General features: G+C 39.6%; 1 protein-coding gene and 1 pseudogene across 5 annotated transcripts; one reads left to right on the top strand and one right to left on the bottom strand.

Moving 5' to 3' along the window:
• Positions 1–17,159: 17,159 nt before the first annotated feature.
• Positions 17,160–71,295, bottom strand: CD46 (CD46 molecule). Of its 5 annotated transcripts, XM_060294001.1 has the most exons (14): positions 71,049–71,295; positions 54,994–55,182; positions 54,555–54,657; positions 47,543–47,628; positions 46,514–46,711; positions 35,772–35,954; positions 35,338–35,382; positions 35,184–35,228; positions 33,391–33,438; positions 27,427–27,477; positions 25,920–25,955; positions 25,362–25,422; positions 24,756–24,799; positions 17,160–19,479 (listed from the first exon to the last, which is right to left on the bottom strand). In XM_060294001.1, exons 1-13 carry the CDS (start codon positions 71,167–71,169, stop codon positions 24,790–24,792), a joined length of 1,176 nt encoding a protein of 391 aa, XP_060149984.1. In that variant the 5' UTR covers positions 71,170–71,295; the 3' UTR covers positions 17,160–19,479; positions 24,756–24,789. The 5 variants fall into 5 exon arrangements, with proteins under 5 accessions (XP_060149984.1, XP_060149978.1, XP_060149981.1 ...); XM_060293995.1 differs by lacking the exon at positions 24,756–24,799; XM_060293998.1 differs by lacking the exons at positions 24,756–24,799; positions 33,391–33,438.
• LOC115850454 (ubiquitin-ribosomal protein eL40 fusion protein-like) lies at positions 49,955–50,490 on the top strand (annotated as a pseudogene).
• Positions 71,296–72,089: the final 794 nt, after the last annotated feature.

Below are 72,089 nucleotides of genomic sequence, written 5' to 3'. Positions count from 1 at the left end.
CATTCCTTCTACAAATACGTCTTCAGTCTCTGCTGTATATATGCCAGGCATTGTGCTAGGTTCTAGGGATGCAGAATTCCACAAAACCGAGTTTATGCTCTTATGGAGTGTATATTCTAACGTGGGGAGAGATCATTAATAATAATAAATAGAATTTAAAAATAAAGTAGACATATATGGAAAAGAAGGACACTCCTACATAAGAAGAGGCATCCAGATGTTGGTCAAGGAGGGAATTTGAGAGACGGAAGGACCTCGGCCACCTGGGGAAGCCATATTGATTGAGCCTCCAAAGAGAACTGATACACAGACTAACCTCTCTCTTTTCCTAACAGCTGGGAAAATCCATCCAAGGTCCACAGAGCTCACAGGAACTTGGAGTGAGTCAGGAATCAAGGTGGCCGTAGCCTGTAGTTTGGTCACCAGCAGACTAGGATTTTCTCCATTAGCCATGGCTGCTCCTGACCTTCCGTCTCCCACCGTCACCAGGCGCCAGCTGGCATCTCCACCTCAGCCTGGTCACCGTGGCCACCTCTGGTCCACGCAGCACGGGGGGCCACTCGGCTTCAGTCTTTGCTGAGTCACTGGTAAAACATATGTCTGCAGGAGGCAGACTTCAGCTGAGCCTCTCCTGCCAGAACACGTGGTTGCGAGATTTCGCAGTAGGGAAGGGACAGGCAGAGGCTGAGGGAGGGGAGTCCCCTTGTATCAGATGCTTGGACGAGCTCTGTGTCTTGAGAGGTCGGTGGCTGGGGACGGGGGAGGGGACATTTCCTGTGTGCAACCTCTGGGCTCAGGACTTGTTTACATAGTAGGAGTGCAGTGGCTGCTGGGCCCAGGGTGAGTCGGGCCACGAGATTCTCCCTCTTTGGTGCCATGGTCCTTGCTGCCTGGCCCACCCTGACCATGGAGACTGCCACCTGCTGCCAGGGGGCCGTGTGGGTCTTGGTGGCGTGTGGTTGCGGGGGCCCGGGGAGCCTGTAGATGAGTCAGAGGCCTGGGTCTGGCTCCCTTGGTAAAAACTCACTCACCCCCTTCACCTCTTTGGGCCTCGGTTTCATTATCTGTAAAATGAGAGGGTTGAATCAGAATCTTTTTGGAGATTCCTGCCAACGCCCATATGGGGGCTCCCTGGATGTTCATGGAGGTATTTCTTAGCCCGAAACTCAGGATCTGCATCACAAGAGAGGGGTGGGACCTTGAAGACCCGTCTGAGAGCAGCTGTAATCGTGTTTTCTGAAGGGACACTGTCGGCATGAATTAGGGCGGGTGGGTGGAGACAGTTTCTGAAAGACCTTCAAAAGCAAGTGCGAAGGGTGAAGATGGCACGAAGGTGGCTGATGAGGACCCTCCAGGTGACCGAGGACGTGGACTCTGGCTCCCACCAAGAGGCTTGTCGAGATGGGCCGTGTGGGAGCTGCTGGGGGCTTGCTGTGCTGCAGGGGGTGACTTGACATGCCGTGCCCCAGGAAAGACGTACCATCCTTTCTGGCCCTAAATCCTGGAGAGAAAATAGGACTGCTGGGCCCTTGCGTCCTGTGCATTCCCTGAGACTTATCCTCAGGGTCTGTGCCCCTTTGCTGTCAGGAAGTTTCCCTTTATATTTAGCCTTCTTTTCTCATGTGGTTGTTTAAGCCCTTCTATTAAAAACAACAACAACAACAAAAAAAAAAACGATAAAAAGACAAGAGAAAAGAAAACAAAAACAGAAATATCTCAGAGCTACCAGTTCCATCTTGGCTTTTTAGTCTTGAGTCATTCTTTAAAAGACAGCAAAAATGAAACACATACAGCAAAGCCCAGGGTCCCAGGCCCTTCCGGGCTTTTGTGCAAAACCAGGCTGTGGCCAGGAGTGGCCAGGTCCTGGCCTCACTTCTCTTCTCCATGGCAGCCTCAGTCCCTGACGTCCACCATGTTTCCTGGGCTGCGTGGGTAGGAACCCTGAGGCGGAGGCACACATTGTGCAACCCGCTAGACAGAATGCAGAGCATTAAAAATAGCTGCATTTCTCCAAGATGCTGTCTGCTTGCCACTCTGCAGGACACTTACCTGGGATTCGTAACTCTGAGCCCAGCCTCCGCAGCTCCCAGGAGGGTGGTGTGAAGAGGGATTTGGGCTAGGATGCAGGCAGGAGAGGAATTGACTAGTAACCATTGTCTCACATGTGCCGTGCGATGTTTCACAGTTCTTTTCACGTTTGCGAGCTCTTTTGGCCTCACACAGCCCTGTGAGGGCAAGTGGGTGGTATTAGCCCTGTAGTTGATGACACTGAACCAGAGAGAATCCTGCCAGGGTCTAACTGCTTGTATCCGCTTAATTTGGGACACCCACCCAGGCCCCCTGACTCTGGTTGTCATTTCCTCGGGTTCTAGTTGTGGGACCCATGGAGCGGGGCAGGGGTCGGGGTGGGTCTTGGGCAGTTGACTTGATCTCTCTAGGTTTGGGGTCGCTTCTCTATATATTGAAGGGGCAGGAAACCTCAGAATATCTGGGTTCTCCCGTTCTCCGTTCTTTCAACTTCTTGGAGCTCTTGTGAAGACTGGCTTGCACTCCTTGGCTGGGAAGCCAGCCATGCGTCATGTGTTTCTGGTGAGGCTTCTTACATTTGGAAGCTTCTGGAATATGCAGTGCTTCAGACAGTGCTGACATGTCTGTAAGGGCACTTGCTGTGTGTCCCTGTGGTCATGCTTCTGCTAAGTAGCTTTCTTAGAAATGAGGCCTCACTGTGGGGCCTTTGAGATTTTCCCATCGGATTTATAAGGTACACACGGAGCTTTGCCCAGGATGCACGCTGCGTGTACGTTACCTGTTTGTTAGCTACTTTTAGTGTACAGCACCTGCTGGAAGAATTGGCTGAGGTACCATGGTTAAGTAAGATACTGGACACGCTGGCTTCAGCTCGGATTGTGTGAATCACTATTGACTTGAAGAAGTAGCCCTTTCCCACGGAGAAGGTGGTCAGAGAATTCTTGGGGTCAGTGTTTTCTGAACATTGAGCACAGCCCTCACCCTTTAGAAGGAAAGCTGCGCGTCTTCTTGGCCATGAGGCCCCTCTGTGTGATCTTCCTTCAAATAGGCCACAACCTCTTCGAAGGGGAAAGAAGTGTTAATTTACAACACATTTAACCACGTGGCTTAGGCTTTATCCCGGGGTGTTCCCTGAAGAAGGACTGGGATTGGACATTTGTCCATGTGTATCCCCCGAATGCAGCCTCGGCTTGTAGAGAAACCCCGTGAGGGCGAAGCTACCGGGGGATTGTTTCGGTGGATGCAGGCTTCAGTAACTTTACCTATGAAGATTTGTCATATCAGACCCTGTTTGCCTGGAGGTTGGGAAAGAGGATGGCTGAACCTGTAGCAGGGAGGGTGGCTTAGGCTAGACTTTGGGAAGGACTGTGGCATCCCCTTTGCTGAGGGTTCCCAAGGAAAGATGAGGCTTCTTTATCTGAGAGGGGGAGACTGGAGGTCCTGGACAGGGGCTTTTGGGCCTGAGTCTGTGAACTCTGAGGCCACCCCAGAACAGCATGAGTGTGGGTGTCAGGATCCGGCGCAGGCTTCATCTTTCCTTTCTGCCTCTGAGGCGCGCCTGAGCCTGGGGCGGGGTCGGGGGGTGGGGGGGACGGACACATGAGCATTGTTTCTCCTTGCAGAGAGAACTCCTGCCACTGACCGTATAGGACTGATAATATTGGAAAATAAAAAAGGGAGAAAGGCACGTTGCCCCTTATCCCTGGCAGGAAAGAGCCCTGAGCTGCTCTAATCCTGATTTGTATCACTCCCCCCGCCCTCCTCCCCCAGTTCCTCCTAGCCCTAGGGATCTTTGATAGGCATCAGAGACGTGAAGGAGCACGGGTGCGCGCGCGAGAAAGAGAGGGGTGCGTGAGGCAGGGCCATGCATAGTTGTTGAAGAAAGGCAGGAGATGGAAGAGGAATATCTCAGGGCAGGTCCACAGCTCTGGGACCACCAGCATTGCCTGCTGTTCTAAAGGCACGGGTGTGTGTTGAAGTGAGCATACTACTTAGAGGTGACCAAAGTCCAGAGTCAACCAATTAATGTCTAAATGAGGGTTGTATTGAATACGGAGAATCATGTATCCTTTTGTATTGTTAGTGCCTGCAGATTTAGCATCGAAAGGCCTGCCAGGTCAGGAACCTTTCCCTGGTTCCCCCTCTTTATAAGATCATGCTTATTTTATATCAGCTTTCTATCTCCCTTCTTTTCTGTTTCTCATCCTCACTCACTCCTTAGGTATACGGGAATATTTGTCCATGCGTTAGTGTTACCACTTCCTTGGGGTCCAGTTCTTCCGGTGTCCCTGACATCATAGAATGTATTACTTTTATTTCACATGTGAACTCGGCACAGGCTCACTGCAGAGATGAACCGTTTCTGAAATGGGGCAGCTCCCCATCTGGTCCTGGAGAAGGTCATCCAAAGCCCTGAGGAGATGGGAATCCAGGGTCTCCTTGCCAGGACCAGCTCGGACGCATGTCGTGCTTCCTATCTGGGGTGGGAGTTGCTCAGGCATGAATCCCCCACCCCCCAGCCCTATTAGCTGTTTCTTCTTTTCAGCTTGAACCCTGAGTAGTGGCCTGGAAAGTCTGAGACCACATGTCACCTTGCTAGGTGAAGAGGGGGCAGAGAGAGAAGAGAGTGACAGGGACAGAGAGGAAGGGAACGTGGGCTCCTGGCCACTGGCCTCTCTCCAAGACAGGTGAAGTCTGTGTTCAGAAAGGAACTCATTTAATCTTTTGGCCCTAATAGCAGTTATTTGTGTTTTCTCTCCCTCTCTCTTTTCCCTCCCTCTCCCTAACCTCCCCCCCCCCCCGCCCCCGCCAGCCCGCCTCCAAAAGAATTTAATCTGCTGGACAACAAACAATACTGTTATAAAACTTTGAAAACAAGAGGGCGCGGCCTCCCTGACAAGGAGAAGGGCATGCCGGGTAATGGGCGAGGGAGCCTGCCAGGCCCGAGATGGAGCCAGGCAAGAGCCCAGTTGGCTGGGCACCTGGGTGCCCGCCCCTGCCCAGCCCACCAGCCGTGCCATCCCCAGTCCAGAGGGGAAGGAACCGAAACAAAAGTGGGGACAGCGGAGCTCTTGAAAAGGGGAAGTTGTACGTGTTCCCCTCTCCGATCTGATGGGAATGCACTAGACTGTGAAACTACCCCCTCCTCCCCCCTCCCTCCTCCCCCTCCTCTTCTTCCCTCCCTCCTCCCCCTCCTCCTCTCCCTCCTCCCCCTCCACCTCCTCCCTCCTCCCCCTCGCTCCCTCCTCTCCCTCCTCCTCTCTCCCTCCTCCCCCTCCTCCTCCTCCCCTCCCCCTCCTCCCTCCCTCCTCCCCCTCCTTCCCTCCTCCCCCTCCTCCTCCCTCCCTCCTCCCCCCTCCTCCCTCCTCCCCCCTCCTCCTCCCTCCCTCCCCTCCCTCCTCTTCCTGCCTCCTCCCACTATTCACTGTTCCAGGTCCTGAGACTGGTAGACAGAAGTCCTGATAACAGAATGAGGCTGGCATAGCCGTGAAGGTACAGCCACCAGCCTGGCCAGCTGCAGGGGAAGCAGGAGAGAAAGGTGCTCCAAGCTGGCTTTGGACTCCAGACCTACCCTCTGTCTGCCCAGCCTCCCGCCCCCCACCTAGGGAAGTGGAACCAGGTCATGGGCATGACCCGGTCCATGTGCTCTGCCAGGTGTGTGCCCAGGTACTGGGTAGAACCGCCACTTGGAGGTTAGTGGGTACGCCCCGGGCTTCCTGGTGCCTGCCGGGGCTGTGCTCCTGGGAGGATGTCTGACTTGGGGAGATGCTCTGCTCTCCTTCCAAGAGGAGTGGGGGCAGTACTGCAGAGGCTGGGCACGCCTCTGGAAAGGTTCCTGGGGACAGAAACGAGCCTCACCCAGCAGGCAGGCATGCGGTCCTCTAAATGGGGCTCCTGGCAGCATACTGTGCCTGCTAGTTACTCCTGGTGGCTGCAGGAGGGGGTGACCCAGCTCCTCCTTGGGAGGTGGGGAAGCTGGGCTCTGGGTGTCTCTCCCCCAACCTCCAGAGTTAGATTTCACCTGAGCCTGAAGTTTCACTTCTGAGTCCATCTTCACTGGGTCAAGTAGATGATTTGGGAGTGACAAGGGAGCAGTGTTGGTGGTTTTTCTTCAGATCTGCGTTGGCTTGGACCTGTGAACTGTGGTGGGCATTGCGTGTGTGTAATAGACCAAAGGCACACTTAACTTTTCCTCTTGTGGAAAGCACCAGCTTCCCTGAAAGCAGTTCAGGGCTGTGCCCATCCTCTGCCCAGCCTAAGTCACTCTCTGGGAAACAGGGAGGCGTCCTTGATCCCATCTTCACGCCACCCCTCCTCCTCCCCTTCACTACCCACTGTCTCCTGCTACCCCCCAGGCCCCATGGCATCCCCAGGGCAGGATAGCCATGTGCATCCTCCCGGCCAGCCAGTCATCCCAATTAGGGCCTCCATGCCCTGTCCTGAGTCTGGGAGGTGGGGAGATTTCCAGACCCAAGTGGTGTTGAGGAAGGGACAGAGGCCTAGGAACACAGGCCTCCATACCCCTGCCCCAAGAGAAACCAGAGCTGCTGATGCTGGGCCCACACGAGCTGAGAACGTGGTGATTTTTTTTTACCTCAGGGGTCATCTGGGGGGGTTTAGTGGGTCTGGAGTATGTCATCCCACCTTGGGATCTAGGGCCTGTGAAGTGTGGTGGTTCCTGGATGCTGAGTCCTCATGGGGGCCAAGCTGCCAGAGAGAGAGAGGAAGAGAGAGCGAGCCAGTTCCACGTTCCCCTCCTCCACGGCCCCCTGGATATATACCTTTCATTTTATCACCCTTTCCTCTGATTCATTAACCACAGCTAGTTGGCAACAGGTCCCACCCTGACAGCTTAAGACAAAATGTCCAGGACACTGGGCCAGGGCTAGAGCCGAGAGTGACAGGAAGCTGGGCTGGGCCTCTCTGTTCAGACGTACAATGGTCTGGGACTAACTCAAGGGCAGACTGTTCCCCTTTTTCAAAAGGGCCTTTTCTAGGCCCCTCTCTCACCAACATGACTCTTCCTCACTCCCAGGAGCCCTGAAACCAGCATTCCCAGCGGCAGGAAGATGGATGATCTGGGCTCCACTTCCGGCGCTCCTCCCCCACTCTGGCTGGAACTTGCGTCAGTCATGTAAGTAGCTGTGACTCAGCACCCAGCTGGGTTGGGAGGGAGGGAGAAGCTGCTACCTCGCAGGAACCTTCCCAAGCGTTCTGGATTTGAACACGCTGTGGTAGCGCAGAACAAGCCAGCAGCATTTGGTTCCTGGAGGCAAATATCTGTTTGTTCCGTGGGTTTGCTTACGGATTTCATAAACAAGGATTCCTCTCCTTCCTGTTTTCCTCCCGTATTATTTTTTGGGCACCGTGCTGGGCATAGGATTTTTAGCACTTTAAATGACACAGCATCATTTATAGAATGCAGTAGAAGCTCTCTCTGCAATCTCCAGGCTATTCTTTAAGCAACGGCCCATGAATTGTATTTAACACTCATGTTTTTGTTTGGCCTGTGCAGAGTTTCTGTTTCTTTTTTCTTTTTTTTTTTTTTTTTCCAGCTGTATCGGATTCTGCATGCCTTTAGACTAAACACGGCCCCTCCGGGTCCCCACACTTCTGCTGCACACTGTCTGTGCTTCTCTGTCTTAAGTGTCCTGCCTGACCCCTCCATACATTTGAATGTGCAGTGACCAGTCTGCACCAGCCCCTCTGTTTTCGGATGAACATTCCGAGGCCTATTCCAGGAAAGTGCAGGCCCCAGTTCTCAGAGCCTGGCCGAGCAGGAATTAAAGCCACTGTGTTTTGATTCACTGTATGGTGACCTTTCCTCCACCCTCGGGTCCCTGCCCAGGCAGAGGAGTTTCGTAGGCACGAGGGGGTGGAAAAACCTCCAACTAGAATGTGGGCACAGACTGGACTGGGGCGGCATTGTGGCCCCCAAACCCTCTTCCTGTGCTGTGGCACCTCCCAGGGCTGACATACCCACTCCTCAGGGGCTGATTCTCCTTCCCGACAGCCCTCTAAGCCCTTCTCCACTGGTCAGCTTGCGTGGGGCCGCTAGGCTGAGGTGGGAGGATCCAGCATCCCGCCTTTGATGACACAGCCCTTAGCAGGCTGGGGTTTTACCAGGCTGCCTTCTTCCAGATCAAGGAGGCCCTCGGGTTGGGTGCCAGGGAGAGCAAGCTGCTTCCAGCCGCATGAAATCACCTGGCTACTTGCAACTAGGGGACAAAATCAGCATCTGGTTTCAGGTAAGTGTGTCATTCATTGCTCGGCCGACTTCAAGAGAGAAGCCTGGTTCTGTTGGGAGGTCTGAGACCTCAGCAGACCCTTTTATCTGGTGGGATTGGAAGGGTGAAAGGTTTGGATACTAAGATGACTTTTATCCCCTCTACTCTTAGAGTGTTTACAGCAGTGCATTGCTAATGATTTCTTGTCTCTTCTTCCAGAGAACTGAGAGTATTTTAGAACTCGAGAGTTGGAGCCCAAACTCAGGTTCATATCCCTTAGTTCCCTCGGTGACAGTTGCTCCTCTGCTATGTGCATCCCCTCCTCTGCACTCAGAGCTGACGCTTCCTGGGTAGCAGGAGAGACATGGATTAATCACCCTCACGACTAGATGACCTGAGTGTGTTCTGAAGGACAGGAGCATGATGGTGTGAGAGGGGAGCTTAACCCAAAGCCAGGCTAGACTGGGGAACTTTCCTGCGGACGGGGTGGCCCAGCTGAGACCTGAAGGAGGACTTACTTGGCGGGGAGGGCAGTGACTGACGGTTGGTAGTTATGAGAGAGTAGATGCAGATTGTTCCAGAAAGAAGGAATAGCCTATGCAGAGGCCTTCTGATGGAGAAAGAGGCAGTCTGGATCACCGAAGGACTCCTGTGACGACACCTTAGGAACGGGTTTGTGGAGAGTGGCAGTTGGAAGTTACGAAGGAAGACGAGTTTGGCTGAAGTACAGAGCAGCAAAGCTGAGAATTAGCGAGTGTAGGTCTCCAAACCTCACGTTTTATAGGGTTCGTATTCTACGGGAATGACTATCATTAACGCTCAGTCGTGACCTTAAAGCCTTAGATACACCCCCCGCCCCCCCCCCCCCCCGCACACCGGCCTCCCCTCCGCTGTTGACTGCAGGTGTCCTTACTTAGAGCCCTGGCAGGCAGTACTGATCCCCAGCCCTGGCTCTCCCACCTGTGGCCGAGGCCACGCAGAGCCCCAGCGGCTGCAGAGCCTAGTGCTGCCTGCTGTCAGGATCGCTCAGGCGTCCAGCACAGGTACTGCAGGGCAGTTCATCCCCAGCGTCTTCCCCTCCCACAGCCCTGCAGTGGAGACCACAGAGGCACCAGGGTGCTGGAGAACAAAGCAAGTATCGAAGCACCGGCTCCTTGCAGAACCAGGCGTGCTCTCATCTCCACCCAAGTTTAACATGTACAGTCAGTAATACCCCCCCTTCTATGCAGAAATATTGCCTAGGACTACCCTCACCCTCAATCTTCCTCATAATTAAGTTCAAGAACAGAATGAGACGGTAGTCCAGCTACAGAACAGGAGGCAGTGGGCAGAAGAGTAGGAGCACAGACTTTGGAGTCAGAGCTGGAATCGACACCATTCACTAGTCATGGGACTGTGGACAAGTTTTTGAACCACACTGAGGATCAGTTTCTTCTGCAAAAAAGGGAATACTACCTACTCCGCAAGACTGTTGTGAGAATTCAAGAGCACAGCTTGGTGTTCAAATTTTATTTCCTTCTCTTCCCGAGAGCAGCACATGATGTTATGTCCAGGAGGCATAAAAAATCAAAGGGTTTATCTAGAGTCCTGAAGAATTGGTAGGGAACCGGAGAGATACAGATTCTTCTTTCTCTTGGTTATGGTATCAGAGGAAATACAGACATATTTTCTTAGCTTCAAACAACCAAAAAAGATGGTGCAATTAGGAGATGGGAAATCTAATTTGAACACCATTTGCAAACCTAATTTTCAGGCAGAATTTGAAAACAAAACAAAACTCCGTTCTTTTATTAGAGGATTATCTACTTAGTACAATTATAAGACACTAATCTTTGTGTGTCACAGTAGAGAATAAATAAGATTGGCAATTAACGGGGTCATATTTGAATGTCCTGACCACTCACCTGTGGCTGGGAAGGAGGAGCCCATGATCTACGTGACTAGGACACATGGAAGAGTTGCCCTGGCTCAGGTGAAACCCACCTTTGTGTAGTGTCTAGAGCCTCACAGGCAGAAAGGGTGCTTGTTTCCTGATGACGTGAGATAATATCGGAAAATGCTTTTCACACTGTGAAATAGTTTACAAAGCAGGGCAATACTAATGTAAATATTAACCCAGTTTAGTAACAGCTTTGGCTATTTTATTTCGTCATATATATAATAATATGTAGGGACTGGTTATGGAATTAAATAACAGAATTCATGAGTTTTGTATTGCGATTGTCTGTAAATTATCAGCTTTGACTTTCATGTTCTTTGAGCATCACTTTGTAACTCTCCTCTGTGCCTTTCTAATGGATCCATATATCATGTCCCGTCACAAGTGGAACTGCAAGAAGACACCTCTGCTCGGGGCAGAGGCTGGGTCTTCCGATCGCATCTCCCTTCTTTCTTCAGTGAGATCCTCTTCTTCTGGAAGCTGGTTTCACATGGTGGCTTAGATTTTTCCATCTTTGTATCTAGCACCATTTGAAATCAGTGTTTTAGGAGTAAGAATTGCAGCACAGCAGAAGGCCAACCGCAGAGGAGCTGCTGCTCGTGGGATCAGCTTCCCTCCTTCTGCCACCTGAGCCGGTTCAAGAAAGGAAGAACTTCAGAATCAAAGTACACTCTTGAGTGTGTTGGGTTGTGGAGGGGGACAGTGCAGGGATGGGGTTGTGTTCAATAGAAACTCAGAGGCTTGAGCAGAGCCAGAGGTTGTGATTGTCTTTCTGTTGACAGGGAGCGGCAACCCCTAGCAGTAGCCTGTTGGTAAGGCCTTTGAGCACATGCTTGGGCAATGCTGGTTGGGTACTTGATTGCAGTAGGCAAGGGCAGGGGTGTGTCCCAGAAGGACTATCTCATCACATCAGCACTGTCCACCTGCTCCTAGATGCCGTGAAACATTCAGCTGCAGTTGCCGAGCGGCTGAAATCAGACTTGCCACCTGCACTGTCAAGGTGCCGGACCCCACCGAGCACCACTGGACCCATCTCTTACACAGGCTGACCGATTTCTCCTGGTGTTCAGAGTCTGTTTTTGTCTAGCACCATTTGAAATCGGTTATGATGTAGGGGGAAAAGCAGCAGCCTCGAGGCCTCGTGCCAAGTCTGGTCAGCGACAGCCTGGGGCTTCCTGGAAGATGGATGTGCAGAGAGAGGGGGAGGAAGGTTATGCTTTTTCCTGCTAACTTCTTTAACTACATCTACAATACTTTATGCACAGGTAATAGATCAGTTAATGGATTTTTAGAAGCAAATCACTAAAATTTATCTGATGTCCTCGGTTTGCTGAAATGTGGTAGTGATGTAAACTATAAATTGGTTGCTGTTAAATTATCTTTCTGTCATGCATCCTGACCTTAATAAATGCTTTACTGTATACAATTTATCATGTCTTCGTTTTTCATAGATTATTTTCCATTCCTAATTGTATGATGATGATTAGTGGGGTTCTGAAAAGTTCATTTGCTGTGCAGATCTTACCTATCTCATAAAGAATTTGAAGTCGGTTACAGCAAACATATTAAAAATGTAGCCTATGAAGACAGGAATGAAATTCTATGAGGCAAGAAATAAAGTGAGAAAAAAGATTACAGAAGAGAGACACGTTGCAGACCTGGGCTGAAGGATGCTGCTTATTGAATGGGAAACTGACCTCGGTTCCCAGTGGGCTGCAGCCCTGGAGCCTCTGCAGTCAGTGTTCCCTCAGAAACATTGGCATACCTGAGCCTGGACTCACATGGCCCGCGGAGGAGCACTGATGAATTCAGCTGCATTATAAGAGATGCAGGAGTATTGCTACTTTTGGTTCTTAGTTTCTATCAACTCTTGAAGACAGAGTGCACCAGTTCTGTAAAGGTATTCAGCGATGAGACAGACTTGACTTCACAGGGGATTCTTCAGGTAGGAGGGCTGTGTCCCCGATTGACCATTTTGCACAGGAGATGCAAGGCCAGCCCTGACCTACCTGCAGGACTTGTGTTTCACGCCAGTGGTTCTCCATAAGCGGTGGCATCTCAACCACCTGGGAAGCCTTTCTAAGTCCACCTCCTGCCAGTCTTCCCCCAGCTGGCTGTCCTGCCCAATCGGGTGGAGGTGGGACAGGTGAAGCATCTGTTGGGAAAACTTCCCCGTGAATGGGATGCATCCTTTCACTGCAGCTGCAGTGCTGTTTCAGGCTGTTGACTGGAGAATTCATGTTTTAATCCCCAGGATGTGGTGATGGGACCAGTTAAGACCCTGAATTGTTTTATTCACCTTTCTGCTGAGGTAGCTACAATAGACCTATGGGCATAACAGCTTTGGGTCAGTTGTAACAAACTGAACAACTTTTGATTCACCTACCGTGTCCCTAGTTCCAGCCTAGGTATCCCCAATAAAGCAAGTAACTCATGGATTCTGCCAGCAGGTTGCTGTGATTCCAGTCCCCAATAAGAAAGTGCCAAAAGATGGAGTTTAGCATCAAAGCACAAAAACAATGACTTGAGACATCTTCTCCATAAAAGTACTTCCTGGTGCTCCCATGAATGCTTAAATAGTGCTTGTGGCTGAGTCATGAGATGCACAATGCACACCCCAAGTAATGAACATGCCCCTCATTTAGGATTATTTTGCTTTATTCATCTGGAGGCTGGCAGGTCTTTACCTAAAGTTGGCATCCCAGGGTGGTCTTTCTTTAGAAATTGCTAAGCAGAATGTTTCTTTCGGAGACATCTTGAGTCTGGTTTTTGAGGCCTTGCTTTCCACCCAGATGTAGAAAACGCTTTGTCGGGCGTGGAGCTCTCTTCCCTGAGCTTCGCTACACATTCACTGTAAGCGTGTCAGTGGAGAGCGAGTTGGACTGAAGGCACCTCCAGCCTCATGCAAGTTGTACTGGCAAAGAATTCCCGCCTGTGGAACCAAGTGCTGGCGAATCTTAATAACTATGAGACAAGTCAAGTCTTTTTCCAGCTTAGGGTAAACAATGTGTTCAGTCTCTAACCTGGTAAGTCTTCGTGTAAGATGTTGGCTCAGCCCTGCACTTTGAGAAGCTGGTATATAGTTTCATGGAGTTGCCTAGCAGACTGGTGTGTCTGCATCTGAGGGCAGTTTAAGAGTTTTCCTTGAACACGAGGAAAGCTATGTTTTGTGTTTATTCTAATGTGATACTGCTCCACCCACCTTCTGATTGCATTCACCCAAGGAGCCATTAGAATAGTGATTTTCAGATCCCACCCCTATAGGTTCTGGTTATACTGCTGTAGAAATGGGGTCTGGACATGTGTGTTCTGAAAGTTTCCCAGGGGATTCCACTGTGCAGTCAGGGTTGAGAGCGCCTCCTCTGGGTCTTGCTTCTACACAAAATGTGACCTGAGGACTCATGGTGTCGGTGTGTTAGTTTCTTGTGGCCACTTTCACAAGTTACAACAAACTTGGTGTCGTAGTCTCTTCGGGCTGCTATAACAAAACACTACAGACAAGGCAGCTTATAAAGAACAGATTTACTTCTCATGGTTTGGAGGCTGGGAAGGCCAAGATCGAGGTGCTGGCAGATTCAGTGCCTGGTGGGAGCCAGCTCTCTGGTTTGTAGACAGTGCCATGTAACTTCCTGGGGCAGGGGGGTGAAGGGATTTGGGATCTCTTTTTATCAGGACACTAATCTCATTCATGAAGGCTTCATGACCTAATCACTTCCCAGTGGCCCCACCTCCTAGTACGGTCACCTTCGGGTTAGGATTTTAAGGTAGGAATTTTGGTGGGACACAAACATTTACACAATAACTTGTCTAAAACAACACACCTGTATTCTTTTAGGTCTGGAGGTCAGAATCTGAAATTAAGTTATAGGCAGGGCCACACTCCCTCCGGATGCACTGTCAGAGCATCAGTTTCCTTGCCTTTTCCAGCTTCCAGAGCTGCATTCTCTGTCTTGTGGCCCCTTCTTGCATTCTCAAAGCCAGCACCATAACATGCTGCATCAGTGGTCACATTGCCTTCTGCTGTAGCCAAGGCTTCCTCTGCCTTCTTCTCCTGAGGATTAAATGTGATTACATTTAGGGCCCCACCTGGGGGGGATAATCTCCCCACCCAAAATCTCATCTGCAAAGACCCTTTGCAGACAAAGCCACATTCACAGGTTCCAGGTACTGCTTCCCCCTGGTATCTGAAAGTAGAATGTTCCTATGCAACCTTTCATAAGCAGATTTGGCATAAAGCACTGAAGCAAATGCCTGAGGGCATACCTTGCAAAGGGATGCACAAAATAAATGGAGATAAAGCACAGATACTTCTAGACCTATGGCAGCTTGATGCTGAGATGCTGAGTGTAGTTCCCAGGAAGGAGCGTGGGGGTGCCACTCTCACCTCCTGTGTGGGCTGCCTGTATAACAGCTCGCTGCAAAATAAATGCTGAATGATATTTTCGCTTTTCCCTTTTTTTTTCATAAAAGCAAAAATCCTCTTTGGATTTCTTTTGATTAATGAAAACAGGTACCAATGTAGGTCTTTTGTAAAAGCACAAAGTGGTATAAAGTGGATTTTAAAAAGTAGGGTGATACTTGTATTATGACTCCAGTATCTCTGGAGGCCCTTATACAGCCTCCACAAACCGCAGTATGTGGAACACATACAAATGCAGAACCTGGGGCCCCAGCTGAGGCCTACTGCTTCAAGAATCTGCATTTTAGCAAGATCATCGTGTGATTCACCTGCACACAAAAATTTGAGAAGTGTGGTTGTATGGGATCCTACCCAAGGATTCTCCAATAATTGAGTCCACGTCAAAGACAGATTGAAAGGAATATTTTCCCTTGGGTCCTTTTCAGGTGGCAGTGGGTGATCAGAAGACCAATCATTTTCCTGAACACCATGAATAGTGCTCATCTAAATGATAGTAGTCTCCAGAATTCTCAATGAAGCCACAAACCCTAAGCACCAGGATGCCAGATGTCCTGATTCTTTCTGCTAGTTCTGCACAAGGCCTGCCATCGTGTCATACGTACGTACCATAGTTGTTTCTAAAAGCTACATAAAGGTGGTGAACGATAGAAACTTAAGTGACTGCCTGGCAAATATGAGTTTTACTATCCTAAACAAGTTTTCTTGCGCTGATAAGTCAGGAATCAGGGTGGGTAGCTTTCTCAATGTGATGCATACTTAAGGCAATTTTGGTCACTTTCTGCTGGTATTTAAGCCGGAGGGAAGGAAAAATAGTTACTGACCGCAGACCCCAATATTATGCTCCTCCATATGTAAGCCATAAGGGACAGAGGTTAGCTCTTTTTCAAAAGTTAATTTCCTAGAAGGCAAGCAGAAAAGAGCTAGTTAATTAAAATGAAATTAAAAACGGTTTCTGGGACTCAGCAATGACTAAAATCTCTGAATAATGACAAAGTTTGAAAAACTAAGAAAGGCATGGTCAAATGCCCTAACAGTCCACAGGAGGGCAGCAGTGCTAATACTATAAAGGTACACCACTTCATTCTAGGGTAACCTTTTCTGGATGGATGATCCTGGAAATGATGAAAGCAATGCAGCATAGGAAAAAAAATATATATATGTATACGCTCTCTCAATTTTGCATTGTTTCTGAGAGTCAATAGACTATGTTAAATCCTGCTCTTGAGTACAAATATATAAAATTTTTAATATGCAAAAATATTCATTCTTGGTTACAATATTGTCAGCAATTACTAAGTTTTAGAATACCAGAGTTGCCTATTTTCCTTAAACCTAGAACATTCTTAAACAATTTAAATTCAAATTCCTGCCTACCTCAGCTGTCTTCAGAATTCTTGTAGAAGACTTTTATTGTTAGTCACCTTAAAAGCTCTTCCTGTTTATTTTATGCCAATTTAAAAAATATACTATAGTCTCAAGTTAAAGACAAAATTTGATAAAATACATTCTTTAGTTATAGTCAAACTAATTTTCATCCAGTGTTGATATTAGAAAGATTGCTTTTTTGTTGTTTGTTTTTGTTTTGTTTTTAAACCACAGATAGCCTCTTTTGGTTAGGCAGGCAATAAGACCTTAATTCAAGTTTTAGATATTTTCTGATTTCTTTATAGGCTGAATTACAAAACCATGTAAGTATAAGCATTCACCTTATGTCTTTATAAGTTCATGTGTAGAAGTGGACTCTGAGACTGGAGGACCACTAATGCAGAGGTTCTCACACTTAGCTGCATATGAGAATTACTTGCCCAGGCCACGCCCCAGGTCAATGACATGACAAATTTTGGGGGCGTGGGACCCAGGCATCAGTAAAAGTCTCCAGGGGATTCCAGTGTGCAGCCGTGGTTCAGAAACATGTTATGCTTTCATGGTTGGGACTTGGGTTTTTAATTAGCCACACCCATACATTAAAGTGATGTGGAAGATATGTCTTCTTCCACACACATAGATACAGATACTTGAATGTGGTGAACTCAAGGCCAGGAAATAATGAAGGCTGAGAGCTGGGCAGAATCAGGAAGTACTGCACAGAATGGGCTCTGTGAGCTGGGCCTTGGAAGAGGCCCAGGATCGGGTGGACAGGACCACAGGCGCTTCAGCCAATAGTGAACCAGGAATACAGCAGAGAGCACAGGATAGATGGTCTGGCTTGACTGACAGCAGGTTATCTGAAGTCTTGCAGAAAGAGAAGGCTTGGGAAGAAAAGTTGGGAATTAACTGTAGAAAGCTTTCAAGTATCTTTCATGAAATGGACTTTATGCTGTGGCTAACGGAGGTAGGACTGAGCACCTTTGAGCAGGGGAGGCACGTGACCCCTGGGGAGGGGAAATGCTTGGACAGGCTTAAGTTAAGGCTCTGAGATGGGAGGGGCAGGAGTGGTGATTGTTGGAGGGGAATGCTTACAGAAGGTGGGCCCCATTAGAAGCGTACTCCGATTTGAGATAAAACACACTGGAAATAAATGCATTATCACAAATGAAACTTCTCCATAATGACGTTTTATTTTTTTAATAGATCTGAAGGTCCAATTCTCAAAATGCAGTTTTAAGAAAGCTTTAAATTAAAATACACTTTTCCCTCTCTCATTTAAATAAACATTTCTAGAGAAAAATGGTGTCCCCCTATATTGACAAATTATTTGACAAACAGAACATAATTTATATGTACACACATATTTCAATCTTACATATAAATAAATTAGAAAAACTAATTTTGAAGTGGAAACTATACTATGAAAGTCAATTTATTTTGGTAAGCATAATAATCCTTGGTTGAAAACACTTCTTTGAGGGTTTTAAAAATATGTACTATAGCCACCCCCTTGCTTCTAAGCAAGTGCTAGATTCTCAAAAATTATGTGGAAGAGGGTACAGCAAAACTTCAACTCTATATTTATCTCAGAATTCCTGAATTTATTCTCCTCAAATTTATCTTCCTAAAGTGCCTCACCAGAGACTACAAAGGGAAGGACCACTTACATGGCCTTACAAACATGTCCTTAGGGAGTAAAACAATATTTACTCCGGTTCACTCTTGATTCTTTATTCATCTATTTCTAAGGCAACGTTTCTTTGGCCCAGTTTGTGCTACTAACTATAAAAGTGTGAAACAAAACATGTAAAAATGTAATTGGAGTTAGAGAGACAGTCCCTCCTCTTTGGCCGCTGGCTTATTTGAAGGAGGCCCTGCCTGGTGTGAGGACAGAGAAGAGGGCTGGGATCTGTCCCACCTGAGCGTCAAGAGCTACCTGAGCTCATTCTTTCCATCCCTTTGCATGACCTACAGCAAATCTACAAAGTTAAGTTTGCTTTTCTGAAATATGGGGCTTCATTTTTACTCTGCCCTTTACAGATGAGGTGAGACTCAGATTCTAATGCAACTTGAGGTTATCTGATGAATTTATTCCCTACAAAACTGCCTACATTCAGATGACATGTTTAAAGTAAGACATCTCTTTATTCAGGTGGGGAGAGAAAAACAGAATTTAGAGTGGATTCTAATTCTCTTAAAGAGTGGAATTCTTTTTAAGAAAACTACAAGTCCACAGTGTTCACTTTGTCCTGAGATGGCATTCCTGCTATGGGTGTTAGAAGCCCTCTAACTTTGTACAGAAGCATGCAACTGATGCTGAATTCTTCTTGATTTCTTAGACTGGTTTATTGTTATTAAAAGGGGTGAAGAACAAATGCCAGAAATAAACTTTATAGCATCTTTAAATCACCAAGAGGTTACAAATTTTTTAAAATAGTATTTTAACCTATTAACTGTAAGAGTATTTTCCGGTAATATTCTTAGTTAAGGAAATCAAACTTTTATAATAAACAATATATAATGCATATTTTGGGATTGTTGAAGAATGAATCTTAAGAGTTGGCAGTCATCTTTGAACAGAAAAGATTTCAAAATCACTTTCTTTACAAATGAAATGTAATGCCATTTTGAATTATAGTTCTCTGAGTTTGGAGATTTTATAGAAAAAATATTTCCCCACCTTAACACTAGTTGCGATACTGTGTTAAGTTGCCCTTATAAATACAAGCATTATTTAAGGAAAAACAAGCAAGATATTCAAACACAAATTCATACACATTTCAAAGAAGCATTAAATGATGGTGACTGTACTTCAGCCACATTAAAATGTTAGCCCTATAGCTTAACAGTTCCATTCCTGACAGTGTAAGAAACTAGCAAATAATTTTTATAGATTTTTTTTCAGTATTGAAATATAACTAACATATAACGCTGCATAAGTTTAAGGTGTACAGCATGATTTGATCATGTATATATTGCAAAATGATTACACGATAAATTTAGTTAACATCCATCACTTCATGTACCTACAAAAAAATTTTTTTCTTCCATGTGATTAGAAGTTTTAAGATCCACTTTCTTATTAGCAACTTGCCAAAATACAATACAGTGTTACTAACTGTAGTCACTACGCTGTACATTATATCCCAGTACGTTTTTATCTTATAATTGGAAGTTTATATTTTCTGACTGCCTTTACTCAACTGCCACCCCCAGCCCACCACCTCTGATGAAGGTAAATCTGATTTCTTTTTCTATAAGCTTGTTTTATTGGATTCCACATATAAGTGAGATCATACAGTACTTGTCTTTCTTTATATGACTTATTCACCCAGCATAATGCCCTCAAGGTCCATCTGTATTGTCTCAAATGGTAGGATTTCCTTCATTTTCATGGCTGAATGATACATGGGTTTGTGGAAACCATTTAGTCCATCTGCTCTGCTGGAGTGGTTGCCTTATTCTGGCAAGCGTTGTATATAGCAATACCTTCTTTCCTACGAAGCAAGGTTAGAAAATAGGGTCAGAGATGAACATAATTAAGTACATAAATTAAATTCCAGAAGCCCATTTAGAACATGGACAATTAAAAAAAAAACTATATACTAGTAAGAGTCACTGAACTAGGAATTAAATGATTCTTTTAAAATAATTCCAATGTTCAACCAGTCTCACTCTAGAAACCCTTCTTCTATTGCTGTATTATAGTTTTGATTCCCTCCATGACAAGAAATAGAGCAGTTGCATATACTTAGTAAATATTCCCGTATCTTAATTTAGAGCTAATGGGGAAGACTACAGAGAAACACACATTTTCCTAATATTGCAATTTAAAATCTAACTCTGAGATGAAACCTTTAAACAGCTAATGATTCCAGCAGCGTTCAAGATCAGTGAGGAATGCCTCGTTTACCCCTCACGGTCAAGGAAAATCATGTGTTCTGGTTGGAGAGTCTCCTAAGTAACTAAAACTCACATAACACTTTTTTTTTGGTAACAACAGACATCTTTCTAAACTCTGTTATTCAAGTCCAGTGTTTTCCAAAGAAATATAATGCAAGTCACACAAGGTAATTTTGAATTTTCTAGAAGCCACATCAAAAAAAGGATAAGCAGGAAAAGTAGTTTTAACATATTTTACTTAACCCAATACCCATGGATGGTACATTCCTTTGCACTAAGTCTTTGAATCTGGTGTGTAGTGTGCACTCAAGCTCACCTTAAGTAGGATGAGCCACTTCTGACGTCCTCGGCAGCCACTCAGGGCTACTGACTCTGGAGCTGGAAAAAGCAGTTCCAGTCCCTGCTTAGGAAACTGACTACAATAGACAGACTACAACCAAATGGGGACCAGTTGGTTATTTACAGTATGCCTGCCCCAGCTAACACTTCGGGGTACCTACCCCATGTAGGAGCTAACGGTGTTAATTCTGGAGACGTTCACATTTCTCTTGTGGGGGAGGCATCACGATGAACCAGCACAATACTTGTTATAAAGCAGTTTCCACAGGACTATTCTGGAGAGTGATTCAATACTTAGGCCTATCCTGAATCCTCTAAGACCACTATATTTTACTATTTTGTGAGGTCAATACTTTCTTTTTCTGTAGTAGTGAAACGCTTTTCTTTAAGTAGAATTTTAAATAGAAATCTAATATATGAGAAGGATAAATAAGCATTAATATAAAATTTTTCTTTTTTTTTTCAGCAACACCCCTCAGGTTTCGGGATCTTGGTTACCCGACGAGGGACTGAACCCACGCCCCTTGCAATGGAAGCACGGAGTCCTAACTACTGGACCACCAGGGAAGTCCCTGCATTAATATAAACTTAAAGAAACATTAATTTGAAATAACAACAAAGCTATCTGAAGATTAAAATGTGAAAGTGAATTATTGTACTAATTACAGTTATGCCATATTACCTTCAGCATTCATTAAGTTAACTTCAAGTGTTTACAGACAACTTGAAGCTCACGGCCCATCTGAAAACTACTTTCCTGGTTGGCTTTAGCCTCAAAGGAATCCTAAGAGAACCAAGCAGATACATAGGGCTGGGTAGGCCCACAGTACCATTCTAGTTGGTATGTTTTGTCTTCCCCTTTGCCCCTGTGATCAAAGTCACCACTTTGCTTTTACTAAGAAATTGCCCTTCTTATTGGCCGTTGTAGAATCTGCTCCCAAACTCATGACTGTAACCTAGGGTAGCGCCTCACATTATAAGTGGTGGGAAACATAACTCCTCTTTTCCTGGCCATGCAGACACACATTCTGGCACAAAAGGAGGAACTTCCAATTCATTTCATTCAGAGACAGAAGGTAGAGGGGGTTAAATGGCTTAAAGCAATGCATTTCATAATTTTCCAAAATCTGAGGGTTTTTTGTTGGTGGTGGTTTCTCTTTTATATGTTAAAAATATCCTGACCAAGGGAAACAGATAAATGCCTTTAAAGAATTAATATTTACAAGTGGAAATTGAAAATCCTTACAAAATTAAGTGAAATGTATTTTGGTTTCTGTCGAAAAACCAAAATGAACTTAAAATGAACACATTCTGTGATTATTTCCCACTGGGCTAAAAAATTCCCCCAGCTTTGGATTCATAGCTGCTAGAAGGTAGAGGAGCTAGACAGTCTGATCAAAGGATGTGGGGGACGTTACTCTGTTGGCGCCTGTTTTCAAAGCAAGAGCCTGTCAATGCACATTATTTTACATTAAAACAGGGAAGGTAGGAGAAAACATCAATAATCTAGCAAAGGGAACAGGAATCCAGGTGTCCTCTTGGATGTCTACTGCCCACTTATCTTAGTTCAGTTTATCAATATCTAAATATTCATTGAATATTTTTCAGAAGAAAGGACATCTCTGAAAAGAAACGCAACAGAAAGCAGATACCTTTTAATGATAAAAGCAAACCTTTCTCTCATCTCTTCTCAGAGAGAAATAAAATTTACTTGTCTGTGGCTTTCACCAGTTAGGTACGTGCTGAACAAAGGAAGGGAACAGGGATGAATAAAATAGTGACGTCAAACCAAAAGGAAGCAAGAGTGGCATAAAAATGGGATAAAATCAATGATGGAGGAGAAGGGAAGTAAAGCTGACAATTAGGTTCATAAATTATGGCTCTCCTGATTCTCACTAGGAACTTGAAACAGGAATTTGGTGCAAGAAGCTACTTTACCTTTGAAGTCTTACAGATCATCCAGCAGATATACAGATTCTAAATTTGTGTGCAATCTGTCTACCTCTGAAACCTCTTAGCCTGAAGTGAATAATGTAAACTCTCTTTCACAGAATAAGATTGTATGAGGAGAAATGGTCCTGGTCTCTAGCACCTTAGATTTTGAGGCAATACACAGAGCATGTATTAATTCCATGTAATACTGTCTCAGAAATCGATTTTATGACATACATTTTCAGATGGATCTTTTGCATCGAGGACAGTTTCTTCCTGTGGCACAATTGTTTTCACCTGAGGGAAGATCTCTGTAAAACTTATTATGACTTCCCATTTTTCTAGAATGGATCTAAATTTTGTAAATGTGCTCTCTCAACTGTTACAACATCTTTGTCATTTACTAGTTTTTGTCTAAAATTTTTTAAAGCCTTTGTTCAATGCTCAAGAATTTGAGAACCAGGTAGAAAAATGTTCAAGTTAATTTGACCATTCAAGTTTTTACCCATATCATTATACTCCCCACCACCTGAACTGGATTCACCATTTATATTATATCCAAAAAAGCTTCAGTAATATTAATTTAAGCAGACAGCTTAAAAATTACAGTTACTGGATCAGTCATTATTAATATAACATTAAAATATTTTAAAACTACAACAAATAATAAATATCCTTAATGGAAAAAAGAAAAAGTACTCAGTCACTGTTACTAAAATACATAAACTATTGCAATAATTCTAATGAACTTAAAAAACTCTCACTTATCCAGTGATGATTTAACCCGAGTAGAGAGAATCATGCATTTATGAAAAAAATATTCACAACAAATAATTGAAAACATTAATGTAAACAAAAGGTATCTGTTTTTTGGAACCACACAGTCAAAACATGCAAGACAGGACTCAAGCAATAGCAAAGGAGAGGGCAAGGGCTGTGGATTCCAAGGCTGGAAAGTTTGGTGGAAGAGTTAGTTAAGAAAGGAGACTGAAAGGGAAAAGGAAGGAGGGTGTAGATGGAGCCCATCAGACCAACTGGGATCCTATTCTATTCTTAGTTGAGAGCTAAGAAACAGGAAACTGTAACAGAGCACTTTAACCCCGTGGCCATATTTCATCAAAATTTAATCGTCTTAAAAATGACTACTTATACTATTTTCATGCTTTGGTATAAATATTGCAGCAGGGTAATTGTGTTCCCAAAATATCATAAATACAAGTTTATATCAAATCCATTTTGTATCAAGTTTTAAGAGCAAATTTGTGTTTTTTTGTTTTTGTTTTGGCCACGCCACGAAGCTTGCAGGTTCTTAGTTCCCCATCCAGGGATTGAACTCCAGCCCACGGCAGTGAAAGTGCTGAGTTCTATCCACTGGACTGCCAGGGAACTCCCATTAACAGCAATTCTGGATTATTGTGCCTGGTATCCTGCTTCCAGAGTTATCCCTAGGAATGGAGAAGCAACTGCCTACACTTTACAGTCTTGTAAAGTAGTTTCTAAAGCAACAAAAGCAATTGGGGTGGGGGGAAATATGGACATTAAGCAATGCAAAGGATATAATAAAAATATTTACCTTTTTAAAGGAAAGGCAAACTAAAGCTAGGTATTACTTCACATTCTTTTATAAAAGCATACACATAAATGAGGAGTCTTTAAAAAATCCAATAATCTTAAACAGGTAAAACATTCCCCAATAAGCTTGATGGTGTTTCTTCAAGTTAAAGAGCACAGGCACATCAGTAATGGTCTACACCCTGGTTTCTCAAAGTGTAGTCCAGGCCCAGCAGCATCATCACTTGGGAACGCATTAGAAATGGGATCTCAGATCTCTAATGCTACTGAAACTTTAACCTGGGGGATATGATGCTCAGATAATTGTTTGGCTTTCATTCACTGATAGCTAGAGAGAGTTTTTGGTTGATACTTGTTAGGGAACCTTATTTTGGTGTAGTGATGTTTTAAACAAAGAAGGGGAGTGAGGAGCAGAAAGCTATTTTGTTTTGCTTTCTTGAGAGGTTATTTCTAGATAAACCTTTTAGACTTGTCAAATATTTCACTGATAGTACTTCCTTCTCAGATTGCTGTGTACATGTAATTTTAAAAACATACTGCTGATAGAGAAATCAAATATGCATACTATGTGTTCTACAAATGTAAGATTTAAAACTCAAATGAAGGCACTGTGGATATTTTTAAAAGATAACCAAGAAATATAAAAAAAGTTTTAGCTCTTTATGAGTGACGAATGTACTTTTATTAGGTAGTCCAAACCCTGTGATTAATATAAAAGGAATATATATCATAAAGCCATGAATACCAATTATTGTTAATTATTAGTTTGATTTCAAAGCTATTTCCAAAGCAATAGGGGGAAAAAAGTCAGAAATATCAAAGCACCTAATCTTGGTCTATGCTCCAGTTTTATTCTAAGTCTTTCATTAGATTTTAAATTATTTCATTAAAATTTAAGATGATGTTTAAAAATTCTATTCTCCTTAGAAGATATGTATTTGTACCTTTTTTTTCAATTTTAAGTCCCCCCCCATTTCATTTTTATAGATAAAAAGACAGAGTTCATGAAGTGCCTTATAAATCTTACCCTCTCAGCAACTTTTAGTTTAACCCCATCAGTTTTACTGCAACCTATTAAATTAAGAGAACATAAGAGGGAAATCAAATAGTGTTGCTTTAAATTCCCCAGTTTAACTTGTATGAATAACAAATCTAAAAGAAAGCAAAGTGGGTACCTGAATGAGCCATCTATGTAGCTTCTTACTACTACCTAAGTTATACAGACAACTGAAAACTTTCACCATAAAAATTACAGTGACTACAGCTGTCAAAGTCTCCACAGTGAACCATTTTATAATATTTAATCTTGGCCATTAGTCCAATCTAGGAAGTTGGGTACACCTAGGATAGAGAAAGCCCCAAAATGGTCCATGATTTACTACAGCGCTCAAATCCCACAGAAATTTTTCTTACATCATAATTAGCTGAAGCAACCTGCACAGATTACTCTTGTTGCAATGATATTGAAAGCAGCTGAAAACATTTTTAGTAAAGAAATGTAATTCAGACAACACACTCATGCAGGTGCATTTTTTGAAAAAACAACATGCAATACAGACTACAAACAAAACGTGCACAAAACTATGTCAACTGTGAGAAGGACCAGTAACTTAAAAAACATGCTTCAATTTACCTTTTCTTCTCTTTGTGAAAACAGAAGTAGATGCTGCCGACAACTACTACAACGCCAAAAACTACAAGAAATCAGGAAACAAATGATATTTAACTGTGAAAAATCATTGCCAAGATTCAAAATCTAGCAGAAGAAATAAATGATGGTCAGATTTCCATGGCCAGAAAATGTTATCTTATTTAAGCACATATACATTTACATTCCATCTGGACTCTTCAGTATCAATCCAATTCTTTGCATTAAACAGTACAGAGTAAGTCAGAGAAGAGTCCTTGATTAATTGAGAAAATTACTCAAAGCATATTTGGGATGCAAACTCATATGAGTAATGATCTTGAAACAACTTGTATTATTTAGGGTTTGTTAGTAACTGGACATGTAGAATACAAAGGAATAGACAATAATACAAGGTAGTGTATTATATAAAAGGTCAGGTTTTTCCTGTTTTACTTAATTTCAAGCTATAAAGCCACAGAAATTGAAAAATCTTTTAAAAAACTATTGCACTTTTCAGAGTAATGTCTTGATTTAATTGGTATCAAAGTTTGGGATACGTACGTGCACCAATGACAACTGCAACAATGATTCCTGCACCTGAGAAAAAATGAAAACAGTTTGGGAGATAATTAAGTACCTAGGGGTCTCCAGGTAGCAGCTACATTTTAATATGATCAGATCATCTATAACTACAAAGAAAAAATTACCAATCTAGTTTTAGCATGACTGCTAGTGCTTTCAGGTTATTTTGATCACGGAACCCTTCTAATCACATTCCAGGGTTAGGACACACCTTGTGAAACTCCTAACAGGAACCTCACTTTTCACTGTTGTATGCTGTAGCTACCACACCAGGTTGTTTAGTAAAGGTAACTAGGACAATTAGAATTTACTAGAGGAAAATCATTTTAGAAACGTAGCAGCCCACTATAGTTCGTTTAGTTCAACATTCAGTCTTTTGTTACTTATGATTTTGTTGGAAATTTAACATATATTTTTTTCCCTAAGTGGGTCTGTAGAATAAGTCATAGAGTGCTATTAATCTATCATATAGATGTTATTTGCAGAGTCTTCACAAACAATACATCATTGTATCATCACAGCTCCTATTCCCCTTTCCCTCCAGATTAAGACATAGTCCTACAAGGAGATTTGATCTAAGAATGTAAAGGGAACACCAGGGAACATGGATAAAAACTATGCACAGAAACGTAAACATGCATTTTTGACTATCCAGAGAGCAATAAATAATACTACCAAATCTTAATTCTTAGAAATGTTTGTCAGTACCTCTGCTTCTTAACTGCCATTACTTTTGTTATCTATAACTCATAGCATAAAATGTCATGTTCGGCTCTGCTCTTTTTATTTCATAAATATTATCAAGTGTAAGCATCTTGAGATGGCATTGGATTCACTTGACACCGTGGCAAGTTTTCAGAGGGAAAACATAACAAGCCTAAAGTACATTTTATAAATAGACTAACTTTACTAGTCTAAAGTAAACTAATAGCTATTTTTCTTCATTTCCTTATCAGTAAATCTTTATATTTCATTTAACTGTCACAACTATACTTCATCAAGTTCTTTAACACATATGTGTGAACTATGTGAGCCAACATTAAGTGTGCTACCCCAGCTTGATATAGAAAAACTAACCCAACTAGTAGTACTTCAAGGCTTGTATATACAAGGTACCAGTAGAAAGAAAATTTATCTAAAAATTGCCATTACAAAGTAACACTATCACATGGGAAACAAGCTATGTTTTATATATATTAAACTACATGTAACCATATTATTTAAGAAAGTAAACTTATCATGCTAGGAAGCCTAAATTGGGGAACCTCTTAAAAACTGTATTACCCTCATGTGCCTATACATAGTACCACTTATATTTGTCACGGTATCTTCACCTTTAAGATTACTTAAAATGTACAATTACACATTGAACAATTATCACCAATTTGTGACATGTTGTCTCTTTTCTAACTACAGATAACGGTAATATTTCCATGTTGAAAACTAGGGCCTCATGATGCAGGGTTATTAACAACCAAAATAATACCTAAACTCTCAGCATCTTTAGGTGGTGGTTCATCACTGGGACTGGGATATCCTAGAAAAAAGGAAAAAAATGGAAGTAAATAAAAGAAGAAGAAAAAACAATAAAGCTTAAAGTCCTCTAAATTCATAGGTTTTGATTTTTTGACTTTGTACAAAAACCCTTATAATTTTATTTTCCTTATATAAACTATATTAATGTTTCTCATTAAAAGTAGTATCAAAATATTATAAATTTATATTCAGTATCAAAGCATTCTTCTTCCTGTCCAGTAACATTTCCTGGGACAATATTCTGTGGTACAGCAAACAAATTTATCATTAGTGTATTGTCAGAATTATCCTATGGATTCAATGTGATTATACTTAAAACTAAAATTAAGAAAACAATCCCATTTACAATCAAATCAAAAAGAACAAAATACCAAGAAATAAGTAGGTAAAAGACCTATATTCAGAAAACTATAAGACACTGATGAAAGAAATTGAAGACAACACAGATGGAAAGATATACTGTGCTTGGATTGGAAGAATTAATATTGTTAAAATGACCATACACCTCAAGGTAATCTACAGATCCAATGCAATCCCTATCAAAATACTAGAAAAAAATAATTCTAAAATTTGTATGGAAACAAAAAGACCCCAAATAGCCAAAACAATCTTAAGAAAGAATAACAAAGCTAGAGGTATCACACATCCTGACTTAAAACTATGCTACAAAGCTAAAATAATCAAAACAGTATGGTTCTAGCACAAAAACAGACACATAGAACAATGGAACAGAAGAGAGAGCACAGAAGTAAACCCACTGCTATATGGAAAATTATCTACAACAATGGAGACAAGAAAACATAATGGGGAAGAGACAGCCTCTTCAATAAATGGTGTTGGGAAAATTGTACAGCAACATGAAAAAGAATCAAAATGAACTACTTGCTCATAAAATATACAAAAATAAACTCAAAATGGATTAAAGACTTAAATGTAAGACCTGAAAACATAGAACTTGTAGAAGAAAACATAGCAAATACCTTTTTTTTACTTTAACCTTAGCAATATTTTTTTGGATGTCTCCTCAGGCAAGGGAAACGAAAGTAAAAAACCAAATGGGACTACATCAAGCTAAAAAACTTGCACAGCAAAGAAAACTATCAACAAAATCAAAAGACCACCTATGAATAGAAGAAGATATTTGCAAACAATATATCTGACAAGGGGTTAATATCCAAAATATACAAAGAACACATACAACTCAACATCAAAACAAAACAAAGAACACAATTTAAAATTAGGTAGAAGACCTGAATAGACATTTTTCCAAAGAAGTCATACAGATTGCCAACAGGCACATGAAAGATACTCAACACCACTACTCATCAGGAAGTACAAATCAAAAGCACAATGATGTATCACCTCACACCTGTCAGAATGGCTATCATCAAAAAGACAACAAATAACAAATACCTGTAGGGATGTAGAGAAAAGGGAGCCTCTGTGTACTGTTAGTGGGAATGTAAATTGGTGCAGCCACTATTGAAAACAGTATGGAGATTCCTCAAAAACTTAAAAATGGAACTACCATACAAGCCAACACTGGGTATTTACCCTAAGAAAATGAAAACACTTATTTGAAAAGTATACGCATCCCTATGTTCACTGGAACATTATTTACAATAGCCAAGATATGGAAGCAAACTAAGTGCCCATCCATAGATGAATGTTACTTTGTTAAAGTTTCCTTCTATTACAAATTGGATCCTAAATTGGTTTTAAGCCCTCCTGTACACACGCATTACATCTTCTTTATCCATATATATATACACACACACACACACACACACACACACACACATTCACACATACAATGGAATAAAAAAAGAATGAAATCTTGCCAATTGCAACAACATGGATAGACCTAGAGGGTATTATAGTAAGTGAAGCAAGTCAGACAGAGAAAGACAAATACTATATGATTTCACTCATACGTGGAATCTAACAAAACAAGTAAACATAACTAAACAGAAACAGAGTCATACCTAGAACAAACAAGTGGCTGCCAGGAGGAGAGGATTCGAGGTATGGGGAGGAGAGAAATAGATGAGGGAGATTAGGAAGTAAAAACTTTCAGTTACTAAATAAATGAGTCATGGGTATGAAATGTAAGGTATGGGGAATATAGTCAATAGTTATGTAATATCTTTGTATGGTGACAGATGGTAACTAGACTTACCATGGTGATCATTTTGAAATGTATGAAAATATTAACTATGTTGTATACCAGGAACTAACATAGTGCTGTAGATCAATTATACTTCAAAAACAAACAAACAAACAAACTCATAGAAAGAGATCAGATTTGTGGTTAACAGAGTCAGAGGGTAGGAGGAAAGGGGAATTGCATGAAGGCAGTCAAAAGGTGCAATCTTCCAGTTATAAGATAAATAAGTACTAGGGATGTAATGTACAACATGATAAATATAACTAACACTGCTGTATGTTATGTAAGAAAGTTGTTAAGAGAGTAAACTCTACGAGTTCTCATCACAAGGAAAAAAAATTTTTTCTATTTCCTCAATTTTGTATTATATAAGATGACGGATGTTCACTGAACTTACTGTGGTAATCATTTCATGATGTATGTAAGGCAAATCATTATGATGTACAATGTAAACTTTATACAGTGCCATATGTCAATTATATCTCAACAGAAAAAAAAAACTAAAAGGTACGGGAGGGCTTAAAAACAATTTAGAATCTGATTTGTAATAGAAGGAAACTTTAAAATAATAAAGACAATTTATAAAAAATCCATAGCTAACATCATATTCAATGGTGAAAAACTGAAAGTTTTTCCCTTAAGATAAGAAACAACCCAGGATGCCTGCATTCGCCATTTCTATTCAACATAACACTGGAAGTTCTAGACAGAGCAATTAGGCAAGTAAAAGAAAGAAAAAGCGCCCAAATTGGGTAAGAAGAAATAAATGATCTCTGTTCCAGATGACATGATCTTATAAAAGGACAACTCTAAAGATTACACACACACACACACACCTGATATAACAAATAATTCAGCAAAGGTGGCTGCAGGCTACAAAATCAACAAACAAAAATCAGTTGCATTTCTATACATGAGCAATGAACAATACAAAAAGGAAATTAAGGAAACAATTCCATTTACAACAGTATCAAAAAGAATAAAATACTTGGGAATAAACTAACCAAGGAAGTGCAACATTCATCCAGTGAAAACTACAAAACATTGCTGAAAAAAAATTAAAGACATAAATAAATGGAAAGACATCCTGTGTTCATGGATTGGAAGACTTAATATTATTAAGATGCTAATACTACACAAAGCAATCTACATATTAAATGCAACCCCTATCACCATCTTGAAAATCCATTTTGCAGAAATTGAAAAATCAAACCTATAATTCATATGGAATCAAGGGACTAGCAATAGCCAAGAAAAATCTTGAAAAAGAAGAGCAAAGTTGAGAGGGCTCATACTTCCTGGTTCCAAAACATACTAAAAAGCTACAATAATCAAAACAGAGTGGTACTGGCATAGAAAAAAACACACACACTAATGGAATAGAGTAGAAAGCCCAGAAATAAACCCTTGCTTATATGGTTAAATGACTGTCAACAGGGTGCTAAGAACATTCAATGGGGAAAAATGGGGAAAGGATAATCTCTTCAACAAATGTTTCTCGGAAAACAGATATCCACATGCAAAATAGTGAAGTTGGACACTTACATCATATACAAAAATTAATTCAAAAAGGATCATAGAACTAAACTTAAGAGCTAAAACTATAAGACGCTTAGAAAAAAACATAGAGGACAATCTTCATGATATTGGATCTGGCAATGATTTCTTAGATGTCACACGCAAAACACAGGCAACAAAAGAACAAATAGATAAACTGGACTTTACCAAAATTAAAAACCTTTGTGCTTCAAATGACACTACCAACAGAGTGAAAAGGCAATACACAGAATGGGAGAAAACATCTTCAAATAATGTATCTGATAAGAGATTAATATCCAAAATACATAATGAACTCCTAAAACTCAACAACAAAAAAACAATTCAAAAATAGGAAACGGACTTGAGTAGACATTTCTCCAAAGATCTATAAGAGACCAATAAGCACATGAAAAGATGATCAATTACTAATCATTAGGGAAATTAAAAAATAGAAAAGCACAATGAGATACTACTTTACATGTATAAGGATGGCTATTATCAAAAAACAGAAAAATAAGTGTTGACAAAGAGGTAGAGAAATTAGAACCTATGTGTATCACTGGTGAGAACGTAAAATGGTGCAGCCACTGAGGGAGACACTAAGTTTGTTCCTCAAAAAGGGAAACACAGAATTACCATACACCCCAATGTGTTATTCAGAATAGCCAAAAGGTGGAAACAACCCAAGTGGCTATCAACAAATGAATGGATAAACAAAATATGGTATATACAAATAATGCAATATTATTCAGCCATAAAAGGGAATACAGTTCTGCTACATGTTACAAGAGGGACAAACCTTGAAAACATCATGCTAAGTGAAATAAGTCAGAAGTGATTCTACTTCTTGACCTAGAATAGTCAAATTCATAGAGATAGAAAGTAGAATATTGGTTACCAGGGCTGAGGGGAGGGAGAATGGAGGGTTATTATTAAATGGATATAATCTTTCATTTTGAGATGATGAAAAAGTTGTGATGATAGCTAGTAGTGATGTACTTAATGCCACTGAAATGTACACTTAAAATGGTTGAAATAGTCAAAAAAAAACTTTATCTAGAAAAATTAACATAGAAAATAGCCTGAAAATTTCTGAAAAGGATGTCTTCTGCCAGATATTAAAACATATTATGGTACTGCCGTCAAAAAATCGACTTACTGGGGGCACAGGAATGGACAGAGATCAAGGGAACAGAAAGAAGATTAGAACACCTATGACTTTATTTAATGTACGATAAAAACTGGCACTTCAAAACAGCTGTAGAGAAGACAACTTATTCAACAAATAGTTCTACTTAGCCCTTAGATGGGGTGGGTGGAATGGAGATGAACCTAATCTCATTCCACATACCATAATGAATTTCAGATAAAACAACGATTTAATGCAAATAATGCAATCAGGATGTATGGTTAAGATGTTTATATAATTTCAGCATGGGGAAGTCCTGAAGCTTTTGTAAGAAGGATACACAGTCATAGCCATTAAGGAAAAGATCAGTACACCCAGCTACCTATAAATGTAAAATGCACATGTAAATGACCACTGATAGGAGAATAGTTAAATATGGTATATATTAAAGTCATCATTAAAAAGGATGGGAGTAAATCTAAAAAGAACCCCGATTCAAGACATTAAATGGAAAAAGTGAAAGCTTCAGAAAAATATGAGCAGCATAATGCCATTTTTGGTTAAGAAAAAAGAAAAAATGCCAAAATATGTATAAGTACACATATAAAGATGTTGATGTACAGAAATAAAAAGATACCCTAAACTATTAAGTGATGATTCAGGAAATGGACTAGAGAAAGAGGAGGAGAAGTAATCTTTTACTCTGTATGCTTTCATAATGTTTGAAATTTTACAAACTCATATTCATATACTATTTATGTAATTAAAAGTTATAAAAAGCAATATATATACCCAATAATATAAAATTTTAAAACTGACTAGTAAATATAAGGCAAAAAAAAACAACCTAGAAAAAAAAGTTCATTTTAAACAGGCTTTGATGAATTCTGACAAATCAACAAGAAATATTTTAGAAACCAAATAGAAAAATGAAAAAAGGACATGAACAAATAACTGTAGATGAAAAAAGCTCAGCTTCATTGATAATTAAATAAATGCAAATTAATATGTGACATCATTTTTCACTCATCACCCTAAAAAGTTCTAAGCAATATATGTAGAATAAAGAACTCCTGCACCTGGATGACTTGACCCCAGAGTCGTAGTTGTATGAGTAGGCTTGGAATCTGGAAAAATAAATTTGATTCAATTCTCCAGCCTTATCAATACAAAATTATGGATTTACTTTTGATTTTTTAAAAAGATTATTTCTCAAATTGAATTATTTCCCCAAATGAAAAATACACATACTTCCTAAACTTTGCAATTCTACTTCTGTGAAGTTAACCTAAAATATATATTTACACAAGTACATACGAATGTATCCATAAGAATGTTCACTATGGGATGTTCACTATGGCTTTGTATTATATAATGGAAATCCTAGAAGTTAACTAATAATAAACCATAAAAATATGTGTTCAGAATAAAGATATGAAACTTAAAAAAAATACCATCCACATAGTACCTTATTACATAATTTGTATCCTTTTCTTTTCCACTTAGTATTTTGCCCACATTTTTTCATATTTGCATAATCACATCTACCTTATCACTATTATATGTCACTAATGATACTTTTCATGCTCTCTAACTGATGATAAAAAATGATTGACAGTCTCATGAGGAATTTTGATTTTTGATATTTAAAAAAAAAATCCCTGTAGTTTACCTTCTTTATAAATTTGTCCTCACAATTCTCTCTTCTTCAAACACTAAACTGTATCAGTGTTTTATAAATCCTTTATAAAATGCTTATGGTCAACTCTTTCAAAAGAGCCTATCAACAAACATAGTATACCACAGTGCATAGTCCCAGTAGGACCATGTGAGTAAACATGGATGGGTCAATATCATCCACCAAAAAAAACATCTTTTTCCCACCAAAACTTCACAGCCCTCACCAAGGTACTCAAGGAGATTACTGGATACCAGGTTTACGGGAATTATAAAAAGGTGTTCTAATTACCATGTTAACATGAAAAATTCCCCTCAGTCCTTAAAATATTAGGACAATAAGAAGTAAACAAATTAAAAGCCAGTAGATGACATTTGTTTGAGTCATTAAACAATGGGACACTGGAACCTATAGAAATGTTGTTACTTTAGTGAGCAGAGCCACACTGGGACCCTGAGTGCAGTCTGCCCAGGCTAATGCTCTTCCTCTCTTCCTCTTGTCTCTTGCTTCTGCTGCAACCAAAGAGAAGAAGCCAGAGACAGCAGCCCTGAAATCAGGAAGATAATTCCTTCCACCATATCAAAATAGTCTCTCAAGTCTTAGGCAGAGCAGCTAATCAGTAGTCCCTGCAGAACCAAACTGGTCACGGTCTGGGAAAAGAAACATAGTCCTAGACCCAGGAGATACCCTGTAAAGGTGTCAACAGATCACTTTTAAAATGAATAAATTATCAATGTCGATGATACAGAAAACACACATGTTAAAAAACAGACGCCATGGACCTTCCTCTGCATTAATATTGAGTTATGCTGTAATGCATGCAAGCTACCTTTAAGAGCTTTCTAGATACTAGGCACTGTGCTAAGTGCTTTAAATGGATCCCATTTTAAATTTACTACCACTCAGTAAGGAAGGTTTTAAATCATCCACCAAAAAAACCATCTTTTAATCATTTTACATGTAAGTAAACATGCTTAAAGTTTACTTAACTTGCCACCTGCTTATATCTGCAGACTACTGCAAATAATTTTAAAGTCACTAAATGTAACAACTAAAATGGCTGTTAATATGTTCTTCTCCATTTCATTCCTAAAACTGATGAATGAGTGTAAATCATAGGAATTTAAAAGATTTTGAAAAAAATCACAAGGAATGTAAAGGATTTTGAAATATATAAGCAGGAAGTTACTAGACCTGAGTCACTGGAAATTGGAGGTTGGGAACTGGGAGGAGCTGACACTGGAAAACAAAAAAAATGTAGATTGGATCAAACACTTGCGAGTTACTGCTAGTATTTTCACCAAGAATCTGAAAGACTTGAAAAAATATATGCAGGTAGTTACTAAACCTGAGGCACTGGAAATTGTAGGCTGGGTACTAGGAGTAGTTGACTCTGGAAAACAAAATAATGTAGACTGAATAAAAAACTTGGGCATTATTATTTTCTTTTCATTAATATGAATTATGCCTTTCACTCTTATTTAGGTAAAACTTCCTATGCTTCAATTTACTCTGAAAAATGATTGCTATTCATTTTTACATGTAAAAAATGTCAAACAAGAGAAATTTATATACATGTGTGATGTACATGAAATGCTAAGACCCTATAATGACATCCAAAATCACAACAGCAGATTTCTTTGTAAATTTGAAGTCATACAACTATCACAGAAATGAATGCAAGACAGTTAAATATGAAAATTGTTTCTTTTCTATTATTCTGTATCATTGATATTTAATGTCAAAGAAAAAAAAAACAAAGGAAAATGACAATATTTATACCTTTAATACATGTTGGTATCTCAGGCTCCCAAGTACTGTTCGCACCACAGACAATTGTGTTGCTGCCATTAAGCTTAAAACCCTCAATGCATCTATATACAATCGTTGCTTTGTAGTAAAATTTTGTTCCATGTCCTGAGACTATCATTCCATTTTCAACGTATGGATAGGCACATTTGACCACTGAAAAATTGAGAAATTCCAGAGTTAATGGAAAGCTGCTTTCACATAGGACCAGAAAAACTAGTGCAAAGTAATAATTTCCAGTGGAAAGAAAGAGGAAAGGAATGAAAAGATGTTAATTGGAAAAAAAAAAAAAAAGACTGCGCATTTGAATTCCAGGGAACAGATCTGGAGTAGTCTAATAACCTTTTCCCACCTAAAACAGACTGTCATTATAGTTTATTTGCTTCCCTACATTTTCTTTCCATTATTGACAAGTTTTGAGAAAGGTCTGAGTACCAGACACAAATTCAGGGTAAGTTCAAAAGAAACTTTCAATGCTCTTTAGCTCTAGGATTTTTTTAAGATCATGCTGACACTAACTGCGGTACCCTGCTTTTTAAGAAAGGCAGCAAAAACTTTTCTTAGAAGGTAATATCTGAGCTCAAATTTAAAAGTTGAAAAGAAGCTAGCCATGCCAAGATATGAAAAAGAAAGTTCTCAGGTGACAACAACACAGAGGAACTGGGATGTTCAAGAAGTACAAAGGCCAGCGGAGTTAGGGGAGTGTTTTCCAAACATTCTGGACTGTAACCCAGAGATCAAGAAATACATTTTACATTGTAAACCAGTATATAAACAAACACGCCTGAGATAATGTTAAAAGTTAATACTTAGCCCTCACACCAGTGTACTCTGATATTTCCCATTCTACTCTACTTCTTAAAAAGTAAAATACTCATCCTGACCCTCTAGGATTCACGATCCATTAATGGGTTTGGCAGAATTTGGGAAAAAACAAAATCAAGAAACACTGGGCTGGGCAGTGAGTTCAAGAGAATGTCTTATGAGATTAAATCTGAGTAATAGATGAGGGCCAGATAATACACTGCCTTTTAAACCAGAAGAGTGTCCTTTCTCCTTTCTTTTGGGTCTGAATTTCCATCAGGTATTATTTCTCTTCAGCCAGGAGAACTTCCTTATCAATTCTTATAGTCCAGGTTGGCTAATGACAAATTCTCTTAGCTTTTGTTTATCTGAAACTGTTTTTATTTCACCTTCAGTTCTGAAAGATTTCTCTTTGACAGAGAATTCTAGGCTAACTGTTTTTTCTTTCAGCACATTAGCAGAAATTATTGTCTTGTAGTTTCAACAGTTCCTTAACAAAAGTCAGCTGTCATGTCATTCTTACTTTGGGGTGAGGAGAGAGAGGATGTAATATGTTTGTGTTTTGTTTTTTGTTTTTCCCTCTCACTGGCTACTTTTTCTTTTGTTTTCAGTAGTTTTACCATGTTGTGTTTAGTTTAGTGGCAGTTTCCTGGTAAATTTTTGAAATTTATTCTGCTACGGTCAGTGAATTTCCCAGACCTGTGGGGTTGTTGTTTTGGATCAAATTTAGATAATTTTTGGCCAGTATTTATTGAAATTATTTTCTACATTTTTCTCTCTCCTCTCTTCTGAAACTCCAGTTACATGTATGTTTGACTCTTTGCTTTTTCTCCCAAATGTCTTTCTCTCTGTTTCTTATTTTAATCTTTCTTTTCAAATCATGGTGGATTTCTATTGCTCTGTCACTGATATTTTTCACTGTTGGGCCAATATGCTCTTAATTGTACCTAATGATTTTCTTCTAAGTTAGGTTTACTACTAGATAACAAAGTACATACAGTAAATCTCACCCTTTTAAGTGTACAGCTGTATTAGTTTTGACCAATTCAAATAACCATGTAATTACCTGCACAATAACAAAAGTTCCATTATCTCCAAATACTTCCTTATGCCACTTTGTAATCAACCCTCCCCAACTTTCGACCACCTTATCCAACCAGCCAACCACTAATCTGTTTTCTGTCCCTATAATGTTGCTTTTCCAGCATGTCATAATGGGATCACAGCCTCTGAGTATGGCTTATTTCACTTAGCATAATGCATTTGAGATTCATTCCTGCTGTTGCATGATTCAGGAGTTCATTTCTTTTTATTGCAGAGTATTACTCCATTGTATGGATGTGGTATAGGCTGCTCATCCATTACCAGATGAAGGACATGTGGGCTAATTCCAGTGTGGAATGATTATGACTAATGCTGCTGTGAATATTCTCATGCAGGTTTCTATATAAACATACCTTTTTACTTATGTTGCTGAGTTGTATGGTAAATGTATATTTAACCTTATAAGGAATTGCCAAATTGTGTTCCATAATGTTCATACCACTTTGCATTCTTACCAGCAATGTATTAGAGCTCCAATTGCTCCATATACTTGCCAGTTAATGGTATTGTTAGTTTTTAGGTTTTTTTTTAATTTCAGCCATTCTAATAGCTGTTTAGTGATACCTCACTATGGTATTAAATTCCATTCTGTAATTACTAATGATATCAAGCAACTTTTCATGTACTTTTTTGGCATACATATGTCTTCTTTGGTGAAACAAATCTATTCAAATATGTTGCCCATCTTAGAAAACATTGGGTTCTTTTCTTATTGTGTTTTGAGAGTTACTTATATATTGTATACAAGTCCCTTAGCAGATATGTATTTTGCAAATATTTTCTCCCAGTCTGTGGCTCATTTTATTCATTCTTTGAACAGTGTAGTTGAAGCAGAAGTTTTGAGTTTTTAATAAGTCCAATTAATATTTTTTCTTTAAAGAAGAAGGATCATGCTTTTAGCATTGATTTAAGAAATCTTTGGCTAAGGCAGAAATATTTTCTACGTTTTCTAGTAAAAGCCTTATGGTTTTAGGTTTTACATTTAAGTCTTTGGTTCATTGTAAGTAAATGTTTGTCTATGTTGCTAACATAGGTTGAGGTGCTTTCTTTTTTCTGTGCATAATGTATATCGAATTGAGCCTGTAAATTTACCATTTTTCCAATGAATTGTTTGTATATCTGTGATGAAATCAAGTGGACATATTTGAAAGGGTCTATTTCTGGATACTTATTCTGTTCCACTGCTCTACATGGCTATCCTTTCACCAATACCACACTGTCTTGATTATATTCCTTACAGCATGGTTTATAAGAAGTCTTGACATCAGGTAGAACAAGACATCTATAATTTTTTTTCAAATTTATATTGACTATTCTAGTTCTTTTATCTTTCTAAATAAATTGTAGAGCCTGTTTCTCAAGTTCTGCTGGGATTTTATGGGATTGTGTTGAATTTAAAGATCAATTACTGACATCTTTATTATATTGTGTCTTCTAATCCATGACCACTGAATTTTCTCTATGTATTAAGGTCTTCTTTAATTTCTTCTATAAGTGTTTAGTTGCTTTTACCATTTAAATATTTCACATACATTGCTAGATTTATATGCAAGTATTTCATGTTTTGGAGCTGGTATAAACAGTACTTGAAAATTTTCAATTTCTAATGGTGTTTTACTAGTTTATAGATATACCGTCGATTTCTGAATGTTGATCGTGTATCTTGCAACCTTGCTAAAACTTCAGCCATTCAAGTTTTCTACAAAAGCAATCGTCATAAGTGAATGAAGTCTATTTTATTTCTTACTCTCCAATATGTATGCCTTATTGTACTGTCTAGGAACTCCAATGCAATGCCGAATAGACATCCTTATCTTGTTCCACTTTAAGTAAAAATAAACTACTCTTTTACTATTAAGTATAATGTTAGCTGGGGAATTTTTTTTTTTTTTTTTTGCGGAGCACAGGCTCTGGACGCGCAGGCTCGGTGGCCATGGCTCACGGGCCCAGCTGCTCCGCGGCATGTGGGATCTTCCTGTACCGGGGCACGAACCCGTGCCCCCTGCATCGGCAGGCGGACTCTCAACCACTGTGCCACCAGGGAAGCCCCAGCTGGGGAACTTTTATAGGTGCCTTTTGTCAGCTTCAGGTAGTTCCCTTATATCCTTATTTGCTGAGTTTTATAATGAAAAGATGATAAATTCTGTCATATACTCTTTTTTCTTTTACATCTATTAAGGTGATCATGTGTGGTTTTATTTTGTTTTTGTTTTTTGGCACATGCTAGAAGATTTAATCTTTAAAATAAACATTAAGTTAGGCATTCTATTTGCAGGAGAAACTGACATTCAAAGAAGTTAAATAACTTACAGAGCTAATGGGAAGTGGAGACAGAATTGTCCAATATATTCAAGGAAAGGTTTGTCTAAGCAAATGGCTCTGGGCTCAAATAAGGGAGGATATGCAGCATACTCTAAGCTCTCATTAGTTCTCTTTTTTTTTTAATTTTATTTATTCATATTTTTTATACAGCAGGTTCTAATTACTTATCTATTTTATACATATTAGTGTACACATGTCAATCCCAATCTCCCAATTCATCACACCACACCGCCCGCCTCCCCCCAACTTTTCCCCCTTTGTGTCCATACTTTTGTTTTTTACATCTGTGTTTCTATTTCTGCCTTGCAAACCAGTCCATCTGTACCATTTTTCTAGATTCCACATATATGCGTTAATATATGATATTTGTTTTTCTCTTTCTGACTTACTTCACTCTGTATGACAGTCTCTAGGTCCATCCACGTCTCTACAAATGACCCAACTTCACCCCTTTTTATGGCTGAGTAATATTCCACTGTATATATGTACCACCTCTTCTTTATCCATTCATCTGTTGATGGACATTTAGGTTGCTTCCATGACCTGGCTATTGTAAACAGTGCTGCAATGAACATCGGGGTGCATGTGTCTTTTTGGTTTTGTTTGAATTTTATTTTATTTTGTTTTTATACAGCAGGTTCTTATTAGTCATCAATTTTATACACATCAGTGTATACATGTCAATCCCAATCGCCCAATTCATCATACCTCCACCCCCACCCCCTGCTGCTTTCCCCCCTTTGTGTCCATACGTTTGTTCTCTAAATCTGTGTCTATTTCTGCCCTGCAAACCAGTTCATCTGTACCATTTTTCCAGGTTCCACATATATGCGTTAATATGTGATATGTTTTTCTCTTTCTGACTTACTTCACTCTGTATAACAGTCTCTAGATTCATCCACGTCTCTGCAAATGACCCCATTTCGTTCCTTTTTATGGCTGAGTAATATTTCATTGTATATATGTACCACATCTTCTTTATCCATTCATCTGTCAATGGACATTTAGGTTGCTTCCATGACCTGGCTATTGTAAATAGTGCTGCAATGAACATTGGGGTGCATGCGTCTTTTTGAATTAGGGTTTTCTCTGGGTATATGCTCAGTAGTGGGATTGCTGGGTCATATGGTAATTCTATTTTTAGCTTTTTAAGGAACCTCCATACTGTTCTCCATAGTGGCTGTATCAATTTACATTCCTACCAACAGTGCAAGAGGGTTCCCTTTTCTCCACACCCTCTCCAGCATTTGTTGTTTGTAGATTTTCTGATGATGACCATTCTAACTGGTGTGAGGTGATACCTCACTGCAGTTTTGATTTGCATTTCTCTAATAATTAGCAATGTTGAGCAGCTTTTCATGTGCCTTTTGTCCATCTGTATGTCTTCTTTGGAGAAATGTCTATTTAGGTCTCCTGCCCATTTTTTGATTGGGTTGTTTTTTTAATATTGAGCTGCATGAGCTGTTTATATATTTTGGGGATTAATACTTTGTCCGTTGATTCATCTGCAACTATTTCCTCCATTCTGAGGGTTGTCTTTTTGTCTTTTTTATAGTTACCTTTGTTGTGCAAAAGCTTTTAACTTTCATTAGGTCCCATTTGTTTATTTTTGGTTTTATTTCCATTTCTCTAGGAGGTGGTCAAAAAAGATCTTGCTATGATTTATGTCAGAGTGTTCTTCCTATGTTTTCCTCTAAGAGTTTTATAGTGCCTGGTCATACATTTAGGCCTTTAATCCATTTTGAGTTTATTTTGTGTACGTTAGGGAGTGTTCTAATTTCATTCTTTTACATGTAGGTGGCCAGTTTTCCTAGCATCACTTATTGAAGAGACTGTCTTTTCTCCGTTGTATATCCTTGCCTCCTTTGTCATAGATTAGCTGACCATAGATGTGTGAGTTTATCTCAGGGCTTTCTATCCTGTTCCATTGATCTATACTTCTGTTTTTTATGCCAGTACCATATTGTCTTGATTACTATAACTTTGTAGTATACTCTGAAGTCAGGGAGTCTGATTCCTCCAGGTCCATTTTTTCCCCTCAAGATTGCTTCGGCTATTCAGGGACTTTTGTTTCTCCATACAAATTTTAAGCTTTTTTGTTCTAGTTCTCTAAAAAATGTCATTGGTAATTTGATAGGGATTGCATTGAATCTGTAGATGGCTTTCAGTAGTATAGTCATTTTCACAATTTGATTCTTCCAATCCAAGAACTTGGTGTATCTCTCCATCTGTGTCACCTTTGATTTCTTTCATCAGTGTCTTATAGTTTTCTGAGTACAGGTCTTTTACCTCCTTAGGTAGGTTTATTCCTAGTTATTTTATTCTTTTTGTTGCACATGTGAATGGAATTGTTTCCTTAATTTCTCTTTCTGATCTTTCGTTGTTCGTGTATAGGAATGCAAGAGTGTTTTTTTTTTTCTTCTTCAAAGTTTCTTGATATGGTAAATTGCACTGATTAATTTTCAAATTTGAATCATCCATGGACTCATGGAATAAATCCTACTTAATTACGATGTATTATTTTTTATAGGCAAGGATTTGATTTATTAATATTTTAAGAAGTTTTAGTTCTATGCCCATTTTGGATATTGTCTGTAATTTTCTTGCAATGTTTCTGTCTGGTTTTGGTATCAGAGCAATGCTGTCCTCATGAAATGAGTTAAGAAGTATTCCTATCTCTTTAGTTTTCTTGAAAACTTTGTGTAGGGCTACTACTATTTATTCCTTAAATGTTTGGTATAATTCCCCAGTGAGGACATGGGCCTGCAGTACACTTCATGAGAAGGTTTTTTATAATTTTTTATTGAAGTATAGGTGATTTACAATATTGTGTTAGTTTCAGGTATACAGCATAGTGATTTGTTGTTTGGTTATTCTTTAGATTATATTCCATTACAGGTTATTACAAGATATTGGATACAATTCCCTGTGCTATATAGCAAATACTTGTTGCTTTTTTATTTTACGTATAGTAGTTTGTATCTGTTAATCCCATGCCCCTAATTTGTTGCCCCCCTCCTTTTTCCCTTTGGTAATCATAAGTTTGTTTTCTACATCTGTGAGTCTGTTTCTGTTTTGTATATAGAATCATTTGTATTATTTTTTTTGATTCCACATACAGCTGATATCATATAGTATTTGTCTTTCTGTCTTACTTACTTCACTAAGGATAAAATTCTCTATGTCCATCCATGTTGCTAAAATGTAACTATTTTATTCTTTTTTTAACGCTAAGTAATATGCCAATACACACACATACAGACACACAGACACACAGACACACAGACACACACACACACACACACACACAAAACATCTTCTTAATTCAATCACCTGTTGATGGGTACCTGGGTTACTTCTATGTCTTGGCTATTGTAAATAGTGTTGCTATGAACATTGGGAGTGCATGTTCCTTTTTGAATTAGAGTTTTCGCTTTTTCCAGACATATACCCAGGAGTGGGATTACTGGATCATAGCTCTATTTTTAGTTTTTTAAGTAACCTCCAGACTGTCTTCTTTACTGGCTGCATCACTTTACATTCCCACCAACAGTGCAAGAGGGTGCCCTTTTCTCCACACCCTCTCCAACATTTATTATTTATAGACTTTTTGATGACAGCCATTCTGACCAGTGGTAACACCTTGTGGTTTGGATTTGCACTTCTCTAATAATTAGTGATGTTGAGCATCTTTTCATATACACGTAGGCAATCTGTATGTCTTCTTTAGAGAAACGTCTATTTAGGTCTTCTACCCATTTTTTGATTGTGTTGTTTGTTTTTTTAATATTGAGTTGTATGAGCTGTTTGTGTACTCTGGATATTAACCTCTTGTCATTTGCATCATTTGCAAATATTTTCTCTCATTCCATAGGTTGTCTTTTGGTTTTGTTGATGGTTTCCTTTGCTGTGCAGAAGCTTTTAAGTTTGATTAGGTCCCATTTGTTTACTCTTGCTTTTGTTTCTTTTGCCTTGGGAAGCTGACCTAAGAAAATATTGCTACAACTTTTGTCAGAGTGTTTTGCCTGTGTTTTATGGTGTCATGTCTTACATTTAGGCCTTTACACAATTTGAGTTTATTTTTGTATATGGTGTGAGGGAATGTTCTAATTTCATTGTATTACATGTAGCTGTCCAGCTTTCATAAGACCATTTGTTGAAGAGACTGTCTTTTCTCCATTGTATATTCTTGCCTCCTTTGTTGTAGATTAATCGACCATAGGTGCATGGGTTTATTTCTGGGTTCTCTACTCTGTTCCATTGAACTACAATGGAGTAGGTTCTCTACTCCATTGATCTACATGTCTGTTTTTGTGCCAATACCATGCTGCTTTGATTACTGTACCTCTGTAGTATAGTCTAAAGTCAAGGAAGGGTTATATCTTGAGCTTTCTTCTGTTTTCTCAGTATTGCTTTGGCACTTCTGGCTCTTTTATGGTTCCATATAAATTTTAGGATTATTTGTTCTAGTTCTGTGAACAATGTCACAGGTATTTTTATAAGCATTGCATTAAATCTGTAGATTGGTTTGGGTAGTATGGCCATTTTAGCAATATTAATTCTTCCAATCCAAGAGCACAGTATATTTTTTCCATTTCTCTGAATCATGTTCAGATTCCTTTATCAATGTTTTATAGTTTTCAGTGTATAGGTCTTTCACTTCATTGGTTAAGTCTATTCCTAGGTTCTTTTGTTTGTTTTTAGATGCAATTTTAAATGGAATTTTTTTTTAACTTATTCTTTCTGACATTTCATTATTAGGGTAAAGAAACACAACAGATTTCTGTATATTCATCGTGTATTCTCTTACCTTGCTGAATTCATATATTAGTTCCAATAGTTTTTTATAGAGTAGCATTCTCTATATAGAGTATTATGTCATCTGTAAATAGTGACAGTTTTACTTACTCCTTTCTATTTTGGATAGCTTTTATTTTTTTTTCTTTTCTGACTTCCAACACTATGTTGAATAGAAGTCATGAGAGTGGGCATACTTGTCTTGCTCCTGAATTTCAGGAAGGCTTTCAGCTTCTGACCTTTGAGTATTATGTTGGCTGTGGGTTTGTCATAAATCACCTTTATTATGTTGAGGTATGTTCCTGCTATACCCACCTCCATGAAGGTTTTTATCATGAATGGATGTTGAATTTTGTCAAATGCTATTTATGCATTTGACAAAATTTCCTTCTGCACAAGGATGGTTCAACATACAGAAATCAATCAATGTGATATACCACAATAACAAAAGGAAAGACAAAATCTACATGCAAGAAGGTTTAAGTTGTCAAATTTACAGGCATAAAGTTGTTTGTTTTATTCCCTTACTGTTCTTTAAATGTCTGCAGTATATGTGGTGACCTCCTCTTTTTCACTCTTGATACTGGTTATTTGTATCTTCTGTTTTCCTGTCAAACTACCTATAGGTTTATCCAATTTATCAATCTTCTCCAAGAAGCAGGTATTGATTTGATTCTCTCTATATTATTTCTCTTTTCAATATCATTGATTTTTTTCTCTGTCTTTATTATTTCCTATTGGGGTTTAAGTTGCTCTTTTTTTTTAGTTCCTTATGGTAGAAGTTCAGATTATTGATTTGAGACTTTTCTTTTTCCAATATAAGTATTTCATGGTTTAAATATCCTTCTAAGCAATGCTTTTGCTGTATCCCACAAGTTCTGATATTTTGATATGCTGTGTTTCATTTTTATTATATTCGAAGCACTTTCTAATTTCCCTTGTTAGTACTTTGTCTTTGATTCATTTATTAGTTGTAAGTGTCTGCATATTTTTCAAATATTTGGGGATATTCTAGATTTATGTTTTGATTTCTACATCCATCCCAGTTTGATCAGATAATGTACTCTAAATGATTTCAATTATTTGAAATTTGTTAAAAATTATCTTATTGCCTAGAATATGGTATTAGAGAATGTTCCATGTTCACTTGAGAAGAGTAAATATTTTGCTATTATTCAGTGGACCCTTTCTTTCAAGAGTAAAAATCCCTCCAGTGTCTCCCTGCTTCTGATCATGCTCTAATGCCTTAAACATTGTTTTTAAGTAAGATTTGCCCAGAGTTTATAAATCATATCTGTGAGACAATTAATCTTTTACAATTTACACTATGATTTCCTGTAGCCAAAACTGTCAGACTTCTTGTAATACAAGATAACACTTTCTTATGTTTAAGAAAGTGTGTGTTGAATTTTTTGATGCTTTTCATGGAAAAAAAGTCCTAACTCATGCATATACACAGTAGTTTACAATGTATAAATTGGAATGCCAAGAACCTGTGGGGTGAGAGGGGGGAAGCTCTACAAGTAGAAGTATTTTATACTTGATTTGACCGATATTAAATTAAATTAGAAACCAATTAAATAGGAGGATCAAGCACATATGGCTGTTTTTACTGTAAGTAAAACAATTTACAAAGCGTTTCTACAGTATTTACAAATTAAGAAGGAAATAAATGGAAATATTATTACCTTTACACTGAGGAGGGTCACTACTCCATTTGTCATTTCCAATACAAACAAGCTTGCTCTCTCCAACAAGTGAATATTGATCTGTTCCATTTGAAGCATCACAACTATAAGTTACTACTTCATTGTATTCAAATATATCCTTGTGGCTATTTGTGTATTTTCCATTTAGAATTTTTTCAGGTGGTTTACACAAAATCTCTTAGAAAGGGAAAAAAATAAGACATAAAAGGAAAGGTAAAAGATTAAACAGCAATTAGTAAAGATATATGAATTGCCTTCAATAAATTAACATATGATTTCTACAAGCTAGTTGCGAATCCAATATCCATTTAGAAGGTTTCTATGAGAAAATGTATTATCCTAAATTCAAACTATTAATTTAGAAGTGAATTATTTAAAATAAAACTAATTTTCTTAAATAACTACATTAAAAATCTATATGAAACATATTTATTTATCTGCAAGGCCATACTAAGTTTTGTTCTCATCATAAGAGATGTTGACAATTTAATGATATGATATAATTATGATTAAAAACAGAACTCAGTGCTGGTTGAGAAACACTTCATAATTTATAAATATATCTATTCACTAAATCAGTTCTTCACATTGATACCAAGTATTATTGTCATTTTTCACTTTCATCCTTACAAGTGTATGGTGAAATTTTCCAGAGGCTATAAATTGTGTGATTTTGCAAGACACTGAATCCAGATGTCTTCCTTTAAGCCAGATATTGAAGAAATTTGCAAAAATGTAAAACAATGCCACTATTTGTTTTGGAAATTTTTGATTTTTCATAGAAGTATGTTGTATATACTAACAGGTATTGTGCTTGCTCTTCTTAAAAATGAATAATAATTATTTTAAAAACTTTTCAGTTTAAATTCCAATATAATAATAGCAAAAGATATAACCCACATAAAGAAAAGTTCATTGGTATCTATGTTAATTTAAAAGCATAAAGGGGTCCTGAGGCCCAAAGTTTGAGAACTGCTCCTCTATATTCTAAAGAGAGAATATACTTACTTTCACACATTGGAGGATTATCACTCCAGTCCACAGTACTTCCAGAAATGTCACAGTATAGAATACTTGGTCCAATTAGGAAATAACTAAATGAGAAAAGAAAAGTTACTATGTTCTTTAGTAGTTACAAGATGGACATAATAATGAAAACAATTTTATATGGTTGTCTTCCTGCACTATAGTAATTTGAGGGAGAAGTTCCTTAAACAAAATATAATGTAAGTGCTAACTAAATATGCAACTTAATTAAATAGAGTTTCTGCATGTGAACACACATTGGCCCACAGAAAAATGTCTAAATGACTCTGTCATGTTGTCAGTGTAGCCCCTCCGCTATCTCTGGCAAATGCATCACACGTTCACTTCTCTACCCTTTTGCTCACACCATTCTGCTCAGTAAGGACTGAGCAGACAGGTCAGGCCCTAGAGCTTGCCTGCCTGGATTCAAGTTCCAGCTCTAAGACTGACTTATTTGAGCTTGGGCAAGCCCCTTAGGCAAGGTTCTCTTGCTCAGTTTCCTCATCTATGAAAAGGGGGGTAACACTACATACCTCATAGGACTGTTCTGAGGATTGGATGAGTTAGCATCTGGCACGTAGTGAGTACTAGGTAAGTTTTAGCTTTTTTAAACATTCTTTAGATAATATTCTTTAGATTCTTTATTAATATTCAGAATACAGGCATACCTCATCTTACTGCTCTTCACTTTATTAAGTTTTTAACAAACTGAAGGTGTGTAGCAACCCTGCATCAAACAAGTCTATTTGTGCCATTTTCCCCAAAACGTTTGCTCACTTCATGTCTCTGTGTCACATTTTGGTAAATCTCACATATTTCAAACTTTATTCCTATTATTATACTTGTTATAGTGATCTGTGATCAATGTCTTTAATGTTACTACTATGCCTCTGAGGCTCAGATTATGGTTAGCATTTTTCTGGTAATATAGTAGTTTTAAATTAAGGTATATACATTTTTTTAGACATAATTCTATTGCACACTTACCAGACTACAGTATAGTATAAATGTATGTAAAAAACTCATTTGATTTGCTTTATTGCAGTGGTGTGTAAAGGAACCTGCGATATCTCCAAGATATGCCTGTATCTTTCTAGTAGTAGTTCAGGAATACTACTCAATGAAGTATTCTCCAATTATTTAAATTCATAATACACTCTTCTCCTTCTGGACTCTCACTGTAACGATCATGAATGATTCTATCTATTTGGTGCTTTTCATTTACTATTTTGCTCTGATGCCTCTCTATATATTCTGTTTCTCAAGAGGGCTACAACTTCCTTGATTCTACATCTTAAACTTTTGGTGCCTAGTAGCCTCTTCTAAATGTTCCAGCGGAACATTCACTGGATATTCTGCTATTTTTACTTAATCAAGTTAAAAATACTCAGTGTAACTGCCTGTACCCACTTCCAGAGGACTTTTCCCTAAAGGCTAATTCATTGATTCTAGATTATAATGCATTAGGAGAGGATTCTGGGATGATGGCAAAATAAGTGGCAACAGAAATCTGTCTCCACACCTTGATGATGACACTGACAGAATCTGCCTGATATCACTATTTTGGAAGTCTAGAATCTGTCCATGGCTTGCAATTACTAGGAGAAGACTTAGGTAAATTAACTTGCTTTGAGTCAATTTTAGCTCTTAGCACAGTGGCAGCTACCTATCCCCCCCCACCCAGCTGGCATCTGTACACGTGTTGCTAGAGCAGCTTATAAGTAGCCTGTGGGAGCTAGGGTGGGCAAAAAGGAATCTGCCCTCCAAGTATCAGGGATTTGTGTTCTTATCACTGCTGCTTCTGATCACAGAGAAGCAGAAAAAGAGGTGGGCAGCCTTTGTTGTCACACCTCCCCCAACTTTTTCAAGCTCCTTCAACACTGGACAAATGATATCCAAGGGATTTAAAATCCAGCATCCTTTGCCCCTCCCCTTCACTTTTACTTTTTTTCCACTAACAGGAGCCAGACATTAAACACTAGGACATTCAAAAATAACTGCCATGTGGAAAAAAATTATAAAATGATTCCGCCTGCCCAGAGAAAGGCTCAGAAAAAACCTGAGATGACCTTCAAGTTTATATGTCAGGCTGCTCCTCAGCACAGAGACACCATACAACAATCAAAAAACCAAACCAAACCAAAACAAAAAAACCCATAAAACAGTAAGCTCTAGGTAGTGGGCAGAATCTGATTTCCAGAGTTACCACATTATTAGATTCAAATATTGATTCAACAAAAAAGTTGTAAGGCATACAAAGAAACGGGAAAGGAAAAGTATGGCTCATACAGTGGAAAAATACATGAACAGAATTTTTTTCTGAAGGAGACCTCATGACAAATCTATCAAAGACTTTAAATGTCTTGTGAAGGCACTCTCAATGGAAATTAACGGATGCCAGTTCTGCCACCCCATTTTTCTTCAGTGAAGCAGCCAAACAGCAGACACAGAGAAGCCAATGAAGAAGCCAAACAGCAGACCTTTGTGAAGACCCTGACGGGCAAGACCATCACTCTTGAGGTCAAACTCAGTGTCACCACTGAGAATGTCAAAGCCAAAATCAAAGACACTGAGGACATCCTGCCTCACCAACAGAGTCTGATTTTTGCAGACAAACAGCTGAGGATGGCCGTACTCTCTCAGACTATAATATCCAGAAAGAATCCACCCTACACTTGGTGCTTCACCTGCAGGGTGGTATCATCAAGTCTTCCCTCTGCCAGCTTTCCCAGAAGTACAACTGCAACAAAATGATCTGCTGCAGGTGTTATGCTCACCTGCACACCAGTGCTGTCAACGGCCACAAGAAGAAGTGTGGCCAAACCAACAACCTGTGCCCCAAGAAGAAGGTCAGGTACATCCTCTCCACTGGCTCTTCTTTTGCCCACAGGGTTGCCCCCTGCCTAAGCCCTGCCCTGGAGCCTCAGTAAAATTTGAAAGAAATAACTGGGATAAAGATGCACAAAGAACTAAAGGAAGAAATGTAGAAAGTCAAGAGAACAATATGTGAACAAAATGGAAATATCAATAGGAGCTAGAAAAGCTAAAAAGAATCCAAAAGTAAATTCTGGAGTTGAAAAGTACATTAATGGAAATGAAAAAGTCACTGGAAGAATTAAAGGCATATTTGAGAAGAAAAAAGAATTAGTGAAATTGAGATAGGGTAGTGGAAATTATTGACTCTAAGAAACAGAAAGAAAAAAGATTGAAGAAAAGTGAACAAAGCCTAAGGGATCTGTGGGACACCAACAAATACACTGTGGGACTCTCAGAAGGAGAAGATAGAGCAAAAGGGACAGAGAGAATACTTGAAGAAGTAATGGCTGAAAACTTCCCAAATTTAATAAAAGAAACAAATATGCCAAAAGCTTAAAATTCTCCAAAAGCTTAAAATTCTCCAAAAGCTTAAAATTCTGAGTGCAGGTCTCTTTGTATTCATCTTACTAAGATACATGATAATCAGACTTTCAAAGGACAAAGAATGCTGAAAGCTGCATGAGAGAAGTAAATCATCACATACAAGGGATACTAATTAAGATTTGTCATTAGAAACTCAGAGACCAGAAGACCGTGGATTGATACAAAGTGCTAAAAGAAAAAAAGTCCTCTGTTTCCTTATTTATCTTCTGTCTAGTTGTTCTATCCATTATTGTGAGCGAGGTCTTGCAGTCTCCAACTATTATGTCGAAATGCTTATTATGTAGAAATGCATATTTCTCCCTTCAATTCTGTCATTGTTTGTTTTGGTTTGGTTTGGTTTTTTTGGCCGCCCTGTGAGGCTTGTGGGATCTTAGTTCCCCAACCAGGGATTGAACCCGCGCCCCCTACAGTAGAAGTGCAGAGTCCTAACCACTGGACCGCCAGGGAATTCCCATGTACAATGTTCAATGTAAAATAATTCCCATGGTAACCACAAACAATATAACTATAGAATATACACAAAAGGAAATGAGAAAGGAATTTAAACATTTCACTACAAAAATCAACTACACACTAAAGAAAACAATAATGCAGGAAATGAGGGACTAGAAAAAAGCTATAAAGCATATAGAAAACAAGTAGCACAATGATAGAAATAAATCCCTCCTCGTCAATAATTATATTAAGTGTAGATGGAATAAACTCTCCAATCAAAATACAGAGATTGGCAGAATGGATAAAAACACATGATCCAACTATATGTTGTCTACAAGAGACTCACTTGACATTCAAAGACACAAATGCGGTGAAAATGAAAGGCTGGAAAAAGATATTTCTCACAAATAGTAACCAAAAGACAGTAGAGTAGCTATACTAAAATCTGACAAAATAGACTTTAAATGAAAAAGGTTACAAGAAACAAAGAAGTAAATTTTATATTAATAAGGATTCAGTACTGAAGATATAACAATTATAAACATTTATGTACCTAATGACAGGCTATCAAAATATATGAAGCAAAAAATGACAGAATTGAAAGGAGAAATATGCATTTCTACATAATAAGCATTTCTACATAATAGTTGGAGACTGCAATACCTCGCTCACAATAATGAATAGAACAACTAGACAGAAGATAAATAAGGAAACAGAGGACTTCAACAGCACAGTAAAACAACCTGATCTCACAGATATATACAAAGCATTCTACCCAACAACAACAGAATACACAGTCTTTTCAAGAGCATGTGGGACTTTTCCAGGATAGACCATATGTTAGGTGACAAATTAATGTTATTCAAAACATAATTATTTAATAAATAATTAATAATATAATTGTTTTATGCCACAAATTAATATTAATAATAGATTTTAAAAGCCAGATATCATAAAAAGTATATTCTCTGACCACAATAGGATGAATTTAAAAATCAACATCAAAAGGAAAACTGGAAAATTCATAAAATTATGAAAATTAAACAATATGCTTTTGAACAACCAATGGCTCAAAGAAGAAATCAGGGCAATTAGAACATACTTTGACATGAATGGAAATGAAAACATAACATACTAAAACTTATGGGATTCGGCAAGAGCAGTGCTAAGGGGGAAATTTATAGCTATAAATGTTTACGTTAAGAAACGATAGCTCTGAAAAAACAAACTAAGTGTACAATTTAAGGAACCAGAAAAAGATAAACCCAAAGTTAGCAGAAGGAAGCAAATAATAAAGATTAGAACAGACATAAACAACAACAACAAAAAGAGCGAAACAAGAGAGAATATCAATGAAACTAAAAGTTGGTTCTTCAAAAAATGCGACAAAAGTGACAAACCCTTAGATTGACTAAAACAAAGAGATTAGACTCAAATTACTAAAATCAGAAATGAAAGCAGGAACATCACTATAGATTTGACAGAAAAAAAACTATTATGAGAGTACTATGAACAATTTTACACAAATGCCACAAATGGATAAACTAGATATAATGGACAAATTCCTAGAAACACAAAACCTACCAAGAGTTAATTACAAAAACAGATAATCTGAATAGATCTGTAACTAGTAAGGAGATTGAATCAGTAATCAAAATTCTCCCAATTAAGAAAAATCCTGGATCTGATGGTTTCATTGGTGATTTCTACCAAACATTTAAAGAAGTAATACCAATCCTTCTCAAACTTTTCCAAAAACCTGAAAAGGAGGGAAGTCTTCCAAACCCATTCTGAGACAAGCATTACGGTGATAGCAAAATTCAATAAAGGTACTACAAGAAAAGAAAGCTAGAGACCACTATCCCTTAAGAACACTGATGCAAACAACCTCAACACAATACTAGCAAACAATTTAGCAGCATTTTAAAAGGATTAAACATCATGACCAAGTGGGAATTATTCCTAGAATGCAAGAGATGGCTCAACACATAAAAATCAATCAATGTAATATGCAACATCAAAAGAATGAAAGGAAAAAAAACCACATGGTCACCTCAATTGAGGCAGAAAAAGCATTTGATAAAATTCAATATTTTTCATAAGAAAAATACTTAACAAACTAGAAACAGAAGGAAACTGCCTTAAGATAATAAACTCCATACATGAAAATCCAACAGCAAACATCATGCTCAGTGGTTAAAATCTGGAACAGATCAGAACAGGCATGAACAACTGCTTTTACCACTTTTATTCAACGTGGTACTAGAAGTTCTAGTCAGAGCAATTAAGCAAGAAAAAGAAATATAGTTCTAACTTGGAAAGAAAGAAGTAAAATTATCACGGTTTGCAGAGGATATGATCTTCTACATAAAAAACCCTAAAGATTACACACAAACACACACACACACACACACACACACACACACACACACAGTAAAAACTAATAAATAAACTCAGTAAACTACCAGGATACATAGACAATATTTAAAAACCAGTTGTGTTTCCATAGCATATTACATTTACCTTTTAAATTCACATTTTTTATAAATGTTCAGTATCCCTAACATATGCTATTAAAAGAGCCCTGTAAAACAAAGACTATTATTAAATCCTCAGTACCACTTTTTGAGATGCTTCACTCCTTTGTAGTAGTTTTAAAAATAAGGTTTTCCAATTAAGAGATCTTGATCAACATTATTGTCTAAGCTTACCAGGTCACTTTTGTTCTTGTGACATCTTACAGATTACTTTGATATAAGAATATCTTCAGTTGGCAACTCTACCCCCCAGTTCCATAAACCTATTTCACCTCTGAGAACTGACCATTTTAAATAGGGTGCATTGTGTTGTCAAGGATAAAGTCACCATGATTAACACATTTTTAATGCTTATGAGAGGTTTATTAATACATATACTAAGTATTACACAATTTTACTTTCCTTCAATTTAAATTTCTTTCTATTAGTTACACATCTTTTCAGTCTCCATAAAAAGCCCAAGAGTTATTTGGCTACAGTACAACTTGTCACACAGAAAGCAAAATTAAATCAACTTTGTGGGAATGTTTAAGAAGAGAGGCAAAATGAAAATGGATTTAGTAACATATAACATTATTTCCTCTAAGGAGCATCCTACTTACCCATCATTACAAACATAATGAGCCTCTGAGCCAAACAGAATACTTCCATTTGGGTAGTCTACTTGGCCATTTGTGGGATCCCCTAGGTTAGGACACTGTTTTCCTAAAAGGAAAATTTCAAATTCGTTGTTTTATACCAGTTTCAAAACAGATTTGAATCAAATTCAATATTCTACATTGCTCACTTGAATTCATGGGAATATTATTATCTTTTATTATTTGCTTTCTTTAACTATTATAACATCAAAGAAGATTCACATTTACCCAGGCAACCAATTGTGGAAAAAAATGTTCCCTGGAGAGTTTTCAAAGCCTGAATGCACTGCTGTCTAAAACCTACCCATTTCAGTCGTAAAATATGAACCCTAAAATGTGTGAAAAATCTCTAGAGCAATAAAAAAGTTTTTTGAATTAAAAAAAAAAAGTTTTGTTTACTTACTTGTACAGGCCTCCTGGAGAAGTGGCCACATACCATCATTCTGACAAACAGCAGAGGTAGGAACAGGAGGACGCTTGGGCTGGTAACCTGGGCGACATTCATACTGTACACTCTCCCCAGGGCTATAACTGGGTTTAGGGACACCCGGGAGCCGCATAGATTCATACCTTGGTGGCTCACCACAGGCATCTAGGTATAAGAGAATAAGAGCATAAAAATATTTTATCTCATTCACCAGCCAGGGACTGTGGCCTGGCATCAGGTAGGTAGTACAGAATAAATGGAAAGGTTCTCAGCAAGATTTTAAATGACTGTCCCATGCTTTTACCCAACTGGTGGTGTATGTGCCTTACTTACATTAAATAACAACCTATTAACTTTTGGTTTGTTAGGGAATAAGATGAATTTTTATTCAAGAGTAAATTAAAGAGATAGCATCAATGTTTTTAGTTTTGAAATATAAATACATTTTAGGTATGTATCCTTCCCCACTTTTTTCTAAATTCATTTCAAAACTCACCTCTCCTCTAAGAAGTCTCCTACAGTATACAGCACTCTGTTCAGATTACTCTTCCATAGTTTGAAACACAAGCATATGATCACTTGTCATTTCAGGCTCAGTTTCCTCTCAGAAGGCAAGGTCCTAGAGGGCAGTGATCATATGCCTTCTTTCTCTACTACACTCTGTACTCAGTTGGTACTCAAGACATGCTATGGTAAGAGATCAATATAAAATATGCCTTGTAAGATTCATAAATCAAAATAATTATGGACCGAAGTATTTCAAAAAATAATACTCAGTTTCATTTGTTTCCTATTAATGAATTGAGCATTTTAAAAGTGGTGAATAGACACCATGTAAATATCAAAATGTACTATCTGAAAAGCATTACATGAAAAAACAACTTGCTCTCTTTGACATTACTTTAAATATAATTTAACTTTCCTTCACAGATCAACGGATTGCTCATTCCTCAGAAGCTCCCTGAGGTAGCTGTTTGGGTTGTTTATCCAATATATTCCAACAGTAAAGCTATTATATTGTTATGCTTTTATAATTTTGTACTTCTGGGATTTTTTGGGGGGGTGTTGAGGGAAGGAGTTTTTTACTCCCTAGAATAATGTCATTTCTACCTCAGCAAGCCCTCTTGCTTTATTTTTTTTGCTTTTTTTTTTTTTTTTTTTTGCGGTACGCGGGCCTCTCACTGCTGTGGCCTCTCCCGTTGTGGAGCACAGGCTCCGGACACAAAGGCTCAGCGGCCATGGCTCACGGGCCCAGCCGCTCCACGGCATGTGGGATCCTCCCGGACCGGGGCACGAACCCGTGTCCCCCACATTGGCAGGCGGACTCTCAACACCTGCGCCACCAGGGAAGCCCCCTCTTGCTTTTAACTATCTGGACACTTGATAACCTAACAAATCTGTTAGAAAAATTATGTAAAACAATGTGATGGAGACATATTAAGTCCTAAAGGACTAAAGGAATTCAGAGGCCTCTCTTATAAAGTTAAGAACCTAAGGAGGAGATGGGTGCGAGCCACGGTTATCAGCGCGGACCCCAGAGACGGGCATGAGACGCTAAGGCTGCTGCTGCTGCCACCAAGAAGCCTGTGTGCAAGCACAGGTCACTACACCTCCCCTCCCGGGAGCCTGTGCAGCCCGCCACTGCCAGGGTCCCGGCATCCAGGAACAACTTCCCCGGGAGAACGCACGGTGCGCCTCAGGCTGGTGCAATGTCACGCTGGCCTCTGCCGCCGCAGGCTCACCTCACATTCCATACCCCTTCCTCCCCCTACGCCAGCCTGAGTGAGCCAGAGCCCCCCAATCAGCTGCTACTTTAACCCCGTCCTGGCTGAGCAAAGAACAGACGCCCTCAGGCGACCTACACGCAGAGGTGGGGCCAAATCCAAAGCTAAACCCCAGGAGCTGTGCGAACAAAGAAGAGAAAGGGAAATTTCTCCCACCAGCCTCAGGAACAGCGGATTAAATCTCCATAATCAGCTTGATGTACCCTGCACCTCTGAAATACCTGAATAGACAATGAATCATACCAAAATTAAGGCGGTGGACTTTGGGAGCAACTGTAGACTTGGGGTTTGCTTTCTGCATCTAATTTGTTTCTGGTTTTATGTTTATCTTAGTTTAGTATTTAGAGTTTATTATCATTGGTAGATTTGTTTATACATTTGGTTGCTCTCTTCCCTTTATAAAAATATATAGATATATATTTTTTCTTCATTTTTATCTTTTTCTGAGTGTGTATGTGTATGCTTCTTTGTGTGATTTTGTCTATGTAGCTTTGCTTTCACAATTTGTCCTAGGGTTGTGTTTGTCCTTTTTTTTTTTTTTTTAGTATAGTTTCTAGAACTTGTTATCATTGGTGGATTAGTTTTTTGATTTGGTTGCTCTCTTCTTTCTTTCTTTCTTTTATTACTTTAACAATTCTTTAAATTTTTAATAATTTTATTTTCTATTTTAATAACTTTATTTTACTTATTTATTTCTTTTTTCCTCCCTTTTCTTCTGAGTTGTGTGGCTGACAGGGTCTTGGTGCTCCAGGCGGGTGTCAGGCCTGTGCCTCTGAGGTGAGAGAGCCGAGTTCAGGACACTGATCCACCAGAGACCTCCGGCGCAAAGTAATATCAAACAGTGAAAGATCTCCCAGAGATGTCCAACTCAACCCTAAGACCCAGCTCCACTCAATCACCAGCAAGCTACAGTGCTGCACACCATATGCCAACCAACTAACAAGACAGCAACACAACCCCACCCTTAGCACAGAGGCTGCCTAAAATCATAATAAGGTGACAGACACCCCAAATCACACCACTGGACGTGGTCCTACCCACCAGAAAGACAAGATCCAGCCTCATCGACCAGAACACAGGCACTAGTCCCCTCCACGAGGAAGCCTACACAACCCACTGAATCAACCTCACCCACTGGGGTCAGACACCAAAAACAATGGGAACTACGAACCTGCAGCCTGTGAAAAGGAGACCCCAAACACAGTAAGTTAAGCAAAATGAGAAAACAGAGAAACACAGCAGATGAAGGAGCAAGGTAAAAACCCACCAGACCAAACAAATGAAGAGGAAATAGGTAGTCTACCTGGAAAAGAATTCAGAGTAATGATAGTAAAGATGACTCAAAATCTTGGAAACAGAATGGAGAAAATCCAAGAAACGTTTAACAAGGACCTAGAAGAACTAAAGAGCAAACAGACAATAATGAAAAACACAGTGAAATTAAAAATTCTCTAGAACGAATCAATAGCAGAATAACTGAGGCAGAAGAACCGATAATTGACCTGGAAGACAAAATAGTGGAAATAACTACTACAGAGGAGAATAAAGAAAAAAGAATGAAAAGAATTGAGGACAGTCTTAAAGACCTCTGGGACAACTTTAAATGCACCAACATTCAAATTATAGGGGTCCCAGAAGAAGAAGAGAGAAAGAAAGGGACTGAGAAAATATTTGAAGAGATTATAGTTAAAAACTTCCTTAATATGGTGAAAGGAAATGGTCAATCAAGCCCAGGAAGTGCAGAGTCCCATACAGGATAAATCCAAGGAGAAGCATGCCAAGACACGTATTAATCAAACTATGAAAAATTACATACAAAGAAAAAATATTAAAAGCAGCAAGGGAAAAATAACAAATAACATACAAGGGAATCCCCATAAGGTTAACAGCTGATCTTCCAGCAGAAACTCTGTAAGCCAGAAGGGAGTGGCAGGACATATTTAAAGTGATGAAAGGGAAGAACCTACAACCAAGATTACTCTATCCAGCAAGGATCTCATTCAGGTTCGATGTAGAAATGAAAACCTTTACAGACAAGCAAAAGCTATGAGAATTCAGCACCATAAACCAGCTTTACAACAAATGCTAAAGGAACTTCTCTAGGCAGGAAACACAAGAGAAGGAAAAGAACTACAATAACAAACGAAAACAATTAAGAAAATGGTAATAGGAACAGACATATGGATAATTACCTTAAATGTAAATGGATTAAATGCTCCAACCAAAACAAAGCCTGGCTGAATGGATACAAAAACAAGACCCATATATATGCTGTCTACAAGAGACCCACTTCAGACCTAGGGACACATACAGACTGAAAGTGAGGGGATGGAAAAAGATATTTCATGCAAATGGATATCCAAAGAAAGCTGTAGTAGCAATTCTCATGTCAGACAAAATAGACTTTAAAATATAGAATGTTATAAAAGACAAGGAAGAACACTACATAAAGATCAAGGGATCAATCCAAGAAGATATAACAATCGTAAATATTCATGCACCCAACATAGGAGCACCTCAGTATATAAGACAAATGCTAATAGCCATAAATGGGGAAATCGAGAGTAACACAATCATAGTAGGGGACTTTAACACCCCACTTTCACCAATGGACAGATCATCCAAAATGAAAATGAATAATGAAACACAGGCTTTAAATGATACATTACACAAGATGAGTTTCATTGATATTTTTTGGACATTCCATCCAAAAACAACAAAATACACTTTCTTCTCAAGTGTTCCTGGAACATTCTCCAGGATAGATCATATCTTGGGTCACAAATCAAGCCTTGGTAAATTTAAGAAAATTGAAATCATATCAAGTATCTTTTCTGACCACAACGTTATGAGACTAGATATCAATTTTAGGAAAAAAAATCTGTAAAAAATACAAGCACATGGAGGCTAAACAATATACTACTAACCAATCACTGAAGAAATCAAAGAGGAAATCAAAAAATACTTAGAAAAAAATCTCAATGAAAACACGACGACCCAAAACCTATGGGATGCAGCAAAAGCAGTGCTAAGAAGGAAGTTTATAGCAATACAATCCGACCTCAAGAAACAAGAAACATCTCAAATAAACAACCTGACCTTACACGTAAAGCAATTAGAGAAAGAAGAACAAAAAACCCCCAAAGTTAGCAGAAGGAAAGAAATCATAAAGATCAGATCAGAAATAAATGAAAAAGAAATGAAGGAAACAATAGCAAACATCAATAAAACTAAAGGCTGGTTCTCTGAGAAGATAAACAAAATTGATAAACCATTAGAGAGACTCACCAAAAAAAAAAAAAGGGAGAAGTCTCAAATCAATATAATTAGAAATGAAACAGGAGAAGTAACAACTGACACGGCAGAAATACAAAGGATCATGAGAGATTACTACAAGCAACTATATGCCAATAAAATGGACAACCTGGAAGAAATGGACAAATTCTTAGATAAGCACAACCTTCCGAGACTGAACCAGGAAGAAACAGAAAATATAAACAGACCAATCACAAGCACTGAAATTGAGAAGGTGAGTAAAAATCTTCCAATAAACAAAAGCCCAGGACCTGGGCTTCCCTGGTGGCACAGTGGTTGAGAGTCCGCCTGCCAATGCAGGGGACACGGGTTCATGACCCAGTCCGGGAAGATCCCACATGCCACAGAGCAGCTGGGCCCATGAGCCATGGCCGCTGAGCCTGCGCATCCGGAGCCTGTGCTCCACAACTGGAGAGGCCATAACAATGAGAGGCCCGTGTACTGCAAAAAGAAAAAACAAAAACAAACAAACAAAAAAGCCCAGGACCAGATGGCTTCACAGGCGAATTCTATCAAACATTTAGAGAGGAGTTAACATCTATCCTTCTAAAACTCTTCCAAAATGTAGCAGAGGGAGGAACACTCCCAAACTCATTCTACCAAGCCACCATCACCCTGATACCAAAACCAGACAAACATGTCACAAAGAAAGAAAACTACAGGCCAATATCACTGATGAACATAGATGAAAATATCCTCAACAAAATACTAGCAAACAGAATCCAACAGCACATTAAAAGGATCCTACACCATGATCAATTGGGGTTGATCCCAAGAATGCAAGGATTCTTCAATATACGCAAATCAATCAATGTGATACACCATATTAACAAACTGAAGGAGAAAAACCATATGATCATGTCAATAGATGCAGAGAAAGCTTTCAACAAAATTCAACACCCATTTATGATAAAAACCCTGCAGAAAGTAGGCATAGAGGGAACTTACCTCAACATAATGAAGGTCATATAGGACACACCCACAGCCAACATCGTTCTCAATGGTGAAAAACTGAAACCATTTCCACTAAGATCAGGAACAAGACAAGGTTGCCAATTCTCACCACTATTATTCAACATAGTTTTGGAAGTTTTAGCCACAGCAATCAGAGACGAAAAAGAAATATAAGGAATTCAAATCAGAAAAGAAGTAAAGCTGTCACTGTTCTCAGATAACACTATACATAGAGAATCCTAAAGATGCCACGACAAAATTACTAGAGCTAATCGATGAATTTGGTAAAGTAGCAGGATACAAAATTAATGCACAGAAATATCTGGCATTTCTATACATTAGTGATGAAAAATCTGGAAGAGAAATTAAGTAAACACTCCCATTTACCATTGCAACATAAAGAATAAAATACCTAGGAATAAACCTACCTAAGGAGACAAAAGACCTGTATGCAGAAAACTACAAGACACTGATGAAAGAAATTAAAGATGATACAAACAGATGAAGAGATATACAATATTCTTGGATTGGAAGAATCAACATTGTGAAAATGACTCTACTACCCAAAGCAATTTACAGATTCAATGCAACCCCTATCAAACTACCAATGGCATTTTTCACAGAAGTAGAACAAAAGATTACACAATTTGGATGGAAACACAAAAGACCCCAAATAGCCAAAGCAATCTTGAGAACGAAAAACGAGCTGGAGGAATCTGGCTTCTGGACTTCAGACTATACTACAAAGCTACAGTAATCAAGACAGTATGGTACTGGCACAAAAACAGAAATATAGATCAATGGAACAGGATAGAAAGCCCAGAGATAAACCCATGCACATATGGTCACCTTATCTTTGATAAAGGAGGCAAGACTATACAATGGAGAAAAGACACCCTCTTCAATAAGTGGTGCTGGGAAAACTGGACAGCTACATGGAGAAGAATGAAATTAGATCACTTCCTAACACCATACACAAAAATAAACACAAAATGGATTAAAGTCCTAAATGTAAGGCCACACACTATAAAACTTTTAGAGGAAAACATAGGCAGAACACTCTATGACATAAATCACAGCAAGATCCTTTTTGACCCACCTCCTAGAGTAAAGAAAATAAAAACAAAAATAGACAAATGGGACCTAATTAAACTTAAAAGCTTTTCCACAGCAAAGGAAACTATAAACAAGATGAAAAGACAACCGTAAGAATGGGAGAAAATATTTGCAAACGAAGCAACTGGCAAAGGTTTAATCTCCAAAATTTACAAGCAGCTCATGCAGCTCAATATCAAAAAAACAAACAACCCAATCCAAAAATGGGCAGAAGACCTAAACAGACATTTCTCCAAAGAAGATATACAGATCGCCAACAAACACATGATAGGATGCTCAATGTCACTAATCATTAGAGAAATGCAAACCAAAACTACAATGAGGTATCACCTCACACCAGTCAGAAAGGCCATCATCAAAAAATCTACAAACAATAAATGCTGGAGAGGGTGTGGAAAAAAGGGAACACTCTTGCACTGTTGGCGGGAATGTAAATTGATACAGCCACTATGGAGAACAGTATGGAGTTTCCTTAAAAAACTAAAATTAGAACTACCATACGACCCAGCAATCCCACTACTAGGCATATACCCTGAGAAAAGCATAATTCAAAAAGAGTCATGTACCACATGTTCATTTCAGCTCTATTTACAGTAGCCAGGACATGGAAGCAACCTAAGTGCCCATCAACATATGAATGGATAAAGAAGATGTGGCACATATATACAATGGAATATTACTCAGCCATAAAAAGAAACGAAATTGAGTTACTTGTAGTGAGCTGGATGGACCTAGAGACTGTCATACAGAGTGAAGTAAGTCAGAAAGAGAAAAACAAATACCGTATGCTAACACATATATATGGAATGTAAAGAAAAAAAAATGGTTCTGAAGAACCTAGGGACAGGACAGGAATAAAGACGCAGATGTAGAGAATGGCTTTGAGGACATGGGGAGGGGGAAGGGTAAGCTGGGACAAAGTGAGAGTGCTACAGGGACATATATACGCTACCAAATGTAAAACAGATAGCTAGTGGGAAGCAGCCGCATAGCACAGGGAGATCAGCTTGGTGCTTTGTGACCATCTAGAGGGGTGGGATAGGGAGGGTGGGAGGGAGACACAAGAGGGAGGAGATATGGGGATATATGTATATGTACAGCTGATTCACTTTGTTATAAAGCAGAAAGTAACACACCACTGTAAAACAATTATACTCTAATAAAGTTGTTAAAAAAATAAAAAGAACCTAAGGAGAAAGAAGAGAGACCTATTCTGGTCCCTGAGGAACTTTTTCTTTCTTACTCCCTGGATCTTGGTCTTCAGATTGAGACTGGTCAAGAGAGAAGTCTAAACAAGTGAAATATTTTACATCTTATTCTAAATTCTAAACTCCTCTCTCAATACACTGTCCAACATTTCGTTTACGTCATGTGCTGAAATTGTTTCAGCATTTAGCAAATGTTTTGAACATTTCCACTGTGCTGATCTTGTTACATGAATGCTCCTCAATCAACTGCCCAAAACAAGGCAAAAGCAAAAAACAAACAAAGAGCCATAGTTATTAAAAGCATTTTTTTAAAAGATTAGTAAAGAGTTGAATTTTATTAATAACATTAAATTTACTGAATACCCTGAGCCATACATTCTCATTTTACAATAGGAAATAATGGGCTAGAAATGCTATATAATTCCATTTTAGATAAAAACACGTATCATTCTAGAATATCCTGGAAGCACCAAGAAAAAAATCAAGTAACAGCATGCATGTGATTAAATTACACAAGTGTTCTTTGTTTTATGTATTCAATTTCAGTAACTGTCTTTTTTTAAAATAAATTGATTTACTTTATTTATTATTTTTATTTTTGGCTGTTTTTGGTGTTCAGGGCTGTGCGCAGGCTTTCTCTAGTTGCGGCGAGTGGGGGCTACTCTTCGTTGCAGTGGGCAGGCTTCTCACTGCGGTGACTTCTCTTGTCACAGAGCACAGGCTCTAAGCGCACTGGCTTCAGTAGTTGTGGCACGTGGGCTCAGTAGCTGTGGGTCACAGGCTCTAGAGCTCAGGCTCAGTAGTTGTGGCGCAGGGGCTTAGTTGCTCCGCGGCACGTGGGATCTTCCTGGACCAGGGCTCAAACACATGCCCCCTGCAGTAGCAGACAGATTCTTAACCACTGCGCCAACAGGGAAGCCCTCAGTAACTATCTTGAAGGCATAAAAGAAGAGAGAATTCCTAATATGACTCTCACATACAGTGCTGTGTATGGAAAAAGAAATGTCAACTGGATGGTTCAATCTATTCGACTAACTTGCAGTATTTCTTCCCAATAACATGCATCGCGAAAGACATGCCTTCAACAATGTGCAGTTTAGAACATTTGCTTTGGCCATCAGTTGATTACAAGCTTTATATACTGTAATAACTGGGTCTAATATCATACTTGTTTTATAATCAAATATCTTCTTCTCTTGCTCAGAATACTGAATTCTTTTTTCCTATGAGGATTTTCAAACTAAACATTCCCAGCATCAGAAAAATAGTATATGGACTGAGTTTTTTTCTAGAGAATTTAAAATGTAATTGTTATTAGGCTGCAATGCTACACTTTAATAACAGATGCCATTATATCATATGATAGGCTGCATTCAGAAAATTCCCCAATTTTCCAGATGAGTTTCAGGAAGGTGAAATAGTCCCTAATATGGATCAAGAAAACTGTTCACCTTCTGTACACTTACAAAAATTATGCAAGCACTCTCTACCTGCTTGCAAAAAATAAAAATAACTCTCTGACGTAAGCACACACCCACACCCCTGCCCAGGTGGTACCTTTAGAAAATCATGGTCTCTGACCCAAACCGGAACCTCAATGAAACCTGACGAAACTTCCCCTTTTCTCACTCTACACAACCTATTTTCAAATTTTATTTAATTTCTCATGTTCCACTCATTTCTAGGCCTATAAAAAAATCACATAAATCATGTTCGAAGTCATTAAGTAGCCTCCCTCTTGGTAAATTCACCCTAACACTCTCTCCCGCAGTAATTTTAATTACCCTGTCTATAACATCTGGAGCTATTGTTCATTCTCTCTTTGCTCTCTTGTGCCTAAAAAGCTCTTTTCCTTGGTTTCCAGGTAGCAAACCAGCCTGGTTTTCAGCCTGTCCTCTGGCTGCTCTTCCTTCTCTGTCTGATTGCATAATGTGATGTTCCTCATGAGTTATTCTACGAGCTCCCCTTATTTTCATTCTGCAAATCCCCCCAGGTCAGAATGTATACTCTCATGACATCATTACAACTGATGAGAGCTGCCTCCCAAATCCCTCTCTCCATCGTAGATCTTAGCTGGGGTACCAAGTCTATGTGTTCAACTGCCTCCCCACAGCTCCACTTGGAATGTGTCACACTATCTCAAATAACATAATGAAGCCAGCAAACAAGATACATGTTTTCCACAACTGAAATGCCTGTTCCCTCTCTCCGTTTCCACCTTTACTTCTAATTCAAGCCACTATCATTTCTTATCTGGATTGCTACAAGAGTTTCTGAATAGGTCTCCTTACTGGTCTTGCCACCTTTCATTCAGTTCATTTTCACACTGCCACCAGAGTAATACTGATATGATACTAGGACCAAGGCCCTTCCAAGTCAGATATGTTTCAATGGCTCCCTGTTTCCCTCATGATAATGTCTAAGGTTCCTTGACATGGCTAACAGAGCTTTAATATCTGCTCACTCTTGCATACTCTTCTAAGCCACATTCAATTCCACTAGTAGTGCCCATTAAATTACTCAACTTACTTTAGCACTCTAGACCTCCTTGCATCATATTACTTCAGCTTTGACCAGAGACCCTGCCATTCCTCCCACCTACTCATCCTTCAGTTTCATCTTAGATGCCACTCCTTCCTGGAGGCTCCTAACATTTCTCACCCAAAAAATTCAGTTAAATGTCCTCATGAGCCCCAATTTATTTCTTTCATAGCAATTTTCATACTGTAATTGTTCATTGTTTGTACTCCCTAGGAGACTGTAACCTTCTTGAGGACGATGTCTCATTCTTCACTGCATTTCTAGTTCCTGACGCCAGAGCTGAAGGGGCACTGTTATCAGTTCTATAAACTCTTGGATCAAAATTCAAATTCTTTATACTGTTCAGCCAACCTGTTCCAGAGATATCTGCAAATCATCATTTTTCTTTGCTTTTGTATGCCTTTCCTCAAATTTTTTCCATTGCTTTAGTTACAGATGTTTCCCTTTATCAGAGTTTTTTTTTAATGTCAAAATACTTGTGCTTTATTTATTTGAACCCATTCTCCAATACTGCTATGACTAGAAATGGCATTTTAACATTCTCAAAGGAGAACTCCAAATCCTGTTGGTTACATTTTTTTCCTAAAGTATGGTATGAAAGATCCCAGAACTTGTTTCTAACAACAAAAGAAATGATATTAATTATCTTGGAAATAGCACATTTAAGCACTACCTGTACCAACTATATTTTAAGTCCTTTTAAACTAACTTACTCTTCATACACATCCTATGAGTTACGTACTATTTCACCCTCTTTAAGATGAGCAATCTGAGCCATGAAGTAACTTGCTTAAGAATACATTCCCAGAAGGTACCAGACCCAGGAGTGAAGCCAGGCAGCCTAGTTCTACTGCCAACACCATTTCCCATCACTGTCTCTAACCTGGAACCCTTGCATGGTTACACCAACACACTCTGTCTGCAATTTAGTCCTCAAGAAATGGTCTTATACTGAGCCTAGGGAAATTAAAGCAACCTTAGTTTAGATTTGCATTCTGCTAAGTCAAGGTGCCCAAAAACAACAGGTGATTTTTATTACGATGGTTGTTCATTGCTACCTATCTTGTTCTTTTCACAATTATTCACTCTGTGATCTATAGCGCTGCCTTCCTCTTGCCTCCTTTGCTCTACTGCTGCCACACAGGGTAACTAGGCAGTCCATGACTGCCCTGAGCCATGCCACATCTCTGAGCCTTTGCTCACAATGCTCCCTCTGCTCTGAACACCCTTCCTCCTGCTCAGGAGCAACTCCTGTTCAACTCTTGTCTTCTTTAACTTAATCCACTCAACATCTCCTCTGGGAAGTACTTTCTGATTCTCCTGGGGAGGCAGTGACCAGTCCCCTTCTCTTGGACTCTCCTCTGCACGGATCTCTCAGCTCACCAGTGGACTCCATCCATCCATGTGGCCACAACACCTCACACAGTATGTCCCTCATAGCTGCTATTCAAAAAACTTTGGTTCTCAAAGAACCACTGCTGTTAAACAGAAACCAATGGTAAAGAATATAGTATAATGAATCTAATATTGAAAATAATCATCTTAAAGCATTATGCACTGGAGAAATATTTGACCACTTAATTTCTTTTGTCTCATATCTCCCAGTATATGTAACCTAGCAACTGACCAGATAAGGACTGTTCTCCCTACACTGTAATATGTAGAGTAAGAAACTAAGAAACTACTGTGTAAGCACTTATTGATCTTGGCTTCTTTCATTAGGAAGAAAGAAAAGACCTAAAACAGTCAGAAGAAACCACCCATAAAAGGAAATTGTAGGTTTTGTTCCAAAAAGCAGACCCATTCTGGAGGAATGAGACTGGTCCCTTCTGTGATCCCCTACCATTTGGCAACTACCTCTGAGATGGCAAGCCTCCCAAGCACACACTGCCCACTTACAAAACCTTCTCCTCATGAGCTGCTTCAGTGAAATATTTATTTTATCCACATACTTTCCCTGCCAGTATAGTAAGTTCGCATTTGTACCTCATCTATGTTTCCCACCTATCCTGATTTTACCTTTCAGCCTTAAAACCTCACCTTGTTTTTCCTCCATTTCTAGTTTTGTTACCTTCCACAATACGTGCTATTCATTTTATTTATCTATTTTCCTCTATTTTATTTTATTTTCATTTATTTTTGGCTGCATTGGGTCTTTGTTGCTGCGAGCGGGCTTTCTCTAGTTGCAGAGAGCAGAAGCTACTCTTCGTAGTGGTGGGCGGGCTTCTCATTGCGTTGGCTTCTCTTGCTGAGGAGCACAGCCTCTAGGTGCACGGGCTTCCGTAGTTGTGGCACGCGGGCTCAGTAGTTGTAGCTCGCGGGCTCTAGAGCGCAGGCTCAGTAGTTTTGGCACACAGGCTTAGTTGCTCCGTGGCATGTGGGATCTTCCCAGACCAGGGATTGAACCCGTGTCCCAGATTCTTAACCACTGCGCCACCAGGGAAATCCCTCTATTTTCCTCTATTTTACTTTTTTTTTTTTTTTTTTTTTGGTACGTGGGCCTCTCACTGTTGTGGCCTCTCCCGTTGCGGAGCACAGGCTCCGGACGCGCAGGCTCAGCGGCCATGGCTCACAGGCCCAGCTGCTCCATGGCATGTGGGATCTTCCCGGACCGGGGCACGAACCCGCGTCCCCTGAATCGGCAGGTGGACTCTCAACCACTGCGCCACCAGGGAAGCCCTCCTCTATTTTAAATAGTTCTCATCATATCCTTCAACATCTAGCTTTAAGCCTATTCTAAACATTATTATTCTTTAAAAATATCCTTTTAATTTCTTGTTAGTACTGCTGTTCCATCCCCACACCTCTCTGGCATAGAAATAAACTTTTAAAATGATCCGTAATAAGCAAGACGAGTATGGTGAGACCTGAGGATTCTACTATCAGGAGAAGATAGATTGACCCCCAGTTGCTCCTTCCTTAGCTTTTTAGGCACCAAAGAAAGGCCATCCTAAGCATGGCTCTCTTGCTTCCTCCATGCAAGAGAAGTTTTTCCTGGGTTCTAAGCCCCAGCCGAATGTTACCTTTAATTTTCTGGTACTTGAGAGTTATACAAGAGTGTTGACACTTAGGCAACCACAAGTGTGACAAGACAGCCAAGATCTCTGCATTCTAGTAAGGAAAGAACAGAAAACAGTTTGGGAGAGTGACTACCAGTTAGTGGGGTAATTGAGCTGGAACATGTGTGTCTACTGGAAATAGTGGGTCAGAGACGGTCCCTCTGAGAAGGTAATATCACAAGTGAATTTGAAGAATAAGAAGGAGCCAAACTATGCTAGAGGCAGGAGAATGTCCCAAGACCAAGGGAACAGCAAGTACAGAAAGCAAAGTGGCAGAGTTTGGCTTGTTCAATGAAGAGAAAAGTCTTCCCTTCCACCAGTCATTTGTTAAATGCTGTCAAAGAATCATGCTCCTTTCCTCCTGGGTACTTCTCTTGGGTTATAACATATTCATTAGTATTATGTTTTGGCTACTGCCTACCACTCCCAATAAATTGTAGCAAATATTTGATTTCCTAATGTGTGCCTGGCACTTGGGGGTAGAGCAGTGAGCAAAACACTGTCCCTGCATATATTCATGTGTGTAGGCAGACAGACAAATAGTGAAATAAGGATCATGAAAATAGGAATGGTGTGTTATTGCTCACCAGTGCATCCTCAGGACCAGTACAGGACCTGGCATATAGAAGGCAAGTATTTGTTGAATGAATGCTGCTAATGAAACCGTATATGTAATAGGATCCTAAAAATAACTTGGGCATGAAAACATATGTACATATAAAGACAAAAGGAAACCTACCAAAGTATTAAAAATGGTTGTTTTATACAATAAGCATGCCTTTTTTTAGAATATATGTACTTCAAAGTGCTTTCTGTGGGGCTTCCTTGGTGGCGCAGTGGTTGAGAGTCCGCCTGCCGATGCAGGGGACACGGGTTCGTGCCCCGGTCCGGGAAGATCTCACATGCCAGGCTGCGCCCGTGAGCCATGGCCGCTGAGCCTGCGCGTCCGGAGCCTGTTGCTCCGCAACGGGAGAGGCCACAGCAGTGAGAGGCCCGCCTATTGCAAAAAAAAAAAAGTGCTTTCTGTGAAACATGAAACAAACCTAGTGGTTGGGCCTTCAGGTTTAGTTTATGAGCTATAGGAGAAAACCAGACTACCACCATTTCTGGTTCACTTCTTAGGATACTCATTTTTCGGTAGATTTGGCTACCAGTGTTTTTTAGGTTGCTTCGGATAGCCCCTCAAACATGACCCAACCTTCAGAAAGAAGGAAAGCAATGCCAAAAAGCCATTCGGTAATAGAACTGAATATTGTCTATTGGATGAGAACAGGAAGATAACTCTATTGCAAAGAAAAAAAAAAAAAGAAGAACCTGCAAATCAATATCAATACGATCTCGAGTACCAAGTTTCCTGTTAACTTTATTTACAAAAAGCACCTTGCCCGCTTTCAAACCCTCTAAATCCCAGGCTCCCAGAGCCTGCTCTCACCGGAGTGCTACAGGCACAACATCTGCTCCGCAGGCCCACTTAAAGCAAGCAGTAAGCTTCCTTGTCCCACACTCGGCTCGGCAGCGCTGGCCACACACTTGCGTACACCTGGCCTGGGCTCCCCTAACCACGCCCAGCAGGGCACAAGGCGTCATCCCGCCCAGGGAACACAGGGCAAACTCTCTCCACGAGCACAGCACCAGCCTAGCAACATCCCCAGGCACCTGGGCAACTCAAGAGCAAGTCGTCACCACCAGCCCCGGCTTGGCGCTCCCTTATCCACCTGATCAGTCCCGGAAACACCCTGCAAGCTTTTGCTAGAGACCCAGCTTGGCCCCGGGTAAACCCCAGCCACGCCACCAAGCAAGCCTTCTCTTCGGCCACTACGTGGTCACCACCCCCCGGGGTCCCCACACAGTACGAGCCGGGGACAGTCTGGCCACGCCTTCTACCCTAACTCCTTACGACCCTGGGTGGACTCAGCCCCGCGCCTCCGCCCCGAGCCACCAAGCAAAGCTCCCCCGACCCTCGGCTCCAGCGGGCCTGCCCCGCGACCCGGCCTGCCTCACCCCCCACCCGCTCCAGTTCGCCGCCTGTGCGGACACCTTCTCCAGGCTCCTACCGGAGGATATGGGAAGCAGGAGCAGTAGCGCCACCAAAAGAATCCCAACGAAGCACCTAGAAGAAAATGGACTCTCGGAGCGGTAGGGGGATGCCTTGCGAGAGGAGCAAGGCGCCGTCATTTTCGGGAGATCAGCGAGAAACCTGAAACAGCTCAGCAGAGATCTTTCTGAGTCCAGTTACCAGAGACAAGAATCCGCACAGTCACAAACCGTCAAACGCGGTCTCGTAGCTGGGCGTGGCCTGGGCCGTACCCAGGGCGGAAGTGACTCTATGGACGGGCCTGCCGGGCCAATAGGCGGGCTGTAAGGCGGGGCTTCGGTGTTGGGGGTGGCCCTTAGGCCTGGAGAGGCGGGGCGTGGCGCTTGCCTAAGTCTAAGAGTCCTTGCGCGCGGGCCGCTCTACGCCTCACTCTTAGACCCTGGCTGTACCTGGCTCCTCCTTCTTCGGACCTACACGGAAGTACAGCTGCGGTTTGCGAGAAATGGCTTGTTCACCGCCTGTTCGTAAAGACTGTTACCACCCTATGCAGGAAGGGCGGAAAGGAAGCAAGCGTTGGCGAGGTCAGCATTGTCAGTTTTCCGGAACGCTAGATTAAAGAATAAAACGCATCGAGCTGAAGACAGAAACCTAGAGCCCAGGCAGTGAGTCACTGTGGGGCAGACACCCCTCAGGACTCCAGTCTGGACCTGGGGCAATCCAGACTGTCCGGATACCTGGGCCCTTGCTCAATCTTTGGCATTAGTCAGGCATAATTCGGGGCAATAGTTGAGATTTCCGTGGTTGAGCCTCTGCTACTGAAGCCTCTCATGGCCTGATAGATTTGAAAAACATGGAAGGTTTGGCTGTTGCTCTCCCAACTGCTAAAGTCAATTAGTCTCACCTGTATTCCCAGGAGAGCACCCCTGGGAAGGTAAATTATTAAACAACACCGGGCCACTAGCATATTGGGCCTCAACTCTACGGTCTTGCCTTCGAACGACTAAATGTTTTATTGAAGATGACATATACATGCATGAAAAGGGTAAGGACAAGGGTGCAT

Source organism: Globicephala melas, chromosome 1 (assembly GCF_963455315.2).
Source record: "Globicephala melas chromosome 1, mGloMel1.2, whole genome shotgun sequence".
Lineage (NCBI taxonomy): Eukaryota > Metazoa > Chordata > Mammalia > Artiodactyla > Delphinidae > Globicephala > Globicephala melas.
This window is presented reverse-complemented; position numbering and strand designations above follow the sequence as displayed.

Bases quoted from the DNA above. Each gene is read 5' to 3' on its own strand.
- CD46 (XM_060293995.1), bottom strand. From the start codon at position 71,169: ATGACGGCGCCTTGCTCCTCTCGCAAGGCATCCCCCTACCGCTCCGAG. The intron at 35,383-35,771 runs GTATAAATATTG...TTTGTTTTCCAG, and splicing joins GATACCAACATGTATTAAAG to AGTCAACTACTCCTAGTACC. The intron at 25,956-27,426 runs GTATTATTTTGG...ATTTTTTCTCAG, and splicing joins TAAAGATGCTGAGAGTTTAG to GTGCAGGAATCATTGTTGCA.